Genomic DNA, 70544 nt, shown 5'->3' on the forward strand with positions numbered 1-70544 from the left:
TTGAATTTAACCCTGGGAAAGATAAACAACTCCGAGTACAAAGCCTTTTCTTCTTTACACTGGCTTTTGAAATCAGACCCTTGAAGTTTAAATCATGAGGTGACACTATTACATACACGAAGAGTGTCAAAAATCAAATAAGACAGCAAAATATGCGGATTTCTATATTTTAGTTCCATACATCACATTCGTGTAACATTTAATATTTTTTACATTCCCAGTGGCGGGTATATCAAACAAAATAGAATTGAAAGAAACTAGAAGAATGATGCCTGCTTTTACTAGAGTTGAAAGGCTTCCAGCGGCAAAATTTGGCAATACTCACGTGGACACTTCGGACGTACTTCTCAAGTATGAAGTAAGATAGCTGTTTACAATGATTTCATAAGCTAAGCGATGCGAAACGCAAACGACCTTATTCAAGCCAGCTAGACAGATTTATTGATTTAACATCGTCGCTACTAGTGGATTAACGTAAGAATGGCGATAAAACCCTTTACTATGATAACATGTTAGGTTGAATTCTAAGCATTTTTCCTATTTCCTAATAAAATTAGCGTCTTCGAACGTACAAACACGTATGCATGTTAACGCATAGAGTAAAAAAAAATCGTAATAGACTGCAACACGGTTTAATCTAGCCTTACTAAAATGGCAGTGTTTTATAACGCACTTAAATAGACTTGGCCCTTCTTCCGCTAGCTGAATGTCAGTTTTATACCGAGTGGATATTTTCAACACACTTCATACAGAGGCGATCGACTGATAACTTAACGTTTCACACAAGGAAACTTACTCATTTTGACGGTCCTGGACTGAATTTACGAACTCCGGGTGTTACTGAGGTGTGGAAGCGGGTCCAAGCAAACAATTTAAGTTCATAAGGCTCCTGTTATTGAGCTGAACAACCAGTTTCCTCTAAGCTTTTCGTAGTAGGGTGTTGTGAGACTGAAACATCAAACCTTTAGGGAAATAAGCCAGAAATCCAGCCCAATCGATGCTCGATCAATAGCTACAGCCAAGAAAATCTCTGTAAACGTGATTACTTCATATAGCGAGCATTTCTCAAACCAAAAAGACTCATTCACGAGTTGTAAATGGAGAAGAAACCTCCCCCTCTTTCGACACAAATTTCAATGTATTTGCATTGCAAGTGCATCCTGCTACACTTCGAATGCGCATGATCGATGTGTTGGCGCCTCGTTCCCACGAGGCATCTCGCTCCCCCAGTAGCCCCAGGAGGACAAACACGGGGCTGTCCTCCCCTTTTTGAAACATGTTAACAGCAAGAACAAACAAGTGGACTGCCCCATAACCACCTCAACAAAACGATGTCAACTCAGAGAATCATAAAACGGCAAACAGATATATATTTTTAACAAATTTGCCCTATACAAACCTTCTTCAGCCTCTGAAGAAGGTTGGTTTTCCAATCAAAATATTGGGCAAATTCAAAAAATATATATTCATGACATTTTTTGTTTAGTTCTTTTGTTTACTTTTTCATCGCCCTGCCGTAAGGATCAGTTTGCCGTTTTATGATTTTCTACAAGTCATTATTGTACTGATCCAGGGCCGAGTTGTTCAAAGCTGGATTAAGATAACCCAGGGTAAGTGCGAGATTTGAATTCAGATTTGAAAGCTTAAAAAGCAGTTCAGTTTTAATTCTTTTTGTGTACAAGTTGATGATTGGAAGCTCTAAAAATAACAGAGAAAATTATCCGAGAAAATGCTTTTGAACACAAGAAGGAGAAACCCGGGTTAAATTTAACCCCGGGTTAAGCGGTTATCGGCCTTCGAACAACTGGGCCCAGGTCTACAACTGGTAGATCCGGCACCACTCAACGGTTTGCCGCTGCGGACTTGCTGATAGGCTTTTGTACATTATGCTTTTGCTTCCCCACTAAAATGCTCCACCTTAATGCTCCATTTTTCCCACTAAAATGCTCTCCAAAAAAGTCACTAAAATGCTCGGATATATAATGCTCATAATACAAACGGTTCTTTAAATTAATTTTAAAGTTTACACTTACAAAAACGTGCAAGTGTTGCAAGTAACAACGACAACGTGTAAAAGTTCATAAATACAGCCAAAAGAAACAGCTGTATTAGGTTTTTTTGTGAATTTTGAGTTTTAGTCCTAATTTTCTTTAAAAAAAGCAGGAGCTCATGGGGCATGGGTTCCTGAAAAAAGTTAATTTCTATTTTATTTTCTCGGAAAAAATTAATTTTCCGAGAAAAATGCCACTAAAATGCTCGAATAATGCTCAATGCTTTTGCCTCACTAAAATGCTCGAAAAAATGCTAGCATAATGTACAAAAGCCTACTTGCTGATATTTTCTGGCGGATCACTCTCTTGCGCGCGGAGCGAGCGCAGCGGAGCACTATGGGTAAGAAAATTTGTTTCTCTGTGCATCCAAGAAATTTTGGTTGTGACGTAATCGTCCTCCCGTCCGTCCGTCCGCCCATTCATGTAAGGTGAGGTAAATTTAGCATTTCAAGCACCGCGCTCGTTTCGGCGGTAAATCACATGACCGCCCGGACTTTTGGAGAGAAAACAACAACAACAACAACAACAACAAAGCCAAGTCTTTTTTTCGACTAGATTTTAATGTCTACATTGACGTGGAAAAAAGGAAAGAGCTCAAGCGAGAAACAAAAAACAACGGAGACCAATTTCGTTGGACGAAAAGCATGAAACTTATATAGCGGTGGTGAGAAAATGAGAAATGATAGCGACTACCAAGGTGAAAATGAGCGGCATTGAACAGGAACACAAACGTATAACATTTCCTTCACAAAACGTGTAACTAGGAAGTTAAAAGAAGTTTCACGTTTTAGTAGTAGACGACAACGGAAAGAAAATGTTCAAAAAAGTGTGCTGCACGTGCAAAGTAATTTTTTTGCTAATTAGAAAAAGTGTTCTGCACGTGCAAAGTTGTTTTGTTGCTAGCTAGATCTATTGTTCTTAATTTTACGGTTCTCGTTGTAATCACCGTTTCTTAAGCATTACTCGATTTTATATTCTCTTTGAGCAAACACTAATTTTAAAGAGAGCTTCGCTTTTAGCCCTGTCTATATATAAATATATAATTTCTAACTCAGGCACCCGGTGCCAACTTTTGTGCCCGAACACAAGGTCTCGACCTTGTGTTAGAGGACCGGCACCGGGCCCAAATTTTAGCGTGGGAAAAAAAGGGTGCGTTCACATCAGTCCAGCAAGTAGCATACTTAGACACCGTGCCAGGTCATCAAGTATGAACGCTACCTTATTTGTCTCGACAATTTAATATTCGGCTGGGAAAATGACGTCAGAGATTTGACAACAAATAGACCAATTTCTATATAAATTAGTATTCGTATTTAGCTATGTGGGGGGTGGGGGGGGGGGGGTAAATCAAAAGAAATGCATTATTTATTGCTGAGCTTTTTCATGGTGTATTAATAGGGAATGAGTACATTGTAGCTCATTCTCTCTTGATCTTGGGTGTATATATTGACAGTATCCAAATTCGCAAATAAGACCGTTTTGAAATGAAAGTCCAAGAGCTGAAGAGAGAATAAAATTCAGTGGTAGCTTCTTGGCTGGGAGCCGTACGACAGTTCTCCCACGCCATGCGCGTTCCTGTGTTTGACTCCACTTTGCCAAGCTGCCGCTTCAATTTAGGTCGAAAAAGCTATCCATAGATACCACTGCCCGGTTTATATGGCTGTACCGTTGTGCAATTCAGGTACTTGCCAGGTCCAAATCTCGTTCCTAAAAGCTGTGGGGCCAGCACCAAAGGATGAGGAAAACGTACTGCTCTGGGCACGAGAGGTTGACAAGGCCATGGCGGGCTGGAGCTCCCGACGACAGAGCTCATCGGAAGTGTAAGATCTGAGGTTGCGCTCTTTCAATTGCTCGTGACGATCGGTAATCAGTAATTAATAGTGATCCACCTTCCCCGAATGTCATGTGAGCGCAGTTTCCAGCTAACAGCTCCATGTGTGTTTTGCAGTTTCTTCGGTGGTAAAGGTATATGATATGAACTTTGGTTGTACAGGTGTACCTGTCTCGCGTTCCATGCCCTCCAAGCGCTTGCCTATGTTTTTCTTCGCCTGAAAAACGCCAGAAAATAACGCCTGTTTTGCAGGCTAACCTGAGTTTTAATTCGTGAGCTTTGGTTTATATAGGTGACACCACAATACTGGCCACTGTAAAAAACTTTCTGAACTGTTTATGAGTTTCGAAGCAAGAAGAAGAACATCATGAGCCAAATTCCTCTGATGACCACTCGATGAACAAAGATTCTGATTAAAGTTCGAAGATGACTATAAAAAAATACGAGTACAAACAGTGTAGCTTCGAGTAAATTTATGGTATGCTGAGAGGTTCCGAAAGCATCTTTGTTCGAGCAAGCGCACAAGCAGCAAACCGAAAAATATTGAAAGCACAGAAAGTGACAACTCATTTCAGTTTTAGAAACTTTATTGGGTGGGGTCTCCAACTGAACATATTTGATGTGATCCCAGTATACAGCCCAATGTAACAAACCCATGCAGTGGAATCTAAATCATCACTGGGTTCTCGGAGAAAACGTCACTGAGTTTTTCTGCTTAGTTGTGTACTTCCCATAAAAGCGGGCACTGGAAAGGGGTGTCAGGCTATACATCTTTACCAGAATGAAAACTCTGAACACCTTTTACATATTGCTGCCTAGACTGCTTGCAGTCCGTCTTTTCTCTTAAAATCCGTCTAGTTCTCATCCAGCGCGATTGCAAACCACGACGTTATTATTACAATAAGGGATTCAGACCAGACGCCTCGTTTCTCGTGGCTAGCGGCTTTGTTGCCCCTCGCGTGCTTAGGTTTCGCCTGCAGTAACTTAGCAGTCTAATTGCTGCCGAGCTAGAAGACCTAAATTTAAACCATTTACACCTTGTTATGCGAGATTGATTACCTGTATCCTCCGTATTTTTTATTTATTAATGGTGATAATTTTTTATATTTTGCTTTTTTAAAACAAATATGAAGAACGAAATGCACTGTTCTTGTAAAAGTGATGATAGAAAGTGACCAGGGAAACCAAAACTCAGTCGGGTAGAAACAAACTATTCGCCGGGTATCCGCTGGGGACGCTGAATTATCACTGGGTAGACTGAATTAAACCACTGGATGGATAGGGGTTTCACTGGGTCTGTTACAGTTGGGTGTCAGTATAAACAGAAAGGTCTAAAGTAGCGTGTAATTCATAAGTAGCATAGCAGCGCTCAGAGAGGTGAATGTTTAAGGGTCTCTGAAAAAGAGAAAACAAACATAAAAAATATGCCGTGACCAGGATTCGAACCTGGGTTATTACGGCCACATGGCAGTGTCGTAACCACTAGACGATCACGGCGAGCCACTGAGGAAGTGGTCACCACATCATTATGAACTTCATAGAGTGCCAGACATTATTTTTTTTCACAATTTTCCCTCCATCGACTTTCTCTTTTTCCTCCTTCTTCTCCACAACCATTTCATGGACTTCCCACCTAATTCTCTATTTCTCTCCTCCACAATTCTGTTTTGTGTTTCAGTCTTCGGCGTAATTGTATCAGTTTAATTTTTAATGAGCTCCTCAATTTCCTGCCTAAAGCTGCTCCATGTAGGATATCAGGCAGATATGGAGTAGATGCAACCGATATTAGGACGATGTCGGCTGTGGCGGTGCGGGTGCATGTTCAATCATAAAAAAAATATAAGGATAGAAATGCAGTGTGGTAGGTGGGCCTATCTTTTGTAGAAACTTTTCGTATGACAAATTGTGCCGATTATTGTTACACGATTAACGCTCACTTCCTCAAAGGCTCGCCGTGATCGTCTAGTAGTCTGGACACTGCGTTGTGGCCGCAGTAACCCAGGTTCGAATCCTGGTCTCGGCATTTTAATTTTTATCGCTTTCTGTTTAAACGCAATAATTATAATGAAATAATAATAATCCAAAGAATTCAGGGTTCTCTCTCTTGCTTCGAGAAAGAAGCCTGGTTGCGACTGATCACGTGGCCCTCAAAACCTGGGAGGCAAAAACAAGGGAAGGGAAGAAGAGTAAATAATTGTTACCATGACAAAAGTTACTCTGGTCGGAGCCCGAGAGGAGCTTGCCGCCTCGTACGGCTCGGCTACTTGAAAATGTCAACAACACCCAAAAATAAAAAAATATTATTGCATGATGCAAGAGAGAGAACTCTGCGAACGAGGTTCGTGCACCAGCCGATAAATTAACCAAAGCGGAAAATGACACAACAATCCTTAACTGCCGTCTGGGTGGTACTTCTTTTAAGACCTGACTTTTTCATCATCTTTAATTTTCCTTTTCATGAACTGCACGAGCGGAGTATTCAAATTTACGAAAAGCTGATTTTGCACGTGCAAATCGAGCAAGGTTTCCCGTATCCTGTTGGCAGGACGGCGAGCAAATATTTTTTCAATTTTTTTTGATTTTCAAGTAAGAATTTTCTCCCTACCCCAGATAGTATTTCATCGTCCAGTCTTCAAAATTTAGAGGAGGACCTACCCCTGCTGACAAATGTTTTCCACGTGACCAGTCGCAACCGTGGTTCTTTCTTGAAGCAAGAGAGAGAACCCTGGGAACGAGATTGGGTGACGACTTCTTACCAAGAATACCAAGACCAGTTTTCATGTTGTTCGCGAGGGGTACTGCCATCAGTTTTAAGAGCCATTTTCTGAGAAAATCGAGAATCGCAAGACACTTGTCAAAAAATCGAATTTTTTATTATTTTGCCAAAACATCCCTTTTAGTGACCTAATTTAAGGAAAAATAGTTTTGGGTTCAAACGATTCATTTTAAAGGAGAAATTAAAAAAAGTTTAAAAAATCGATTTTATTCCTGTTTTTCGAACAAAACACGGCAGGATGCAATGGCAACTTCGAGAGAAGGGTGAACGCGTAAGAAACATTCCCTGACACTGAAACTTCACCGAATTATTATTTTGTTCTTACTCTTGAAAACCTTAGAAGAAAATTTGAAAAACAATGTCTTATATTTTTATAATCGACAAGTCTAAAGAGGTCATATTTGTGACGTTAGACATGCTAGAAAACGAAGGCCAACTTTGACTATTAAAAAACGCCTCTGGTATATGCCGCTTGATCATAAAATCAATATAAAATGGAACCTTGGCTTTTGTACTAACTTACTGGAAAGTTTTAGCTCTGGAAATCAAATATCATCCTGACACCAAAGCAAGCGGTGAGAGCAATTGAATTGGGAAATTTATGCAAATTAGACGGCTTGCGGACGGTTGTCAAACTAAAAGAAAGGTTTTACATGAAAGGATTACTCACCATTGCTTGTAACACGTTTTTACGGCAAGGAAAGTTATTTCCAACTTCTGTTGCGTCGGTTTGAGTCACAAAATCCATAATTTTAAGCCAAAAGGTCCAAAAGACAAACGCACGTTTGCTCAGCGACTGCGCCAGAATCCGGCCGTGAATCGAAATGAAGTCACAACACGTCACTGCGGTCCTTTAGAAGCAAGAGTTGCAAGAGTTTTTACTTCAGTCAGGAGGCCAAAAGATTGAAAATTCATCGCAAACTAATGACTTCGATTTTGAAAACCTTTCATCACTTCAATCGTTCGCCGGCTGATAATAAACATCACACAAGATCGTATGACCTTTGGCGTGTGACCGGAAATCGGTCACACCCTCAAGTCACGTTAGCATACTGTCACGAATTTTAATACGATTTTTCACGTTTGCTTTCGACAAAAAATAGACTCATCGAAATAAAATCAGGCCTGCTTTATTTATTTATTTATTTATTTTTTAATTTCTTTTATAGCCTGCAGAACTTGTTCCCCATGCATCGCGCGTGTCTCGCGCCCCCAGTCCGCTTCGCAGTGCTAGCGTGAAAAGCGCAAAAAACTGAAATTGACTCCTGTTCTGCAGTTGATTTCTTTTATAGACACCTTCTAGGCATTGACAGGCTAAAAAAAAAAGTGTATTTTTATTATTATTATTTTTTAAAGTGCTACATCATTTTCCTATAAATTTCAAACGTGACTGCTAAAAGACTGTTTGGAACCCATGGATGGAGAAAAGCTGTGCCGGAGAGAAGGTCAACCTCCCAGCCGAGCCAACTTTTGCGAGCGTTTATATGAGGAAAAAACTGACCACTTTGTCCGAGTCATCAGTGCTTGCGCATGCTGTCTTTGTCTAGCCTTGACCGTGTTGTCCCAACTACAATCGGCGACAAAATTGTTGAGACAAATAGGGTGACTTCGGAGAACAAACGAATCCGCACCCTCCCCTGTCCCCTCCATTCAAAGTTGGGGTGTTTGTTGTTTTCTATAGGTAGCAAGAACAAGGGCACAACATTGTACGGAGGGGATGGGGGAGGAAAGCTATATTTCCTCCTTTTGAAGTTCATAAAACGTAAAAAAGCCTACTTTTGGGCGAAGTGTCTCAACTCATTTTGTCGCCGATTGTAGCTGGGCGAGCCAAAGTGGAGAAATATTAGCCGGGCTGGAAGGGTGAGGCCACCACTACCGGCTCAGTGGAGGGCTGACTTCCGGAAGCCCTCAACTCCGCCCACTACTGGTAGTAAGGCGTCTATCCGAACCAACCTTTTGTTTCTCATGTAAATGGTTTACCAAGTTTTGTAAGGAAATGGAGGAAAAGTTGGCTCGCCCAGGGTAGCTTGGGAGGTGAGTAAACACCAGATAACCCCAATAATAAGCACAAACTTTGATTGTCAGTTAGATGTCTACTATTTTAAGTAAGCGACCTGCATGTGATTGTCGCATCCATGCCCCCTTCCAGATCCCCTTTATTATCGGTAAGCCTCTGATAGGTCAAAGTAATACAGTCGTACCTCCAGTAAGCGACCACCAAAAATGCAAAGACTTAGTGGTCCCTAACGGGAGGTGGTCGTTTAGAAGAATCGGACCACATGGGGTCTATTCCGAGAAGAGGTCCAGGCACATTCTATTAAATGGCGGTGTAACAAATTCCTGGCAAAATATTATCTTTTACCTCTTTTGACAAATACAGCTTTTAAATCATGCTCAATTTAAAGAGGGATTCAGGTGAGTGAGATATAGAATAGTCTAGAATCACAACATAATCTTCACTTTGTTGGCTACATCTACTAAGTTAGGATATGTGTAGTTCCACGATGTCGCTAAAGGTCTTCATATTTTCTAAGGAACATAGTGCACACAGCAAAAATAGAGAGTAGAGAATGCGTCAACTGGTCGCTTATGGAAAACAATTAACCGTGACGCCCAAAAAGTGGTCGCAGTCACTTACAGAAGGTGGTCGTTTACTGGAAGTTCCAACTGTAAGGCTTTGACTGGGAAAATTTGGTCTTTTGGATTGGCAGTCGCACATGGAGGTTGGACTGTGTAAGCCACCATCACCTCACTGTGAGTGACGAGAGCCAGGAAAGTATAGTATACACTCCCTTAGGATACACGGAATCGTTGTTTTGAGGTCCCGTTTAGCGAAATGGATCATTCAAGGGAGGTGTTGAAGTCCCATAGTGAAATTTATAAGGTTTATGGGTTTTTAGTGCAAGACGAAACACAATACTTAGGGCCCTGTTGTTCAAACGTTTAACAACAGGAAATCACTATCAAGCGAATAAGAAGAAGCAGGGTGAAAGCGTTAGTCCCGGGGGGCGTTAGTCAACTTTTCGAACATACAGCCCCTCAGTCACTCTCCTCCGCAGACTTACCCTGGGCGACCAGGATAGGGGAATATAATACTCGACCTTCCTTGCATCATCGCGAGAGCCTATAGCCTTCACTTTCTTTTGGCTCGTCCTACAATCCTACCCAACGTTCGTGGGACAGGAAGGTCTGCTTGCGAGGCTTGGGAATCTAGGGAGACCATGTCATTCGACAGTGTCATGTATTGATTTTTTTTAATCTTAGTCGAGGTCTTTTTAATTATGTACTGTCTATCTGACTGACTGTTTCTTTGTGTTTTTTTTTTCATAATTTGGTCGTGGTTGGGGTTATAGGCTCCTGATCGTGAGCAAATAGCGAAAAAATCAACAAGAAAAACCAAAAGTAAACTGTAGCGTTGAATCCGTTGGCCACGGAGAATTGGTATTATTCTGCAAGTTCTTTACTACAGCAAGAGAGTATACTCCCTTGACTATGGGACATTGGGCCGGGGGAACTTAGTATTTTGACCCGGCATAGGGGAGGAGGGGAGGGGGAGGGGGTACTCTGACCAGATTCCAAGTCACGGGGATGATCGAAGTATGTTTTTTTCTTAGTTTGAAAATATTTTGAACAATATTTTTTTTTTAGCTGTGGCTTTACTTAAGTATTCAAAATATTCGTTCTTTTTTGGTCTTAATTTTCGCTTCCACGGATCACTCACGACACTTGGAATCCGAGGTACCCCTCCTGTTTAGTACTTCGAAGGTAAAAAAGCTGTTTCAAAGCCTAGTAGGTAAATAAAAGAAAAATAAATATGCATGGCTGTTTCTACTGCGATGAGAGGATTTCTTGTCAAAAAATGTGAAAACTGTATTAAAATTGCTGACAACAGCTACGAAAATTTCGTGACAGCATGATGACGTGACTAAAGCGTGTGACCAATTTCCGGTCACACCAAAGGTCATACGATCTTATGCGATGTTTATTATCAGCCGACGAACGATTGAAGTGATGAAAGGTTTTCAAAATCGAAGTCATTAGTTTGCGATGAATTTTTATTCCTTTTGCCTCCTGACTGAAGTAAAAACTCTTGTAACTCTTGCTTCGACGTGTTGTGACTTTATTTCGATTCACGGCCGGATTCGGACGCAGTTGCTGAGCAAACGTACGTTTGTCTTTTGGCTAAAAATTATATATTTTGTGACTCAAAACGACGCAAAAGAAGTTGGAAATAACTTTCCTTGCCGTAAAAACGTGTTACAAGCAATGGTGAGTAATCCTTTCATGTAAAACCTTTCTTTTAGTTTGACAACCGTCCGCAAGCCGTCTAATTTGCATAAATTTCCCAATTCAATTGCTCTCACCGCTTGCTTTGGTGTCAGGATGATATTTGATTTCCAGAGCTAAAACTTTCCAGTAAGTTAGTACAAAAGCCAAGGTTCCATTTTATATTGATTTTATGATCAAGCGGCATATACCAGAGGCCTTTTTTAATAGTCAAAGTTGGCCTTCATTTTCTAGCACGTCTAACGTCACAAATATGACCTCTTTACACTTGTCGATTATAAAAATGTAAAGCATTGTTTATCAAATTTTCTTTTAGGATTTTCAAGAGTAAGAACAAAATAATAATTCGGTGAAGTTTCAATGTCAGGGAATGTTTCTTACGCGTTCACCCTTCTCTCGAAGTTGCCATTGCATCCTGCCGTGTTTTGTGCGAAAAACGAGCATAAAATCGATTTTTCAAACTTTTCCTAATTTCTCCTTTAAAATGAATCGTTTGAACCCAAAACTATTTTTCCTTAAATAAGGTCACTAAAAGGGATGTTTTGGCAAAATAAAAAAAAAATCGATTTTTTGACGAGTGTCGTGCGATTCTCGATTTTCTCAGATAATGGCTCTTAAACAATGAAGGCAGTCGGGGGCAAATTTAGGGATTGCGGTGCTCTCTGAGTCCGCCCTCAAAAAGTTGAAGTTTGTGTTTGGTTATTAGAAATCAAAACTAATCCTATCCATCAGAGATTCTGTGCTCTTTCATGCTTTCTCTTATTCTTGGATCATTTTACGGTTCTGAAAAAACTAACAACCGTTTTTATACCAATCAGCGGAAAGATGCAATTCTGTCCAGTCTTAATTAAAGTCGGTAGAAAATACTACAGGAAATATTATTTGCTACATTACTCAACGAAGACCTCAACATACGATAGCTGCAATTAGCAAGAAACCTCTGCATAAAGGGTTACCTCTAGATCTTTTTCAGTTGTACATCTATTCAGTACTCAGTTCTCCGTTGCAAATGAAATCGAATTTTGTCTCTTGAATGCATGAGGGTGTGTAATAGACAGTCAGTCTTCTTAATAGAACCACGATTTATGGGTGTATCACAAAAATTAATCAAATTTTATCAGTTGATAATAGTCTTCTTTGGTGATTTGGTGAGCATGGTTCGTTTTGCTGTCAGCGATCGATATCTGACAACGATGCTTGGGAGAACATGTGAGAGAGGTCTACTACTAAGGAGACAATTTCAGAATATTCTTCTTAATTATTGTTCTTCAATCCTGATCGATGAATTTCTTAAAAGGTGCTAGTGAAACCTGTGTTAAATTAAACGGCCCATTTGTATCAAGCCGACAGCCAGTCTGTAACACTCAATGGTTGTACTGCATACACATTAAACGCCTTCGCTGAGTTAATTAAAAGGTATTTAATACAATCAATTAACGAAGGCGTTTCAGCAACACAGAGTTTATACTATGGATCATCAATTACAAATGAACGTTTCTAAAAGCATTGTTCGAAAATAACGCGAGTTGCATAGTAGCCAAGCTAGCAGCTGTACTTTCAGCTTATTTATGCAACGGTGGGGTCTTTCCTTTGCTGTACGTGCACGTAGAGCAGAATTGATAAGAAAATCGTATCAGAAATAAGTTCAAATGACACTGAAATAACCGTTTTGCTTGACAAGTATTTCCTTAATATCCCTCCTTACTGATCGACAAAGTAAATATCGGTTTTTATTTGGCGCTTATCTGATTTCCCGGTGATAAAATTACTTATTACATCTTCAGAGGAACAAGAAAGATAAGTGAGAGCTCGTCTATGATAGGTTACTAGATTGTTAAGGCTGTGACGTCGAGACTTATTTCTAGTTATTTCATGCTTTGTTCAGAATAATTATACGAGAATTATGTCTTGCAAGAGAAAAATCATTAGTCCATGAAACTGCGAACAGTGAAAATTTACGGCTCTTTTATAAGGGAGCCCTGTGGTTTGATTATTTAATTATTACAAGCTTATTGCTTCACCTATCACACAAAAATCGCGTCATTTTTAATCAAACAAGAAGATCTTAACTTATGAAACAACGCCGAGTTTAAGTAATAACAAATCGTGAATAGAAACTGTTTGTCATTTAAGTTAAAGTTATGGAAATGAAAAAATCCGTTGCCTTTTTGGGTTAAAAAAAAATCATAAAGGCAAATTTCCTCCCTCTCCACAGAGGACTTCTTTTTTCAAAGAGAGATGAATAGAATTGGACTCACTCCCTAATGTTTTATTTTCATAAACGTCTTAATTACATTTCTTGTTTTACATTACGAGTATATTACATCTTGATTATTTGTTTTAACCTTTCGCATGCTTGAATGATAGCACCAGTTAAACATTTTAGAGTCCTGTTACTTGCACATAATGTCTAGAAAGCTATAATGGGTTTCCAAATGGTGCATCTGGAAGATTACCTAAACGAGCGTTTTCAAACATATGAACATGCAAACTGAGCTACATACTTTTTTTGATCGAGAAGAAATATTTGTCCATGCGATTTCCTTTTTCAAGTTGAGCTTGGCGAGTTTAATTTGCAGCACGATGTTTAAGTCGTAAGGTTCCGGTAAATTCGGAAATCGCATGCTGCGTTTTAAACTAAATGTTAGCCACAGGCCGGTTCCTCTCAATAAGTTGTTTACTTTTCGGTGTTTTCAAAAAGCCTTTTTACGAAATAGAGGTTTTTGCTGGTCTAGAAAAGCAGAACTGTTTAAAATGGAAAAAGGAGAGGGCGATTCTAGTATTTTTCTACTATATGCACGCGTATTAACTCAGTGCTCTTTTTCAATCTAGCTACAATCAAAATTTGTAGAAAGAGAAGCTACTGACCTACTCCAGGCTCTGATTTCTGTAACGATATAAAAACATTAATGGAAAACGCTCGGCACAACATTGAAGTCTGAATGACCTCTACATAGTTTAATCCTCCTCGCCACCTTAATTTTTATTTGCCAGAAATCAAACTTGATTTTTGAGCAAAAAAGACGTTTGCTTCATCTAGGACTCTTTACTGAGTTGTGGTTCCTTTTACCAACTCTTATTCACTGATACGTTTAGCGTAGATAATTTAATCGTCAAAACTAAGCTTCATTTATCTTCAAATGGACGGTGCAAATAAATTGATAAAAAAGCATGCCAGAGAATCGCTTTTGGGTCAACAGTAACCCGACACTTCGATGAATCAAATAATTTGGAAATCCTGAATTTTTAAAAACAAAATTGCTTTCAGGGTGTAAGACGGATCGAGTTTCCCATGCATAAAATTACAACTTTTTTTCTGACCCCGATGAACAATACCCTTTTTAAAATATAAGAAATTCTGTTTTTTTGCTAGCTTGCTTATTTTAAAGCGTACCCAAATCAAAAGGGATCCAGCTCAATTCGACTAATGGTCTGAACCATTTTCTTTTCATGGATGTATATAAAGGATTGGAATAAACATTTGCTGTTTAGGTCCATTACTTCACACTTCCTCTGCTGACTCACAATCAAAAGCAAAATGCCTGCATGATATTGTTTAATATGACATTTAATGTTAATAATAAAAGCCAAAGGAAATCTTCAGTTCTTTGATTATGTTTGTTTAGTGTCGTGAACTCTCTCAAACCATTAAAACAATTGACATTTTCTCCTCGCATTTGGTTGAAGAGCCTTCAAAAATCAATAACTTTAAATCAATTTTCCACCGTTCAAATATTTCGGTTAAAAGGCTGAATACTATTTTAGAGGAATTAAAATTAATTTACCTCACATTTTGCAGTTGTAAGTGCCAAATAATGAATTTAATGGTGTCGGATATTTATTCGACATGACAAAATTAAAACCTTTCTTTCAGCTATTCACTTCCCGTAAACTGCGTATTTAATTAAACACATAAAGAAAGCCAGTTTTTATTGACTGCAGTGTTATATTCTGTTTTCATTGTGAGCAGTTGAACCCTCTCTTGGAATTATAAACACAATTGTTTTTAACTGTCGCCAATAAAGTTTTGATATCGCTAATTGGCAGAAAATTCTCTCGAAGGATCTCTAAGGAGAATTATTTCCTAGTTGAGGATGTGTTGAAGTGTTGTTAGACACGTAAATATATTATACATGTTTTTAGGTTTTTTTCAAAGCTCGATTACGCTATTGCACTCAATAAATATCAGGCTGATTCCAACATTTTCAATCTTCAATGGTGATTAAATAGAAATTTAAATTTGAACATAATTTGTGTTTAACTGTCAATCACATTAAATGAACCTGTCTTTAAATGAAAACAAAAAAGCGTGATGTACACAGACCTGACACTCCCCTGAACTGTCAAAGTCTTTAAAGCTTTTGCAACTCCTAGAGAACTCATTCAGCGCAAAGTACTGAAGCTGACAGAAATCACGGAACTTAACATTTATTCTACTGAAAATGTTTTTCCCGCAAGATCCAATGCTTTTGTACCAGCAATCTCCATATATGACTCCACCAGCAATTCCTCGAAGTCCCCCAGTTCGATCTTCGTTTTTAATCGACGATCTTTTGGTAAGAAGACAGTCTCCCTATATAGTTCCAAAACAGCCCCAAGATAATCATTTACACGAGCCTCAAGTTTCTTCAGGCAATGGAAACTCGTTCAAGTTTGGCATGCCCAGCATATTTTCACGGACCCGCGAAGAGCATTCAACAGTTTACCAAGGTAAGTTTCTTATCAATTTTAACCTATTTAGGAAAGGCTTGTTTAAGGGAGTGTCTCTGTTTTAAATCAGATTGCCCTTTTTGCGTCGGGCTTATAAATCCTTTGTCCGCAAGCTGTTTCTGTGCTTTGCGTTGAAAAATGAAAGCGCTTATCGTAATGGTACCATTTTTAAGTCATCTATTAACAACTTTGAAGCTGCGAAAAGATTCTAAAGAGGGGAAATAAAAGAAATTTGAGCCGATAATGGCTTAAAACTCACGAATTCCCTAAACTGAAAGCAAATACTTAAAAGTAATTTAATCTTTCTTTTCCTTTCCGTAAAAAGGGCCTTTTTTATCAGGAATCCCTCATTTTGTAATTACATTTTCACACTTTCAACGCCTCCTTTTATTATGAACTCTTTCAAAACCCAAGATAAAGAGTTGCGATTATCTTCTCGGGGGTTTGTGCGAGTCGAACTATCGTGATATGAACACAAGTCACAGAAATCTCATTTCACTTGGATATATTAGAACTTGCTAGTATAATACCAGTTCACAGACTATACGCCTCTATTTAATTATATTTACGCAAACTGGGAATTCAGCAGGTTCTTGTTAAAAAAAGGAACAAATCTCCATTCTAGTTTTATCTATAGATGAAAATACTTGTCGCATTAAGCGAAGAAGACACATCTGGCTGACTAAAAGCTCACTGATGAGGCTGCCCATCACTGAACTCAGTACCCAATTCATTTCCAAGAAAATATCACAATAAATGAGAACATTTTACCCTAGACAAAAATCTTCTCCGATGTAAACAGAAGTGGGGTTTACTTTACGTGGTTAAGTTTTGAAAACTAAAAATTCCGACCGAGAGCAATGTTATTGTCCTGTAGTACTAGTATACGAGATAAAATAGATTTTGCATAGCTGAGTGGGTCTTTTTTCGGTCCAATATTGCCTTCTCCCCTTCTATTAAGCGTGAAAGCGTTCGATTTTTTTCTTGCTATTTTTAAAGTTTTCTTTTTCTTTTCAGATCCCAGCCCTGAAGTTCTGAACTCTCTCCCAGTATACTTTCGCCTTAAGCCAACCATAAGGACACCGAGCGGTCGCAGATGCCGCAAATCTCGCACTGTCTTCACTGATCTCCAGTTGCGCATTCTCGAGAAAACCTTTTCCGAACAGAAGTACTTGGACACGTCCAGCCGAGCGAAACTTGCTCAGACTTTGGGCTTGAACGAGACACAAGTGAAAACGTGGTTCCAGAACAGGAGAATGAAATGGAAGAAAGACGCAAAACAGACCAAGCAAGCAGAAAGCAGCGATGGGCAGACACGAAATGACGCGGAAACCAACAATGAAGACAAAAAAAGAAACGGAGAGGCAAGCTGCGTAATGGAAAGCGAGGAAGTGGAGATAAAGAGAGAAAGCGAACAGTCATTAGTTTAGGTTTTAGTCCACTAAAGAGAATGTTTAATGAGATAAAACCGCAAAATTTTTACATAGTATTACGTATCGTTCTTGAGAACCAACTCTTGGGGAGTTACTCTAATTTGAGATCTAAATTTTTTTGGTAGTTCTTCAAGATCATAGCAAGTATCAGCAACACCCTGTATAATATAGTATTTGGTGTGTGAAAGTGATCTCGATTAATTAGCTTGAAACAGATAAAGCGAAAACAAAAGTCAAGAATTAGATACGATGCAGTCTTGTCATAATATACCTGAATTTATCGTAGTTTTTGATCATGAGTTTCTGGATTTCAGGAGACCGACTTGAAAATTAATTATAACAATTAAAAGGGAAGTGGATAGGAAATTGATTAGCTAATCCATGATTAGTGCGCATCAACGCATAAAGAGCACTGACTTTGTAATGTACATGATAACTGATGTGTATGTTTAATGAATATGTATATATGAAGATTGCATTAGAAACTGTTTGTAAGGCCCTGTTTTAAAGCTTGATACCAACTGATATTAGTTCCTGTTTTTGTCATGTGATCACTTAAGTCATTATACGGACCGTGCATAAATTGAAAAGGTTATTATCCAAATCTTGTCAAAATATAAGACCATTTTTATGAGCTGAATTACAAGAAATGAGAAATCTCCTTAGCATGGCAATTACTAATAGGCTAATAAAGTTCATGATTGACCAGTTAAGCAGGCAAGTGTCAAGTCTGCTTTCGAGTCAAGTGACCACTCAGGAGAGGACTGAGTTCTAGGAAAGGGGGGTTGGGGGCGCGAGGGAAACGCGAGGGGCGCGCAAGGAGGAAGGGGGCGAGTGAAACCTCTAGCATGAAGCGAACAGGAATATCTAAGCCCCAGATGACCGGAATGACAGTCCGTCGAGGTTTAGCCTGTTCACAGACCCTCCACTTTCTCTTTAGAGATCGTCGCGCGCGCGTATGGAAATCAAAACCGCGGAGGATTTATTGACCGCAAGTGCAAGGTGTCGAAATAAAAAAAGAAAAACGTCTGTGGATAGGCTACGCGAGGGTTTCTCCCTGCATTTTCATCGGTACACATTTATACAGATGGGTTGGACCTCCTTTCTTCCTATTAATCCCCCCTCCGCCACGCCCAAACTTCATTTCCAGTTGCCAGCACCTTTGTAGCTAATGATATTTTCTTCTATTTTTAAAATACAAGACACGGCAAACAAGAATGTCTTTTGCATATGTTGTATTTTACGTGAGACCTCTCCTGGACACACTCACAAATCTCCTCACCTCCACAGCGAGGAATTGAATTATTCTACGATTATTATTAAAATAGACATTTGGACCAGATATGAAGTAAAATAAGAATGCGATTGAGGCGAGTTAAGGCACTTCAATGGAAAATAACTTCACATTAGCAGTGTCTCTAACACGGTACAAGATAAAAATTCATCTTTCCATCGATCAGCTTAAAATAGACAAGCAGCAAAAAACGCATAGTAAATGTGTTGTTTCGAAACTGCAATCATTCCGCATCAGTTCGCCACAGTTTGATTTTTCTAAGCCAGCCAACATATTATCAGTTGGCGGAATACCCAAATTCTTTGGCATCATCACCGGTAAAGTCACCATAACGCCACAAGTTTAGCTAGAAAGAAAAAGAAATGAAAAGAACCAATTTCAGCCCTAAGAATGGGCGCAAAAAGCAAAGAAAAGAACACTTCCTCGTCTTTTTGTTTATCATCATCACCATCAGTTTTACTCCATAAAAAAGGCACTTACGAAACTGATGAGGACATCAGGTATTACAGAGATAGGAATATTCCTCTCTCTGATAGACCTCATTCACGATACCCGCCGCCTTTGCACGTGCTCAAGGACTGATGTTATAAAAGCAATGCCACGTGGCTTCTCAGGGAGCAACAACAAAAAATTTTCAACACAAGAAATCGCGGTCAAGTTTGTTATTCTAGACAACAGACAATGAAGAACATTTTATTGTAAAGACGAAAATGGGGAATTATGAATGGACGTGATCAGTGTGCAGTGGACGTGGTGTCAGTAGATGTCCTCATAGCCAGCAAAAATAACGTAAAACTTGTCGAATCGCGAACTGTACATTTTGCAAGTCTAAAATAGTCGTCTCGATTTGAGAGAATAAACAAACTCGACCGCGATTACTCGTATTGCCAATTTTTTTTCACTTGTTTGCCCCCTACAATACCACGTGACATCGCGGTTTTATCCCCTCACTCCTAATGCGCGTCCAAAGATGGTGGGTGTCGTGAATAAAGTCTATTCACCACTTTCACATAGACCATAAAGCACTTTGTTCGCCCCCCCTCCAAAAAAAAAATTGCATAACCATTGTTTCCAATTTCTCCTGGGTATTACATTCGCCCCAAGAGAAATCGAAGAAAATGGTTATGCAAAATGTTGGGGGGTAAACAAGGTTCATTATGGTCTATGTGAAAATGGTGAATACCGTAAAATTCCGAAAATAAGCCCCGGGGCATATATTTTTCAAAGGCCCTTTTTGAGGGGCTTATTTTTGGAGGGGCTTATCTACGGAGGGAAATTTGCGTTTCAAAATCGATTGGGCTAGCCTTATAGTTGGAAGTAAATTTACCGTTTTTGCTTTGTTTTACTTTGTATTTGAGAGCAATTTTCCAAGTACAAGACCCCGGGGGGGCTTATATTTGGAGGGGCGATTTAACGGAGGGTTTTTTGCGTTACCGGTTTAGGAGGCTTATATTTGGAGGGGCTTATACATGGAGGGGCTAATTTTCGGAATTTTACGACGGTACCTTACTCGTCTGAGATCTGCCACTTAAGAAGCTTAAGTAGAAAAAAATGGGGCCGAGTTAACGTTCGCAAAGACTTCTGGGACTATTACTGGGGACAAGGAAAAAACTAGCCAATAGCTGACCGGCGCGTCACCAGTCACGATCCCAGAAACAATTGCGGGACGCATTTCTCGTCTCCAGTCCTCTTCTCGTTCCTAAAGAGACGAATTGTCTCCTCTCAAGTTGCTTCGTGGTCATACGTACCCTTGCTTTCCTCGCCGTATCCTGAGCCCGGGTGTATTCTTCCAAAACTTTCTGTAATCGCTTCTCCTTTCTCTTCTCAACTGTCACCAAGCCATCTGTAACGAGACTCTTGCCAATATCTTCTCCGTTCTCCTGCACCAGTGTAACATAATCCTAACAAGACAAAAGGAGCTACAACGTTCACACCAGGAACCTCGAAAATGGACTACACTCAACTCTCTCAAAGACGGACAGCTTTGGGACCGGTAACGTCCGGCTAAGAGTGATACCCGTCAAGACGACAAACTTTGTGTGACAAGCGTGACAATAATTTCGTTTGAAATAAATTTACGCTTAACTTTACTTTCCTTTAAACAGATATTTTTGCAAAGACCAGAAAACATTAATGTTAAGTGAGGATTACGACGTAAAATGCAAGTAATAGCCCTGTCACGTTTGTCACACACAGGCGTTTTGCCGTCCTCTTATTTCTGCCGTCCTGTTGAGTAAACCCACTATTGATGAAAAAAGAGAACGGGAAGTGCAGTCATGATTGTCACAGTCGGAGGATTTTGAAAGTCTCTGACTTTTCCCTGACAAATGTAAAATTTCCCTAACGCACTCAACACTTCCCTCAAAACCATCCTCTCCACTCATTTATTTACGCAAAGTCACGTGCAGGGTGCATGAATTGATAGTTCCTTAACAAAACTTGTCGTTCAATTTAATGAACAGCAATCTACCAACACAACATGATTCATGTCCGTAAAATGTACAAAAGAATTAAAAATGTTAGAGAACAACAAAAGTAGAGGGAAAAAATAAATAATTTATATACTCTTAAAACTTCCCTTTTCCCTGACCTCTTTCAAAGATTCAAATTTTCCCTGACTCAAGTGAAATTCTCTGACTTTTCCCTGACCATGAAGAATTTTTTCCCCCTTACCATTTTTCGACCTGTAGCAACCTTAGTCTCCAGGCCCCTCCTCCTTTCCTTCATCCCTGGGGCCTCCGTAATAAATAATAATATTTACCTGACCCATGGTTTTGTACTCCACATTCAGCATAAATTGTCTGTTCTGGAAAGGAAAGAGATCAGTCCTTCGTTTATTAAGTGATCTTAACAAGACAAGTACAAGATTTTCCAAGAAATGAACGTAAACTCAGTTGGAGGAAACACGAAGGAAGAACACTTACAATAACAAGATTTTTAAAGGCATCCAACGCATCAGCAACAGCTTCTACCTATAAAAATTACATGGAAAAAATACACTGGTAAAAAAGGCCACTATACTAGCCTGAATTTCATCCGATTACTTCGAGTCGTTATTACTCCCTCAGTAACTGTTTACTGTTACTGAGGGAGTAATAACGACTCGAAGTAATCGGATAAAATTCCGGCTACCACTATACACCCTCGGTTTAGAATTGTGATATTCGAAATTCCCCAATGATAGGTAGAAAACTAAACCCAATCAAGCGGGACTAGCTTGCGCATGTTTTTCCAGACCGAGTAGCCACTGTATACTGGTTCACTGGATTGATTGTGACTGGTCAGATTACTTAACTTGGCGGTACGAACCACATAATCACGTGACCTTGAAGCCTTAGAGCGGCAGTTGGCCATTTCCGAGTTCCAAAAACCCTCACTTTCAAAACGAGGCTAAGTGCAAAACCTTTGCTGTGAAAATGAATTAATTTGCATGAGAATGAAAAATCATTTCATATCAATGGCTTTGCACTTAGCCTCGCTTTGAAACCGAGGCTTAAGGCAACTCAAAAATGACCTATTGCTTTGGTTCTACGCAACAACGCTTTGTCATTGGCTGAGCAACTTCACGCTGACTTTGTCGACCAATCAGAAGTACAGCGACGCAAGGGTGAATGTATCTATCATCCGACCCAGCAATAACAACTTACATCAGTTGGAAGCTCAATAAATGCCATATTGTATTCATGTGCTTGAGGTGGAAAACTAAAAGAAAATAAAGAAAACTTAGCAATCACACAAACGTTTACCCACATGAATTAGTATTTGGTCAAATAATTAACATAGCTTCGTATTTTAAAAAGGTTGATGTTTCTTTATCGGAGTGTACGTGGAGTTTCTGTTTAGGGATGGATCTTTAAGACACATTTGTGTACCATTCAGATGAACGCCACAGAGCTGTGCGGTTCGGAGGTGTACTCTAACATGATGCAGATGTTTAGAGGAATGTACTATAGAACAAGAGTGGGTTACCTGTGGAAGGCTGCAGGAAGTGGACATAGCTTGGATAATGGCAATACCTCTTTCTGCAATGTAGTAAAATTAACGCACGTGACCTCCTTCAGAACTTTTATTTTCTATGTTTTGGGTCACTCAGTTACTGTGTTTACTTATATGGTATCCAGGGCTCGAAAATAAAAATAAAACCCCAGCAGGTTCTTTGGGCAGGCGGATCCTCACTTTACTTGCTTGGCCTTAACCCTTTAAGCCTTAAGAGTGATCAGCATGAAATTTCCCCTTATAATATCAATGCTTTAGAAAACATATTGGTCAAGAGAATTGAGTACACGATCAGGGAAGATGAGTCTAATTGATATTCCAAGAAATTCTCCCTACTACTTCTATTGAAAAAGTATAAGGACAGTAAATGAGAATCTCAAGTTTGATATTAAGGTTTAAGGGGTAAATTTTTTTGGTTGGGCGCTGACTTGCCTGGGTCCTTGCTCATCGGGCGAAGCCGTGGACTAAACTACAAAACAATTTCCCTGCAGTACTTACATTTCCATAATCGATGTAAAACACATGGATTTGCTTAGGAGATGCAATATTTTCTACTCGAGCACGGTACCTGAATTGGAGAAAACGACGAAGTGTTCTTTAGACGGAAACGTGCTTGTACTGATTTAATATGATGAGCCCAGAATGAAGGGAAAGAAGCGGTGGTTCAATAAAGGCTATAATACATTGCATAGTAAATTAGCTGACGTGTCGACAGCATAGTATCGGCTGTAATCACCGTTATACGCGCCATTAATACAACAAAGAAAGGCAAAACAAGACAAAAGAACAGATATAGAAGTTTAAGGCGTGGCATGACCGGCCATTGTCACGTGGTCGATTTTAACATGTTAAAAACGATGGAAACTGAAACAAAAAAGTGGTCGCGGTCGCCTACAAGAGTTGCTAACTATAGGGCTTTGACTGGGAAAATTTTGGTACTTTTAAACAGGTGGTCGCATAAACAGGTTCGACTGTATAAACTATATATTTACTGCTCTGATGAAGTGGGACGTGACAACGAGATGACGGCGAATCAAGCGTGCTCTGCTCACGAAGCTTAACAACATACTGACCAACACCAAAAGAATCGAGGGGGATTAAGGGGGGGGGTGGGGGGGGGGGGGTTTGGAAACATACCAGTTATTATCGACGAACAAAGCAGCACAAAGATCTCCTTTTCTTGCCGTGTATGAACCTGGTAGTGGCGGATTAGTGCTTAATTCAGCATGAAGATCATCCATAAGTTTCTCTAACTGGCCACCTGGTAAGGAAAAAAAATGTACTGTGAGTTGATTAAAGAAGGGAAGTTGTCAACAATTTTGATGTCTACAATCTTTTAAGTTCAAGATTTTGCGAAATCGTGAGCTCCAAATTAAACCCTTTAGACCCTAACGTCAAAACTGAAATCATCAATGGTCGCTCCTATAAAAGTAGTGGGGACTAGGTTGACAAAACATCGACTTCATCCTCTGTGATCATAACCTTAATTCTCATGACCGTTCTGTTTTACATTACGAGGAAAACTTTAAATTGATGCTGCTCACTCTTAGGGCTTTAAGAGTTATTTTTCGTATTATTAGAGTCTTATTTTGAGAGACAGCCTGGCATACACACTGACCTGGTAATCATCCCTGAATCATATTACCTGCGCTGAATATGATTTTATCATCCTTATGTATAAATTATTTTTCATGTACTATTGCCTAAAAGAAGCCAAAATACAAACGCACTGCGGGAGGTGATCATGAAGAATTAAAAAAAAGGGATTTCTGATGAATTAAGATGTTCTCAATTCTTCTTCAAGAGTGAGAGGGCTGAAACCGTTTCTGTAAAAGGTATTCTAGAAATCACGGCACGGGAGCCCTTACCTGACTCAACATGCTGCGCCCAAAAGGAAAGACTCTGCATTGTTTCTGTGACAATGACCTATGACAAACGGGGAAAAAATCAGTATGGAACACAAACAGTACAGCAGGGGCCGTGCTAGTCTGTTACGCAGCAGTTCTTTTGGGTCGTCACGCAACACTACTTGTGGGGAGAAAGAGTTGCGTGACGGAACAAACAACGGTAGCGTTAGAGACTAGGTTGGTAGTGGAATGTCTAAGAAAGTATATCGCCGAGGGTGACTTCATGGCTCAGTTGGCAACGCGAAGGTCTTGGTTTCGATTCTCGTGGAAGCCCTTAATTTCTTTGAAGCTTTCTTCATTCACAACCGCATCGCAAAATGGAGGTTGGGTGCCTGGAGTATCCCGGGACTTCCACAACAGCGCAACCCGGCCACGAGCCCCCACACAGAAGGAAAGGAACGGGAACCCGCCGCACTGAAAAATATCAGTGGCAAAAGAACCATAGTAGGGGGGGGGGGGGGGGGACGAAAGTGGCTGAAAGAAACCTCGTGGCATGGACAACGCAGCAGGAGGGAAAATCTCCACGCCACTGAATTACACGAGGACGTAGCGAACTACTGGGCATGCGCATGCCGAAGGACCGCGGACCTCTGGCACTGAAGACGCTCTTAGTTGTTAACTCCTTCAAATTGCATTTAAATGCATAAAACACGTACATAATTCTGATGATCATTTCTTTCTTAAATTAACGCTTATTGTTCAAATAACGAACCTTCTTATAATTGCACTTCCTTTCTGTTTCCTCCACAACAACAACATTTTTCGGTTCTTCATAATTGGCCCATAACTAAAAAGCAATGAACCTCAGTTAATCACTCGATTAAATGTATTGACTTGGCGCACGCGAAAGAATTGGGCTTTTTGATAGCATTACCCGAGTTAATCTGATGCTTGTACTATTTTGAAGTAACTACGACAGTCTAACTTGTTTCACATTTAATCTTCAGATTGCAATTTTCTCTGTTTCTTGCCAAAAGTTATTTCTTTCAGAGAATGTAGCAAGAAAGAAAACAAATTTGTCCGCCATGCTGCCGAGCCAAATGACTTGTAGCTACTCTTGTTTTTGTAGAGACTGCAACAAAATACCTTAAGCTTCTTTGATTTGGCCTGTTCCTCAGCTTGTGTTAGCTGTTGGTAGAAACTTGAACGTTCGGCTGTGAAGTGAACTTGTGAAAGACCAGCCTGCGGAAGAATTAGAGACCAGAGCCAATCAGGCAATCACAGGCGCACATACTTTACGACAAAGGGTTGGAAGGATTTCAAATAAACAAATTATTATTTTTTTGTTCTCTAGTCGTCAAAAACCAAAATAACACGAAGAAAAAAACTGGCATGAGGAAAACAGAGTACTGTACCTACAATTTAATTTTGCGGAGGCAGCGTGGCCTAGTGGTTAGAGCGCCGGACTTGATTTTCAGAGGCCCCGAGTTCAAGTCCTTCTCTGACCGCTAACTGAATTTCTTCTCGGTAGTACCGAGTTCATATCCTTGATCAAATGGCTTACCTCCGGCCAGTTGGGTTTGTTAACCTTATTATGTTTGGTTTAAATTATCTGTTTGAGGTATTTGCTCGGCCCCACTAGCATTAGTGCTATGAATACTGCCGAGGGTAATGAACGGGATTTAATCTTAAGTTTTCACAGGGTGAATGGGAGACTTGTGAGAAACAAATCGAGCCAACGAACGGTATTGGCGGTGAGAAGGGGTAAGGGGAGGAGAAGTGGTGACTTGAATCAACAACTGTGGAATACAAGGCCAATACCCTAACCATTTGACAATGTTACCTCCCCTCTTTTCACCTTACGATGCGGCGACGCCGGTTTCCCTTTCATAAACGGTCGTTGCCATTTTTAACGGTCGATGCCACCATTGGTAACCAAGGCTTTAGTCATGATGGATGTAATATATTCCCTGGATTAAGTTACAACAAGGCAAATAATACGTTTTTGAATAGTTTTAGAAAGAAAGAAGTTGAAGCCCAAGTTGAATTTACGTTAAAAATTATGGTAGGGCTAGGGTCACCTGTTATCGATGTAACAGTTAAGAAATACAGTTTGCTAGTTTATGTACTTAAGTTTTTCGGAATTTTGGCGGGTTGGTGTGGTAGTGTAGTGATAGGGGAGGGAAATTAGGATACGAAAGGTCCGGGTCCGAGGTCCACGTAGGTTCGACCCTGGGTTGCGATTTTCTTTCTTTTTAATAGAAACGCTTTCAATAACAGGTCAAAAATTTTGTAAGTGTCTTAAAAATGGCAGCAACCGTTTACGAAAGGGAGACAACTGCTGCGGCGACGTCAAAGGCTTGAGGCGATTCGGGCAGAGGCTCCATTTCTCTTCCTCTTTCAAGAAGGCAAAAGTAGGTTATGTTCACAGGGTTGCTAAGGGACTAAGAAAAACAAGTGTCATTACGTTTGCAACTTTACCTCAACCAGTGAAATAGAAAGGTTCGTGTTATCAACAAAGAGCCATCCAATGAAGTTTCCGGCCTTGTCCATTGCTTCCACATCGACTTCAACCTTATCAAGTGAACGCACAGAGAACGACATCTCATATATTAAGATTATAGTGAAACATTAAATTTTCCTAATCCCAATAGTCAACCACGGTGATAGCATATGTTTATGTGGACCAAATCCTGTGATTTGACCATTCAAATTAAACCTCTTTAGTAGTCCTTTCACAAAGCGCATCTATTTCTTCAGTTTTGTTAGTTTTTATTGCAGTAGTTTTAGAGGTTTATAGCACAAATAACGAAGTTTTCATTTAATTATTGTCAACTGATATAACAAGAAACGGCAAAGAAATGTACAAAAAAGCGTGGTGCACTTGCAGAGTTGTTGTTTTGCCAATCTTAGGGCCTGTATACATGGAGGTGGGAGACCCCAGCTGCGTGAGGTAACATGCGGCGGGTCACCCCACCTATCATGTAAACGTGATCAAATTAAAATGAGAGATTATATGGACAGGCGAGTTACGCCACGTAAGCGAATCCCCCACCTCCATGCAAACAGGCCCTTAACCTTTTGCTCTTTTTCCGCTCTCGTTGAGGTCGCCGTCGTCTTTATACTTAAGCTCACCAACAACTCGCTCAGTCTGTAGAGTGCTTGATTGCAGAGAGAGAGAGAGAGAGAGAGGTCGGGTTCAATGAGAGATGAACGTACTACCTTTGCCTTGCATAGGACCAGACGACCTTCTCGTGGCACGGATGACCGCGTAAAATGGCAGTCCCATATCCAGTAGGCGACGTAAAAATAGTGTTGTCAATTGGTACTTTCGTGCTAAATGTATATTAATTCTACACTCCAATAAAATAATTTTTTATCTGATCTACTAAGGCCCCGTCCATCACGTATGCGGATAGTTTTGAATCCGCAACTTATTCTTACCGGATACGGCTTCCGTCCACAGGTACCTGGTGAATCCTGCATACGAATCCGTAACTTTTTGAATCCGCTCTCCAGAGTGGAATTTTTTGAATACGCTATGAATCCGGAATCATGTGGACGCTATATCCGGACATTTTTTTTATCCAGTGACGTAACAAGATGGAGCCCAGTTCTTTACCGTGAACACTGTATTCAAGAAGGCAACCTCGACCCATGCTCTGTTGCCAATATTCCTGGAGGAGTCCTGAGAACTCGAGTGAATCCAGATACCTGTCGGATACGTGTGGACGGGCAAATTCGATTTGAATACGGATAAGTGAATATCCGGATAAGTGTGGACGGACGGGGCCTAAGAATAGTTTTTTTTGCTCTTCAAATGAATGATGCCCGTAGTACAAACATTGATGCCCCAAACTGAAATTGACTCCTAGTCGTACCTCTCTTTGCATACAAAGGTCCTTGGTGAAAGCCAGAGCTTCATCACCGTAAGGTTCCCCTCCAGTGGCAATGACACCTTGAGAAGTAACTATTCTGCTAGCACGAGGACATGTGATACCTTAAGCCAAAAAAATAGAAAATAAATAATAAAATAAATAAATAAATAAATAAAAAAAGGACTATGTCCTCCGGTAGAGGCGGTTAAAAGAATACAGGATGGACGTTTTTCTACTTAAGAACAAAAGATGAGAGAGACATAACTTTGTGACTATCTTAAACTTCATTAAATTCCAAACATGGAAAAATTTTCCCCATAAAGAAAGATATATAGGTTGTCAAAACATGGACTAATAGACGTGTTCGTGAATTCAATAGGCGTCGAGAAATTGGCATCTTTAAAAGAAGTGCTTCTTTCAGAGAGATCTTGAAATTCGTGATGGTTATTTTGGCTAAAATTGTTACTATTCGCTTTTAATTTGTACTGCATTTTTAGAAAATAGTATTGAATGATCTTTACACGCATGTGGAATGATTGGACAAAACCAATGCCACGTCCCTGTCAATGGTTTGGGACGTTTAAGTACGCAAAGAAGTTAGCAAATTGAAACAGTGGTTGACTTTGTAAACTCATCACTTTATGGCGCGAATTATTCACTTGCAAAACCCGGCGCTCTATATCCCATTAGCCACGCAGGCTGATTGACTCTAGAGCTTACCTGCAACAAGGAAAGTTATAAGACATGTCTCCTTTGGTAGATACAATCTTAATCTTGAGCCACTTGCGACAAACTGTACAAAAGAGAAAAGAAACAATTTAATAAATCTGGTCACGGCGTTGTACTCGATAAGCATACAAATAACTAACAATCTCATAGCAAAAATTAATATCTCCTTTCATTCTAACATAGCGAGTTAGGCTCCCACTCACTTCAACTATTCCCGAAGATCTTCCTGCTCGTTGTAAGAAAGGTAAGAACTGCTTCGCCTTGGCTGGTTCCTAAGTGAAAAAAAAAAAATTATTGATACCTCCATTAACTCTTTTCCCCACCCACCCACCAACGGAAGGTGGACCAGGGCGTTCTGATACTTTCTAACAGACTTTTGGGTTCTCTAACGTCCCTTCCGTATATATTTACAACTGAGGAAAGATAAAGGATAACAAAAGTCATTTTTAACGTCACTGCTCAATGACGATTTACATGCAACGTTAATTAAAGCCAGCACGACCACACCGGTTTCTGTGGTCCAGCCCTTTGAGTAAGGATTCAAATTGGCGACTTTATGCTTCCCAGAGAAGCACAGGTTTCTTTGAAATCCTTCAACAAAAGAACTTGTCTCTGACGGCAAAAAAAATTAATTACGTATTTGGGGACATTTCGCAATGCAGGCGGCGATGTTCATGTTATGGCCTTAACTTATTTTACGACTGGCCTGTAGACAATAATAATAATTATTTTGACTGAAAACAATTCTTGTAAAGCTTCCTCACCCCTGAGATATCGGCCACTCTGTGTATTGGCACTTCCTTCTTGCTGTGTAGTCCTTTGCCATTCTTCATCGCACGTGTCTCGGCAGCGAGCAAGTCATCGTAGCATGAAGAGCGCATGTCATCATCCTGTCTGTGCCGTAGCGCAGTCGCAAATCCTTTGCTGATAAGAGCCTCTGCTATATTAATACCGCTGAAAGTTACTGTGGCACATGTTCGCTCTGGGAATCCATCACTAGGAGGCTTGATGTAATCAACTTTTACGTTAACCTACAAATAGTTCGTTGAAGACCAATGAGTGAGAAGAGAAGATTTCCTAGCGATCTTGCTGTAATCTTTCTATTTGTCCCCTATAGTCTAGTGGTTCATTTTAAAAAGAGCATTAGTCTAACGGTTGGCTGCAACGCCTCCCCCTGCTGCGGCAAGCTGTTCTGGGTGTAATGTTACTTCAAATAAAAATACAGATTTCGAATCTTTTAGTTACTAAGCGTAAAACGTCTAAAAAAAGGCCTTGGTAACCTGCCCTATGCCCTAAAGTACCCACACTCCTTTGCTCCATATTTTCACAAGAGTCGATTATCCATATTTGACATAATGACAAAAACGTACAGCCCTACCCAATGTACGACCAACTCTAGTAAGGAAACACCTATCCAACACATCAAAATTGTCGAAAGTCAAGGCAATACGGTTGTGAACTTCTTCTTTCAAGCAACCGCGACCACACTCTTGACTAATGACTTATTTTTTTCCCATTGTTTTTAGCCCCCCTTCCGGCCGCCTTAAGCGACCACTTGCCACGTGACGCACAACCGATGATAAAAAGACGTTAACTTCGTCTTTTTGGTACGACGTTTTAGTTGCGATATCTTGGTCGCTACAGATAACATGCGACTCGGAGAATACGGGGCGCTATAAGTGGCAACAAGGCACTGCTCGTATTGCAAACTGTGCGAATCAGAACCGTTCCCAAGAGAGACCCAGCACGGTACAACTGTTGTAAGCAACACCTCTCATGAGCGACCACCAAATCCTGATTTGCGGCGGATTCGGTGGAATTTTAAGATTACTTTCACTGGTGTGTTGATGTTACGTCGCAAGGTATACCAAAAAAACAAAATATACAGCGTATTTAATTACTGTTTTAAGAACGCCTTTACCTTTTTGCCAATTAATTTTTTTCTAAGGAATTCTCTAGCTTCAAACATGTAAGGAACATCATACAATGGTCTGCTCTTTTTGTTATCTTTAACGTTCGTTATAGTGTCCTGTGGAGCAAAAACATAAGGATGGTAAGGCGTTAGTGTGCTGGCAGTGCTTAAAGGCCTTCCCCTGATAATGAAAAAAAAATGCTGCCATGTTACCTCTGTTACAAAATTTCTGGATCACAACGATAGAGAGCTTAAGCAACGACGACAGCGACGGCAACGAGAACGGCAAAAAAAGTAATAGGTTTAGGTTAGAAAAGCAACAAATACGCACGTGCATCACGTTTTTGTACATTCTTAGACGTCCGTGCACGACCGGGACATGAAACTTCCTAATTTCACGCGCCCATTCTATGGAGTAGGTGAACACAACAGAAACAAATTTCTTTTCCTTTTTCTAAACTTAGATACGGTTCTTTCGGATTCAACCAGAGAAAATTTCGCCAACATTTGACAAATTAAATGGAATTGAATAAGATCGCGAATTCACTTTTTAAGTGACGTTTTCTCTTTGTTATCATCCAGAAATTTTGCTACCATGGCAACGTGACGTATCGACCTCTCCTCTCTGTTGAATCTGTGCATGGCAACGAATAAGTGACATTTCAAATAAAATGACACAACTTTCAAGTTTTAAGTGTTTCGACAGAAACAAACCAATCCTAGCCACACGTTTGCATGTTTCTTCTTATCCTTTCTGGTTGCAACAAAAGTAATCGAATTAACAAACCTGCGAACCATCTTCTTTTGGAATTAACCTGCAGGAATGAAAAACCATTCTCAGCAAATGGACATACTACAAAATAAAACGCCTACGTTAAACTCAAAAGCCTTTCGACGACTAGCCTGAATTTCAGACGATTACTTCGAGTCGTTTGAGTAAAAAACGACTCGTAGTATTCGTCTAAAATTCAGGCTAGTCGTCGAAAGGCTTTTGAGTTTAACGTAGGCGTTTTATTAGGGGCCAATTTGAGACCATTGTGAGAATGGGTGGATAACTACTGCACATGATTTGATAGCCTTTTCCTCTGCTAGCAGGGAAGGAGGAGAAAAGGACACTTTGCATGAATCGCGTCAAGCATTCGCCGAATCTTTTTCTCTGTCGTCCAACTAGTTTTTCCCAGTGCCGGAAACTGTTTGTTGATAAACCGATCAGACTGCGTGCAGTCTCTCTTTTTGCAAGGGGAGTCCGAGTGCACGCTTGCGCGAGCATCGAGCAGCGAAGCCGCGAGACGCGAGACGCGAGAAACTCTCCCGTCACGCACCTTCAGTCACATGCGTGTCTCAGGCGTTTTGCTCCACGGACCAAGAAAAAAGAGACTGCTCGTAGTCTATAGACCAATGGGCATAAGCGAGCCCTGTGTAACAAGAACACGGCTATTATGCCTCGGTACGAAACTGTACCCCAGCAAGGAGCACATGCTCAACAAAGATCTCGTGCAGAGTGCGCCAAAATCAAGCAAATGAAAGAAACTAAGACTCTGCTAGCAGGGTGGGGTGATACGTTTAAAGTATCGTTATTGGTTCATACCTTGGAGGTCTTAAACTCGAGAGATGAATCTTCTTCTGTGCTCCATCAGCGGTTCTGACAACCAACGCATCAGCATTGACAACTTCTACCACCTATCACGTTAAAGAAAGGAGCAAAAACAGTCGATCACTTATAACGTCGTGGCGAGTTGGTCGACTTTCCAGTCTGTTGTGGTTTAATTGTATCCTTAGTCCAATTTTTGTACTTTCGTTGTTTGCGCGTACTATAACAGATGATAGTGAATAAAAAACAGAGAAAAATGAAAATTGAACCTTAAAGTAGCCATACTAACCTTGCCAGAAAATTCTTTGTTCTGAATTGGCACTACAGGAGTATTCGGTACATAGTCTTTCCACAACCTAAACCTTTTTTCCCTCGCGAATCTATGACATCAAAATAACTGTAATCATCAATTTCCTCTTGATACTTAAAATGAAAACCTCCTAAATTCCGCCACTGTTGGGCCATGAAATAATGAGGTTTCAAGAGAAGAGCATAACCGACTGTTTTTGAGTTTGGCAGATCAAAACAAAAGTCGTCTTAATTGCCCGATAATCTTAGGGCGTGTGCATAGTATTTTTCTGGGAAATTTGTGTCATTTAAAACAAAATAAATAAAATAAATAAATAAATAAGTTGGAAGTATTTTTTTTTCCCTTGAAAGGAAGCATGTTCTGCTAAGTCACTATCTGGTCGGACAAAACAAAATGTGGTCGGCTCAATCAAGGACGCATCATGCCTCTTTAACGAAAATTGTGCAGGGTGGATTTGCAGGTAGATTGCATTCTGCCATGTATTTACTGCAATAATGTTAATTTGCTGGCACACTGAAAAATCCACACGTTCATCTACAAAGTGATAAATTTTGGTAACTTATTTTGTCCAGACAACATGTCCGACCACAGTTGAGACATGAGCCAATTTTAGTCGGCCAGAGTCCGATGACCAACTGTTAATTGGTACATTGCTCTATATTACTGATGACCGTAACTGTCTCAAAAAAACAAAAAATAAGTGTGACAGGTTAACTTACTTTTCCGCTGCACGCAATTTGTCATGTCCTTTAGAAAGTACAGCCATGCTCCAATCAACACAACGCGCAAAACCTTCACGGAGCAGAAGTTCGGCGATATTTCCTGCCTATTGGATAAATGTACCGTGTAAATAATCATAATAATAATCATAATCATAAAGGGTGAGTTTATTACAAATTGCATTGCAATTACATTGTGTTTACAAAATAAGGTAAAAGGTTTACAATTTCGTATTTTGGGACTGGGTTACAATATTGCAAAAAATACAAATGCACGTAAAAAAGACAACATTCTCTGATATTCTATCAGTTACTAAACTTTAGTAAAAAGACCCCCCCCCCCCCACCCCTCCGCTGCAAAAAAAATTATCCCAGTCAAATTACTACCGTTGGAATCTCTCATAAGCGACCGCAACCACGACCTCTTTAGGGGGGTGCCGACTTGGTCATTTTGCGTTGTTTTTAACCTCTCTTAAGCGACCGCTTGACGCATGGTCTGATCTCTTTGCTCGCTATAAGTGCTGTGCTTCTCAGAGTATATAGAGAATTACTACTGACACCATGAAGTATACATGTCGTAACTTAGAAAATGTACGTTCTGAATTCCTTTCCAAAAAGCAGATCAGATGTGTCGAGACGTCTACTCAAAAAAGACACCCAAAGGCTGAGTTCTCGTGAAAGACCACCTCCCATAAGCGACCACGGTTTACGGTCAAGTCGCCTGAAACCAGAGTTATGTCGCCCGAAATTCATCCCGCTTGTTTCGTCTCACCATAGCATCATTGCTTAAGGAACGAGTCTTATTTACAGAATTATCCCGCTTGTTTTGTCTCATTATCGCTTAAAGAACGAGATATATTACATACACTCTTTATTAAAATTTCGGGCGACTTGTCTAAAAATTTCGGGCGCCATGACTCTGGTTTTGAGCGATATAACTTCGGGCGAGATGACTTTCGGGCGACTTGACTGGTTACCGCGACCACTACGTGGTCACATTTTAGGTGGTCGATTAAGGAGGTTTGTCAGTATTGCTTTACAGTTCAATGAAGCACCGTTCACATTAGACTGAGAGTAGTCTCAACTTTGCATGACACTAATCTGCCTAATACGCAAGCAAAAAGCGCGAGCGCGATATACGAACGGGCAGCGCACTTTTTGCTTCGTTCTGACACATCATCAGAAAAGAGACTTCTCGCATTCTGTGGTTTCAAGTGTACGTTTTCGAGACGAGAAATTTCTTGTCAAGGAAAACTTGCTCAAGTAAATGGGGCTTAACCCATGAGAGTGAGATCAGCATAAAATTTCTTTTTGTTAAGGGGCGGGGGCTGGGGCTTTCCCGGCTGCTTTCTAAGGAAAATAGAAGTAAAATAAAACCAAAAGAAACCCTTAGCTGTTTGATTCCCCGCCTACTTTTTGTATTTACCCGGCATCTTGAAATCTTAGTGACAACCCTGCCTCTCATGCTTTATAAAACAGAGTGGTCATGAGAATTTTAACTGACAGATACTTAATCATTATTTCTCCACACTAGTTTTACAGGTAATGTAAAATAACAACAAATTTGAATTTAACTTTGATATTAGGGTTTCAAGCGGATTTACACAAGGTATACTTGTAGAAGCGACGATAAATGAAAAAATAAAAATACAATGACTTACTGGATGAATGATTGAGCCAAGGAAATTCTGATTAGATACACCTAAAAGAAGAACTTTATCATCAGCTGTGGTATGTATTGCAAATAATTTGTATCAAAATATGACAAGCATCTTTCAGTATGTTAAATGGCTCATACGACCCTGGTCAGGTTTTAAGTCCATTCGCGGCAAAGCATTTTTCGTTTCACTGCATCAACGGCTGTAATAAGACTTGCTCAAGACGTTTTAAGGATATTTTCATTGAGTTGATTCTTCGTTCTACCTACTAGTGAAGCTTCTCTGTGAGAAGCTGAGTTGACGCCCCTTTACAGCTGGTTTGACTAGTCCGTTTGTTAAAAAAAAAACTTAACATGTACATGGTCAGTTAGCCTGAACTTGCAGTAATTTCAAATATGTGATACCTTCTAAAATTATCTTGACTTCTCTTTGTAATAGACGACTTTCTGTGAAAAATTTGGCCTGGAGAAGATAAGAATTTAACTAGTTATCAGATACATTTAAGCAACAATGATTAAGAAGTAATTGTTTACAAAGAATAATGGACTCATTAGCTTAATAAATAATAATGTTTTACTTGCTCCCTTTTAAGTCAGGGCCTCAAATAGCAAAATAATTTGTTCAACAATAAACAAGGTACCAGTAGAGTAACTCTTTAAGCCCTAAGAGTGATCAGCATCAAATTTCTCCGTGTAATATCAATGCTTCGTAAAACAGAGTGGTCATGAGAATTAAGGACATGATCACACAAGATTTGCTTGATATTTTATCGACTTCTCCCCACTACTTCTGTAGGAAATGAATAGGGGCAAAAAATGAGAATTTCAATTTGGATCTGAGGGTTTAAAGGGTTAAACAATAAACTTACAAAGCAAATATCATTGCATGTGACATACCTCATCAGCAAATGGTTCTGGGATTTCTTTGTCTCCTTCCCTTCTAAACATTGGACTCTAAAAAGTCAGACAAAAGCGATGAATAGATTGATAGAGACAAGTTATTGGATCTAAAGGAGAGCATAAAGATACCGAGGTTTCAATAAGCACCAATGACGGACGGAACGCATCAGTCCTTTTGCTCAGAGAAGTTGGCTACTTTTCTGTGGGAAAGAAGCAACTAGTACAATGTCGCATGCAAAGGATGGTCAGGCAGGCCTTCACTGGCTGCAAATAACAGTTGGTCATACCTGTGTTTGGAGATTATGTCTGGAGAGTTTCTTTTAACATAAATCATTTTATGGTTAAGGAAGAATACGAAATCTACCTCAATATAAAGTATATAAAGTTTAACATTTCTTTTGGTGATGTCCGACCAAAACTTCAATTTGTCCAACCAAGATGGTGTCTCTGTAGGACATATTTTTATGTCCTTTCAAGAGAAAAAAAATATTTGCAACCCTGCCTTCACATTGCAAACTGTGAACGTTAATGGTAACCAGAAGAATAGCATGCTAGAGTACAAAACTTATATACAATTATTACAATAGAATGTTGTAGTTAAAATCATTCTTTTCTTAAGTTAACCCAGTTAAGTAAAGCAACATGTAGTTTGAATCAGAAGGAATTTCTGGCTCAAAAAAACCTGAGAACAGATTTTACGTCCTACAAAAATACAGTACCAGAAGGTAATGAAAGCACTATACCTTGATTCCAGTGAACATAACTGTCACATGGTGGAATTCAGGTAATAAAAACGCTCTTACTGTACAGCCATCACGGACATGCTCAATAACAGCTGAAAAATAATGCAGGCCATGATTTTCTACAAGTTTTCTACCAGAGCAGAGAGCAATAACTTAAGTCTGCTTATATATTAATGAGCTGGTGTCTTGAATTAACTCAGAGAGCTACAGTACTAGTCAGCCACATTTATTTTACAAAGGGAACTTACATGTAATTGATTAATTTGAGTAAAAATAAACACATTTGAGTTCTATACCATTAAATTCCTTCCCATGATTAGCATCCAGAAAATGTCTTGGATTCTCCAAATTCCAGATGATTTCTCTGATATGCTGCAAAAAAACCAAACAAAACAAAACAATCAAAAACAAAAAGAAAAATGTTTTCTTGTTCAGACACAATACATGCAGTGAAGATTCTGTTTTTAACTATCATAGCAATTGGAATGTCAGACTGTTCAGAGTTATTTATTTTTCTGTAAGATCCCTGAGTTTAAGTACTTTGCATTACTATTACTACTACTTTGCTATATCTTAAATTCAAATGACTTGCACCGCAGTGTCTGGCCTGGGGATGAGTATCAAATCTACTTTCCGTAGGGGGCAGGGTACAAAATCCAAGGCCCTGCCCCCTCGGTACACTTGAAACCAAGATGGTCACCTATAATGGAAAGCACTCGATCTTGACAATCTTACAGAAATATTTGGAAGTACGTATACAATTATTGTAGCATACAGTGTATGTTTATTGTATTGGTTACAAGACCCAGAGGCACAAGAAGTTTCCAAAGCTTGGACATTATATTATAACCTGTGGATATAAATGTTTTCAAAAAACTGAGTATCTAGTATTAGCCTTTCCATTCCCAAAAGAACTGTTATCGATCATCATGAGGTTTCGTTTGAATCAAGATAGAATGTCTATGGACTTAATGACAAAATACTTCTGTGTATGACTTATTTGATCACTAGCATGACGCTTTGGAATGCTGATTCCTCAAGTAAACTGAATACTTAAGGAACGCTGAGTTGTCATGTATAGTATATATTGTATGAATAAACCTTTCAGAGTGAAAAGGACATGAAAACTTATCAAACTGAGTTTCTAAGGTCGAGGTAAAACATGAGTTAAAATGATGCACCTGAAGAACAATGTATTATAGTCTCAGGTACTGCACTTGACGTTACCAGCACAATGTATGTAGTATTAATAAAAAGAACTCACATTTGAAGCGTCAGCAGCCCACTTTCCTTTTGCCATTGTTTTTGCCATTTCCTCAAGGTCAATTAACTTTGTTTGGTCACTGAAAAAAGAAGGCAAAACATTAGTTCATAAACTGTAGGGACAATCAACTTTGGTGATTATGGGACCACTAACATGAGAGGGGGAAAATGTATGGCTACCTGTATTAAAAAAACTACACCTACAAAAGGATATACATGTACGTGAAAAACTTATTCACTACTTACTCTGAGGGTTTGATGCCTCCACGTCTAACTTCGACAAGTCCTTCAGAAACTATGGATTCTGTTACATTCTCAAGTTCTTCACCTACAAAACAAACCCCTTCATTACATTGAGCATACTTGTAGTATTGGTGTCTGAGCAAAAATAAAAGGGGAGGCTGAAATACAGTGTGTATATTCATCTCCAAGTTTTCACCTCATGTCCATCGTTTCAGGCACGTAATCTTGGCAATATCATTGGATCAGTTTGGTTAGTCAAATAGAGCTAACATGATGGCAACTGCAGCAGCTATCTTTAAATTTCACTAAAAAAAGTGAACTGCACCATTTCAAACTTCATCTCAATTATTCCAGTAGTTGAATTTGTCAATGCAGGCAAATTTTCCTGGAGAACAATTCTTAAGAACCATACACAGGTTCATCCTGATTTTGCCCAATGCAGACAGCAATTAAATGTGATACCAAACAGTGTGTCAATGCATGGACACCATCGTTGTTTTGGGCATCAAAAAGTTGCTTCATGTTTTATTTCTTGCTACTATGTTGTTATAAGTTATTTAAAGTTGCTTATGCTCCCTATAGCTAGCAGGAACTAATTCACCCCACCATAAAGTGCACCCCTAGAAAATCAACACAACAGAATAGCAAAGACCAGGTATGTCATACCATCAATGGCCAGACAAAACAGATGGCAGAAATAAAGCCTGTCTGGAATAAAGCCCTAAGTGGATCTTCATGCAAAGTTTGATTTTCCTTTGTTTCACCAGAAAAAGAGGAAATTTAAAAGGGGAAAAGGGAATCAAGTACTTAATCAAAATTAAGTCACTTAAAATTATTTCTTAAGGGCTATTATATCCCCATTGTACTCTTTAATTTAATTATTGTAGATGTATTACTTTAAAAATGTAATTACAAATTATGGCAGTCCCAGTAGTAGTCCCTGTGGAAAACTATACGTCTACCTTTTTGTAAATAGATGCAACCATATTCTCGTCCAGTTCCAGGAACTTTGTACTCTACTGAGAATAGAACCTCCTTTCCAATAAGTTTCTTTCTTAGAAACTCCCTGGCCTCCCATGCAAAAGGCTGTAAAGTAAATCAAAGTGATTTATTTTATTATTAGTCTCACTTGCTTTAGCTGCAAGACTCTAAAAATGCAAGCTTTTCTTTTTCTTTTTTTCATGTGTATGTGCCAAAAGGGGGCCTGAACAAAAAAACACAAGCCAACAAACAAACCAAAAAAATTGTATATAGTAACTGTAGGATCTGTCCCTCTGGTTTAGATATCCATATACAGTGTATATAATTTTGTTGAATAAATAACACAAAATATTATTTCCCCTTCCCATTCACTATATTTATATTCTACTTCATAGTCATCACCATTATCATCATCATTGATTTACTCAGACATGAAACGCTATAATAGCGTTTTTGCACTTCAGACTTACAGAAAATGGACCATTACAGGAATTTTCGAAAAAGTCAGTCTGACAGTATTTAATCTACATGTAGTCTCTAAAATAAAAATCGATGTGCAATTGCCCAACGAAAGGTGCATGTCGCTAAAAGACTGAGCCTTTACAAGTACATCCGCATGGTATTCATAGATCATGTACACCAGCATTAACATATGCTGTTCCTAGAGAAATACAACATCAAAACACTCCCTTCGTAACAGTCAGCCTGTAAAATTCTTGTTGAAACATTGTGTTTAAAAAGAAAAAAGTAATAAGAGCCTGGGGAGTACTTTAATATTAGACTAACTTTTTATTTTGAAGTTCAAGGTAGTTTTGCTGCTATAGCATACATTAGGGCAGCATGAGGATTTTGCTACATTGCATTCAGTGGTTCCACCACACCAAGAAAAAGCCATGCATCGGCAATTCCCCTGGACACCACAGTCACTAGACAGTCATCTGTTTGACCGATAGCCATTTTGGTTAAATGCAGTAATTTTTTTTACGATTTTTTTTTTTAAATGATAATGTGACGTATTAACTTAAGTACACTTTTTTCAGCATGATACAGTATAACAAGCCATATTACAGAAAATTAATAAAGGATTCACCAGTGACTTAGAGGCCACTTATTCTGTCCTACATGTATACATATTACATAAATCTGAAACTCTGGTACATGATACATGATACATGGGGCATTTTAATGGCTCAAAAATCAGTTGTCTTCCTGTTATCGTGCAATATGTAATAACTTTTTTTTCTCTAAGGAAGCTAATAAAACGAAAGTTAATTTGCAAAACTTCCTCCAGTCTGTGGTCACAGTAATCAATCAAATTAAATTATAAATTTCCTATTACACTTAAACTATAAGTTCTTATTAAACCCTGTAACAACGCAAAACAGCAAGTTGTACAGGCGAAAAAACTAAAAAATTTTTCTTCAAGAGCGTTTTCACTAGCACCCCGCACGTGTAAATGCTGATGACCTTCAAAACAATAATAGCGATAGTTCCTCGTTCTTGCTTTTTCTTCCGAAAAACATTAAAGAGTATTTTACATTTACATATATTGGTAATACTTCCACAAGTATTGCCTTATATTTTAGTTGAGAAATGAGAAATAGATTTGATGTTTTTCCTGGTAGCAGTAAAAGACTGAGGCACGTAACCGAATGCTATTGGTCAAAATGGAGTGACTGAAGTCATTGCTAAGAAATGAACAAAACACGAATTTCGAAACCATCAAGAAATCACCAAATTATTCAATTCTCTGTACGTTATCGTGATCTAAAAGTTAAAGATTTTAGATTGTAAGAAGCCATTAAAAAGGACAGAAGCAAACCCAAGGCAAAAAAATTTCAAACAATGTAGTATATGTACACTGTAATATGTAACCATACAAAACCTCGTCACGCGTCTCCACGCTGCCCTCTACGTTAGGATTTGATCTTCGGGCGAGTTTTGGTGCGTTCACGTTGGACAAACAAAGTTGTCTCTCTGGTGGCGGGCCACCTCGGGGTTGGCCACGTATTATTACGCTGTCTCCTGAAAGAACCTGTGTGAAAACAGAAACAGGATAGGTTTATACTCTTTATTCTATAAAGTTGACTTTGAATGCCGTGACCCGAGATTTTCCGATGTAAAACGTGGCATTCCAAAGCGAATACACAACATCAAAAAGGTTTTACGAGACGAATTATAACGCATACGATTAGTATTACCTGTTTGACGATTCCGCGATTCATCTGTGGTGACTGAGCCATTATTTTCCTAGTAAAGAACCTAAACTCGCCACAATTCAAAAGTAAAAGGAAAGAACCTTTTTACGAGGGACTACTATATTTGGAGTTCACGTGACGTCAGAACATTCCCGGAAGTAGAACTTCCTCCGAAGATCTAGCGGAACTCTCCGATGACTAGCTTCATGCTGTTAATTAAAAAAACTCATGCAATAAACTGGAGAAGAAAAATATAATATATCTCTAAAGTATATAAATAAAAAAGGGAAGTATAAAATATTGCTTACGTACAACGTCTTAACAACATTTTGACAAAACGAAGAAAGGCCGGAATCCACCGGAAATATTGCTTTCCTTCTCTCTTGGGTAAGACAACTGACCAAACTATGAGAGCCGATCATCGCCGGCAACGGAAGTGAGATGGAGATGGCAATGTCGTTTGTAAGGTTCTTCGTGTCTTTGATAATTATTTCAAATGCAGGAAAAGAACATATTGTTTCTTGTAATGGAGGCGATTTAGTATTATCAGACTTCTACAATGAAACGGCCATTAGTCGCATAGCATTTGGAAGTTGCAGGTAATTTTTGTTACATTATGGCGTCACCAGCCAAAATGATCCCTGATGTGCTTTTTGCATACCGTGAGTAAACTTTGTTTCCCGCTGTTATGGACGATAATTTATAAGATGCGTATCCTAAACAAAGATATTTAGGCTGAACATATACTTCGAAAGCGACGATATTGATTTTGCTTGAACCTTTCCAGCACGAACAGAAGTGTGTATGAGATGTCAAATTTAATATTTGCGACTGTAATAAATGAATTTTTTCAACATTAGCTTGAAATAAATAAAAAGAAACTTTATTAGCTTCTAACATATGGTCTACTTTTCCTTTGTAGTTTTCCTAAGAAACCCCAGCCACTGTGGGAACATATCTCTTTCCAACAACCTGATTTATGGGTTTGGCTAGGCGATGGTATGTCTTGAAATTTACTGTGTCCAATTTTATGACAACAGGCTGGGTTGTTGATGTGAAAATATGCACGTGACAGGAAGCCCGTGGGGGGTGAGGGAGGTATTCCTGGGGCTAAGATGATGGGAAAGTACAAGTGGGGTCAAAAATTGTCACCCTAAAGATCCCTTGAGTTTAATTTCTCTTGAGTGTGAAGTAAAGCTTTCTCACCCCATCCCCCACCCCCTCAACATCCCCAAAAATGTCATGCTGAATTTTTAAACTTTTTTTGAAGAAAATAATCTGCCCAGCAGGGTACTGATGTCATAGCTAGAAACGTTTTATTAACCGTTTATACATTTCTTAAAGATGTTACTTGAGAACATACGTACATACTTTAATTGAAAGGTCAATAGTAGGCAATATTATTGCTGCTTTAAGTTGAGGTAGAATGCATGATTGACGTGTAGTTTATTTTATGGCTTGCCATTCTATGTATGTATTTAGGTTTTTGCTTTATTCCATTTATAGCCTTACCTTTCTCTTGTGTTCACAAATTCAGTGACTCGTCAAGCTCCTTGACTGTAGTATCCTGACATTAATAACACATCTGATACATGTATAACTTGAGCAATTCATTATTTTTGTCTAATCTGAAAATCCTTCCAGTGAGAATATTCATAATGGTTTTGTTAACTTGTCAAAGCTTTGATCGATCTTAGCCCAAGAAATATGCTTTGCTAACCAGGGGTGAGAGAGCTTCCAGTTTCTTGCTTACAATACATTGTGCTTCTAAGAAAGATTGTAACACAAGGCATAACACAGTATAATATATGCAATATAATTTCACGTGGATTGACTTTTCCTTGTGATAAATGGATGCTTAAATAATGATTATTTAAGTGCTTTGTCATTAATGCGTAAAGAGCATTATCTCTGACTAATGTTCTCATGACTTCATTTTAAATGTATAACATTGATGTACAATATGTATACTTATATCTAATTTCTCTTTGTAGCTGTTTATGCTGACACCAAAATATTGCCCCTTGTGTGGACTCCATCACCTCTCGGTGAAATGGTAGACAAGTTTAATGCCTTAAAGTATTCTTTGGCATATCAGGTTTGATTTTTTGTCAGATCTTTTTCCAGTAAAAGTAAACTATATGTGAACACGTTAAATTCATGTCATGAGTGGAAAAAAAAAGTAAAAAAAAAAATTTCCTTTCCTTTCACTTCTTCATGTTGTTTACCAATAGTCTAGTAATAACCATTTTTTTGCCAATTTTGATTTTACTGTATCTTGGTTGTAACTCTTTCTTCATTTGTCTAATGTGATATCTAGCATTAATTAAGGATCCGAAGCCTCATGACTTCTTTAGGCTTTGATTCCTTGCTCAGTAATTTTTGCATTTTTTACTTCTGTATACAATTCGGCATATTTCATGGCAAATAAAGAAAAAAATTGCTATACATTTTAAGCTTCCAAGTGGCTGCTCTGCTTCAGTCAAACGATTGGCCACTCCACATCATTAGAAAAATTATGTTTAGCAGAACTCTGATTTTTCCTGTCTACAGTACAGTAACTATTAAGAGAGACAAGGATTTCTTTAAGTCCTTGATCTTCATGGACAAGTCTAATTTCTTACAAATTTCTCTAACCAAAAATAAAATTAATATGGATCTTTGATGTATAACAGACATAATCAACCCAGTGCACAACCTCGCTATTAACTGGCTGATAAAGATAGGAGATATGTCCAGGATCGATCTTGTTAGCAAAAATTTGCTAGCAAATGTTTTTCGCAATTCTCGCAAAAGAAATAATTGAGAAAAAATTATGTCAGAAAATCGCTAACAAATATCGCAAAAATCGCAAGAATAACAAATCTAACAAGAATCAAGACTTAGAAAAAAAAGAAGCCAAGAAGGACCCCGAAATGTCCGCAAATATCGCAAAAATCGCAAATATAACAAGGATTTTTTTTTTGCTAGCTAAAAACACCTATGACAAATATCGCAAAAATCGCAAAAATAACAAATTTAACAAAATTCTAGACTTAGAAAAAGAAGAAGCCAAGAAGGACCCCGAAATGTCCGCAAATATCGCAAAAATCGCAAATATAACAAGGATTTTTCTTGCTAGCTAAAATCACCTATGACAAATATTGAAAAAATCGCAAAAATAACAAATGTAACAAAATTCTAGACTTAGAAAAAGAAGAATTCAAGAAGGGCCCCGAAATGTCCGCAAATATCGCAAAAATCGCAAATATAACAAGGATTTTTCTTGCTAGCTAAAAACACCTATGACAAATATCGAAAAAATCGCAAAAATAACAAATGTAACAAAATTCTAGACTTAGAAAAAGAAGAATTCAAGAAGGGCCCCGAAATGTCCGCAAATATCGCAAAAATCGCAAATATAACAAGGATTTTTCTTGCTAGCTAAAAACACCTATGACAAATATCGAAAAAATCGCAAAAATAACAAATGTAACAAAATTCTAGACTTAGAAAAAGAAGAATTCAAGAAGGGCCCCGAAATGTCCGCAAATATCGCAAAAATCGCAAATATAACAAGGATTTTTCTTGCTAGCTAAAAACGCCTATGACAAATATCGAAAAAATCGCAAAAATAACAAATGTAACAAAATTCTAGACTTAGAAAAAGAAGAATTCAAGAAGGGCCCCGAAATGTCCGCAAATATCGCAAAAGTCGCAAAAGTAACAAGGATTTTTCTAGCTAGCTTAAAATACCGGTGACAAATATCGCAAAAATCGCAAAAATAACAAATGTAACAAAATTCTAGACTTAGCAAAGGAAGAAATCAAGAAGGGCCCCAAAATGTCCGAAAATATCGCAAAAGTCGCAAAAGTAACAAGGACTTTTCTTGCTAGCTTGGGACACCCATGACAAATATCGCAAAAATCGCAAAAATAACAAATATAACAAAATTCCAGACTTAGAAAGCAAAGAAACCAAGAAGGGCCCCAAAATGTCGGCAAATATCGCAAAAAATCGCAAAAATAACAAATTTAACAAAATTCTAGACTTAGAAAGAAAAGAAGGCAAGAAGAACCCCGAAATGTCCGCAAATATCGCAAAAATCGCAAAAGTAACAAGGTTTTTCCTTGCGAGCTGAAAACACTCGTGACATATATCGCAAAAATCGCAAAAATAACAAATTTAACAAAATTCTAGACTTAGAAAGAAAAGAGGCCAAGAAGGGCTCAAACATGTCTGCAATTATCGAAAAAATCGCAAAAGTAACAAGATTTTTTCTTGCGTGCTGAAAAAAACCCGTGACAAATATCGCAAAAATCGCAAAAATAACAAATTTAACAAAATTTCTGACTTAGAAAGAAAAGAAGCCAAGAAGGGCCCCGAAATGTCCGCAATTATCGCAGAAATCGCAAAAGTAACAAGGTTTTTTCTTGCGAGCTGAAAACACTCGTGACATGTAAAGCAAAAATAACAAATTTAACAAAATTCCTGACTTAGAAAGAAAAGAAGCCAAGAAGGGCCCCAAAATATTCGCAATTATCGCAAAAATCGCAAAAGTAACAAGGTTTTTTCTAGCTAGCTTAAAACGCCCGTAACAAATATCGCAAAAATCGCAAAAATAACAAATGTAACAAAATTGCTGACTTGGAAAGAAAAGAAACCAAGAAGGGCCCCAAAATGTCCGCAATTATCGCAAAAATCGCAAAAGTAACAAGGTTTTTTTCTAGCTAGCTTAAAACGCCCGTGACAAATATCGCAAAAATCGCAAAAATAACAAATGTTACAAAATTCCTGACTTAGAAAGCAAAAAAGCCAAGAAGGGCCCCGAAATGTCCGCAAATATCGCAAAAATCGCAAAAGTAACGAGGATTTTTCTAGCAAGCTTTAAACACCCGTGATAAATATCGCAGAAATCGCAAAAATAACAAATGTAACAAAATTCTAGACTTAGAAAGCAAAGAAGCCAAGAAGGGCCCCGAAATGTCCGCAATTATCGCAAAAATCGCAAAAGTAACAACGTTTTTTCTTGCGTGCTGAAAACACCCGTGACAAATATCGCAAAAATCGCAAGAATAACAAATGTAACAAAATTCTAGACTTAGAAAGCAAAGAGCCAAGAAGGGGTCCAAAATGTTCGCAAAAATCGCAAAAGTAACAAGGATTTTTCTAGCTAGCTTAAAACACCCATGACAAATATCGCAAAAATCGCAAAAATAACAAATTTAACAAAATTTTTGACTTAGAAAGAAAAGAAGCCAAGAAGGGCCACGAAATGTCCGCAAATATGGCAAAAATCGCAAAAGTAACAAGAATTTTTCTTGCGAGCTTAAAACACCCAAGACAAATATCGCAATTCTCGAAATACATCTGTCATGGGCATTTAGTGTTATGATCCTTTTCGATTGTTGGTCAAGTAGTATGAATCTTCTTTGTTTTCCTAAAACGAGCTTACTGTTAGTCAAAATAAGTAACTGTTGAAATTAGGTGATCTGGTCTCAGAAGGTCTGACCATGCGGTCGTCTATTGGAAAGTCACTTTCAATTATTTGTCGTGGCAAGGCAAATTTCTAGAAATTTATGTCACTGCATGTGTTGTTGCATTCCTTACCTTTCCTACGTTTTCGGGTAAGAGACTCCAATCCAAATCTGCCACCCAGCATTTTTGAAGTTGTTCTCTAACATTCAAAATTCCGTTGACATATGCATTGCTGGTCGCCATCGTCAGAGCCAATTCCTTCCACCACGGTACGCAGCCAAAAGGTAAAATGCGCTGTCCCAATATGGTTGTATGCTTATATGCTTGTTTATATGCAGGTATTGTTTGAAATGAAATAGAGCGAGTTACCGCTAAGGTGTGATTTAAATGATTTTTTCTTTGTTTTATGTAAGCTACTGATTTATTAATAGGGCTGGCAGGCGTGGAGGAGAAGGGTTTATTGTCTCGGTCCCAAGGGTGTGTTTCGTGAATAGAGGAGGTTCTATTGTTATACAGATAATAAACTGAGTACTGAGAAAATGATCGTAAAAAAGAGTCATACAATATAATTAACCACCCCCTTTTTATTGCTTTTATTGCCCTTCTGTGAGCGACACTCCTTTCTATGCATTGCAGCTGTATGTTGATGGAAGAAAGAAGCATACACAGATTGATATTATAGTATTTTGCTACTGTCAGTAATTATAAATAGTGTCACGTTTGTAACTGATGCTTTCATTTTCGCGAAAATAGAAAGCATTACAAAATTACTGGACAAGAACGTTGCGAAATTTGCGGACATCTCGAGGCCCTTCTTGACCTTTCCTCTTTCCAAGTGTAGAATTTTGTGAAATTTGTTATTCTTGCAATTTTTGCCATATTTGTTGCTCAGTCTTTTCACATAGTAAGAAAAATTCCTCTTACTTTTGCGAGTTTCGCGAAATTTGCGGACATCTCGAAACCCTTCTTGACCTTTTCTCTTTCTAAGTGAAGTATTTCGTTAAATTTGTTATTCTTGCTATTTTTGCCATATTTCTTGCTCAATCTTTTCACATAGCAAGAAAAATCCTTGTTACTTTTGCAATTTCTGCGATATTTGGGGACATTTCGGGGCCCTTCTTAGCTTCCTTTTTCTAAGTCTGGAATTTTGTTACATTTGTTATTTTTGCGATATTTGCGATATTTGTCATGGGTGTTTTCAGCTAGCATGAAAAATCCTTGTTACTTTTGCGATTTTTGCGGACATTTCGGGGCCCTTCTTGGCTTCTTTTCTTTGTAAGTCTCGAATTTTGTTACATTTGGTATTTTTGCGATATTTGCAATATTTGTCATGGGTGTTTTTAGCTAACACGAAAAATCCTTGTTACTTTTGCGATTTTCGCGATATTTGCGGACATTTCGGGGCCCTTCTTGGCTTCTTTTCTTTGTAAGTCTGGAATTTTGTTACATTTGGTATTTTTGCGATATTTGCAATATTTGTCATGGGTGTTTTAAGCTAACATGAAAAATCCTTGTTACTTTTGCGATTTTTGCGATATTTGCGGACATTTCGGGGCCCTTCTTGGCTTCTTTTCTTTGTAAGCCTGGAATTTTTTTACTTTTGGTTTTTGCGATTTTTGCGATATTTGTCATGGGTGTTTTCAGCTACAGGCTTACAAAGAAAAGAAGTCAAGAAGGGCCCCGAAATGTCCGCAAAAAATCGCAAAAGTAACAAGGATTTTTCATGCTAGGAATTTTTTTACTTTTGGTTTTTGCGATTTTTGCGATATTTGTCATGGGCGTTTTTCGCTAACATGAAAAATCCTTGTTACTTTTGCGATTTTTGCGATATTTGCGGACATTTCGGGGCCCTTCTTGGCTTCTTTTCTTTGTAAGCCTGGAATTTTTTTACTTTTGGTTTTTGCGATTTTTGCGATATTTGTCATGGGTGTTTTTCGCTAACATGAAAAATCCTTGTTACTTTTGCGATTTTTGCGATATTTGCGGACATTTCGGGGCCCTTCTTGTCTTCTTCTGTTTCCAAGTCTTGATTCTTTTTAGATTTGTTATTTGTGCGATTTTTGCGATGTTTGTCACCGGTGTTTTCAGCTAGCAAGAAAAATCCTTGTTACTTTTGCGATATTTGCGGACATTTCGGGGTCCTTCTTGGTTTCTTTTTTTTCTAAGCCTTGATTCTTGTTAGATTTGTTATTTTTGCGATTTTTGCGATATTTGTAAGTGATTTTCTTACATAATTTTTTCTTAATTATTTCTTTTACGACAATTGCGAAAGCAATTTGCTAGCAAATTTTTGCTAACAAGATCGATCCTGGACATAAGTGAAAGATAGACAGGAGTGGAGTCAAAGGTCTTATTTTTTATTTTAGTGGGCTTTAATTTAAGGATTGCATTTAGTTTCTTACTTTTGTTTTGTTTTTTTTTTACATTTAGAAATTCCTCAGAAGTGGAGTTCAGGTCTTAGGTGTATGGGATGACCACGATTATGGAAGTAATGATGGGGGGAAGGTATAATTGTTTTTCCATTTAAAGAGAAAATAACTTCAGATTATGGGACCAGACTTTGTTTTCCAAGTCAATAAAACATGATAAAAAAGAGAGAGAAGACTGAGGAAAGACATTTTTTGAAAACTTATAAAAGAGAGATGGTAAAATGGTCAAAATGTTTAAGAAGGACTCCAGAGGCCATTATAAACCTTTAATATCTTTTCTATCTAGCAGACTAACTGATCACTTATTTTCAGTAGCTTATGTCTGAGGTATATTTAACTCATATGTAGTGTCAATATGCCAATTTATTATTATTAGCAGCAAAGATAAGGAAAATCTTGATTGGAGTAAATAAACTGATGACAAAATAGCAAAAGTGCAAGAACATTTTATGATCTTGAAGTTTACTGTATAATTAATAAGATTTTAGGAAATTTGCAAGATTTTGCCTCATCCACCCCTACCCCCCTTCCTTCAAGAAAAAGAAAAGTTCGTGCTTTGTTTAAGTGTGCATGGCCACTGAAGGGTTAAGCAATTGGTTTGATATGTTTTCTTTACAATTGCAGCATTACAAAGATCGTCTCCAGGCTCAAGGAATTTACTTAGATTTCTTAGATGAACCAATAGAAAGCTTGCGTAGGAAACGCGAAGGTGCTTATGCCTCCTACATCTATGGTCATGGCAATAAGAAAGTCAAGGTAATTCTTGCGTTCTACAGTATTGTTTGCTAGTGAAGGTGTTCCAGACAATGATTATACATAAGGACAGTTCAAGGCTGGAATTGTGGCAAAAGACAGAACTTTCCTAAATTATTGTTTCAATACAGATGTGATCTAAACTGGAGGGTTGTCTTTGCGTCGTGAATTATGGCCCAGGAATCACTTTTTCTATTGTCTGTTTGTTTGTTTATTTTTTCTTTTAACTATCCAATTTTCCAGATGTTGCAGAATTAAAATTTCTACACGATCAAATACCCACGGAATGCTTTTTAGGTTTTCAGAGGGCCCGCGGCTGTTACCACTCTCTAAAGGCTTCTTAAGCGGCCCCAAGAGGGTCTGGAAGGAAGACTACCCCCATTGAAAAATATTGCTTTAAAGTTTCCATTAAACTGACTATAACTAGATTTATCGTACTAGCGGAAAAATGTGTAAATTCAAATCAGCTGGTTAACAGAATGAGTTATCTTGTCACATTACCGCTAGCATTTCCCTTTTAAAAATCCCCAAGTTTGTAAGCGTTTTCCTATAGGAATGAGGCCTATTAATAGGGAAACTAAGAAAATAAAAACAAGCAGAAAAGTAATAGCATACCAAGACTAGAAAAGCTGTATTTTCACACCAGGAACGAAAGCAAACTTGCGTAGTTTCGGTCGAGGCGGAGTTAAGATTCGGATAGTTATTATTGTTTTTTTTTGTGTGAGTGTTTATGTTAAATGACGACTCGTGACTGATACGAAAACCACTCAAGTACATGTAGCTTCAAAGAGCGCTTTTCGGCGACAAGTCCAGAGGCGAAAGCGTTACTAAATACATTTCTACAGTGCCAGTGGAACGTTGATATATTAAAACGAAGGACCATGGGACTAGCGAAATATGTTCGCTATAACGAGGTTTCGTCATGGCGGAGCTCTCAGCGCGCAGGGGAGAAACATGGGTAAAAAAAATTGGACAAAATCGTCCTAAACTGCTTGCAATACGCCTTTTCTCTTAAAATCTGTCTAGTTCTTGATCTCAGCCAGCGCGATTGCAAACTCTCGCGGCAAGTGGCTTCGCCGCTCGCGTGCTTAGGTTTTGCGTGTAGCAACTTTGCAAAGAAAAATAAGAGACTGCTCGCAGTCTAAAATCGTCTATACGTACGTACTTACGTCCACCCCTGCATGTAAGCCGGGGTAAAATTTCGCATTTCAAGCACCCGCGCGTTTCGGCGGTAAATCGCATGGCCACGCGGAGATTGTGAGAAACAACAGCAAACCCGAGTCTTTCTTTCGACTTAAAATTTTAAAGTCTACATTTACGTGGATAACAGAGAAAGAGCTAGAGCTAGAGCCAGAGATAAAAACAAAGGGCTCCAATTTCGTTCGAAGAGAAACATGAAAATTTTATAGCGGCGGTGAGAAAATAAGAAATGCTGGCGGCCACTGACCAAGGTGAAAATGAGCGGCAGTGAAATAAATGGGAACAGGAACATTTCTTCCATAAAACGTCCAACTAGGAAGTTCCTGCAAGTTTCACGCTCTAGTCAAGCAAAACAACGCCAAAGAAATGTACAAAAATATTTTGCTGTACGTGCAAAGTTGTGTTTTTACTAATTATGCCTGCGGATATTTTTGCTGTTCTTTTTGCCTTCGCCGTTTGGCATTACCTGATTTTATATTTTGTTTGAAAAACAATAAATATTAACGAGTGCTTCCTTTTTAGCCCTGGCTAAATGTATTTAGTAAAATCCAACTAGTGGTCTATTATCAATGCTGCGTTCTGATTGGTTGACCTACTACCAGGCTATATGTTATAGCCCCCTAGAAGAGAAAAGCGCACGTTTTTTGGCGGCAAAAAAGGATTAAAGTCTAGTTTTAACTAGCTAATTTTTTTTATTCTTGATATTTTTGACAACTAGTTGGATTTTACTAAAACAATTATTCCTCTCGCCCTCATGGGCTCTGAGTCAACAGCCCATTCGGCCTTCGGCCTCATGGGCTATTGACTCAGAGCCCATTCGGGCTCAAGGAATATTTGTTAAATATTATCAGTTATTCCAGGTTCTTTTCCATACATTTTACCATTACTGGGGGAAAAAAATTGTTCGTTATTCTGAGTACATAGAGGCTCTGTCCCTTGGAATTTCCATTAGTCTAATCTACCGCCGAAGACTGTAAGATAATTCACCACAACTAACATAAACCCACCATAGTGATTGTTGCATTATTTTTCCTTTAGATAATCCTACTGGACACCCGATCACATCTCAGGTGGGGATCAGATTGTGACATCCTTGGAAGAGACCAGTGGGAGTGGCTTGAAAAACAACTAAGTGAATCCAACACAGCTCAATTGACAATTATTGGGAGTGGAATACAGGTGTGAAATCTTCCTTGTAAGTGGGCTCCACTACTCCCTAGAAAACTACCAGACCCTTGCTGGTTGTTTTGGGCCCAAGATTTATTGTCAGAGCTAGGACAGAAGATGAGTAGAGTAGCCTGTAGAGTAGCCTGTCGGCAAGCTCTCTATTTATGGCGAAATGGTGCTAAGAAAGTCAGTTTTAGAGCTTGCCATTCGGACAAGCTGTAGCTAGCATGTACTACCCCCCAAAGTAATTTGAACTAGCGCGAAGAGAGCCGCAAGAGAACGCGCCCTCGCACTCGCTCCTCCTTTCGCGTGCTCTTCACGCGTGACTGCCCAAATGGAGAAATCTCGTTCTCTTTTTTGACGCCAATTTTTTCCCCAGGGGCTTTCTCTCGGTCAAGCCGAACTGGTATCAAATTGAAACTCAGCCAGGAGCCCATCATTATATCACATTCATGAATGACCAAGCAGTAAAATCACTTACCCATTCCCTTTTCTGTCGGGCGCACTTCTAATCTGTTGCGGGCGATCAGAGGATCTCGCAATCCTAATCTCCAGGTTGCTATAACGCATGCGCGGGACGTTTGTAAATTCGCCCTTATAAAAACGAGAAGGAAACTGGGCCGAGTTAGGTTTTGCAAAGACTTCTGGGATCTTTTCTGGGACGCGCCGGTCAGCTATTGGCCAATTTTTTTGCCCTGTCCCCAGTAATATCCCAGAAGTCCTTGCACAAGATAACTCGGGACAGTTTCTGTTTCGTTTCTAAAAATCCAGGCCCGGGTTGTTCAAACGTTGGATAGCGCTAAATAACCTTCCAGCGGATAAGTATTAGGGAAACCAATTGCGCTATCCACTGGATAGAGATTTATCCAGAGGATAGCGCTATTTATCTTTCGAGCAACTGGGCCCAGTAGTATACGTTTGCACTTCCACCAAAATGAATCGAATACACAGAACGCAATCTGATCTTGTGTGTTTGGACCTTCCGTCACTAGTAATCTGATCACAAGTGTTTTGACCTTCTATTAAGTGAAACCTACGCAAAGCACAGCGTTAAAGCAAGAGCGTTTGACCTTCAATTAACATTACCGGTCCTCCCTAACCTTTCCTAACCTTGGTTATTACTAGTAATTCCATCTACAAAATAATTCTACCGATTATGGACACATGTAAGTGTTTTATCCTAGGTGTTGTCAGACATGCCCTTCACTGACAAGTGGACCAGTTGTCCGTCAAGCTACGACCGTTTGATGTGGCTCGTACAAAAAAATTCCAGAGTGAGTAAAATTTGAATCTTTAGCTCGAAAACAGGATGGCATTGACAGAGATGTCCTTCAAGCGTTTAATTCTGTGATAACAAAGCTACCTCTTTCTTGTAGGTTATTTTCATAAGTGGTGATGTTCACTTTGGAGAATTCGCTTGCTTAAATAACACCAGTACAGGTTGGTCAGGCATTTGTAAGTAAAGTAAGTAAAACAGCAAAACGTGCGTGATGAAGGGTCTGGAAGGGTATTGCCGGGATTCGGGAAAAGTTACTGGGATACAGGATTTGATAGCCTGCGAGCAAGCTCTCCAGTCGGGAGAGCTCTTGCGGCACGTCTCTGGAATTTGAATATCTGCATCAAAAAAGTCGATGCGAAATGCTGATTGGCGGAGATGACATTAGCAATGACGTCATTACCCTTGGCACGGGTTTTCAATGTTTGTTTACATTCGCGCTTGTCTCCGCTTCGCGTTGATTGGCGGAAATAAGACGGCTAAGTCGACGGGGAGCCACAGGGGAATTGGAGGTGGAATTCAAATTCCAGAGACGTACTTGCAAGCTCTCCTTTCTTTTCCCGCCTCGCCGTCCGAGCGCTCCAGAGAACTTGCTCGCAGGCTAAGGATTTGACTGCTACCCGAGAAGCGGGATTCGCCAAAATCGGGGAAGGATACGGTATTTGGAGGATAGCGATGACAGAAGTTTGTTGTGAAAAACAGAGGAAATGCTGAATCAGCCCCCTCTCCCCCCCCCCCCCCCACTAATAATAAGGTTCGTCTAACGACAGCCACTTTGATATTTAGCCTCAATACGAGCAGTCTTTTCCTTCCCTTATATTCTCTAAAAGACAGAAAGAGCCGAACCAAGTGAGCTACGAGCCGCGAAGCCGCGAGACGCCAAAATCATTCTCGGCCTGTCACTCATGCCATTCAGCAGGCTACGAATATCGCAGCAGCGGTGGGGGGCGGGGGGGGGGGGGGGGTGGAGACGGTTATTGGTACTAGCGATCAAGTTTTGGTTTGGTGAAAAGGTAAACATCAGGGAAACTGGAAAAAAAAAGAAGGAAAAACTGAAATAGAAAAAAGGCCCATCCACACAAGACAATTAACACCAGTTAATCTTGGTATTGATGATCTGTGGTTTTCTACATCACGGTGATGTACCAATGTCACTTCCTACACCATCAAAATCTCTTTGAAGAACTTTCTTTTTCTCAACCGTTTTGACTCTTAACAGGATATCCTGTATATGAAATAACCTCTAGTGGCTTAACAGGCACTTGTGTAACATGGATTACAACCGATATGTGTCGCTGGCTTCTAACGTAAGTACATAAAGTCGGTATACGCAATCGTAAGACTTGAACAGTATTTAACGCACGATAGCTTATAGTCAATAATATAATTATTCCCAACGGCTTAAAAAAGAAAAAGGAAAAAAAACTGATCCTCAAGTAAAACTTGAAATCTGTTTTGTTCACCGATTTTGAGTCCGTTTTGATAGTGTGTAACGAATTTTTGTTGATTTTAGCAACCTTGAAGGTTATTTCCTACACATACACAGGGCCTTTGTATTACTAGACAAGACTATTACAATGAGGTCCTGTTGTCGACTGAGATTTTCACCAAACCTGTGAGTCACGCGATAAGGAATTAACGAAACATTTAGAATTTCATTCACTTTGTGAGTGAAAAAGGTGTGTTTTCAACAGCTTTGGCAAGTATTTTTTGAACCAACAGACAGCTGAATAGATATAAAATATTTGTGTGACTAACAAAATTCATGACCTGTGCGGAACCTGCACGGGAATTGTCTTTCTTACTTTAATAATTTCTAATATCTCTGTGTAAGCGTTGGTGGAATAGTGGTGAGCATAGCTGCCTTCCAAGCAGTTGACCCGGGTTCGATTCCCGGCCAACGCACACTTCTTTTCCATTCTGTAATTTTTTTTTTCCTTTATGTTTCTTTAAAAGGAAAAAGATTCACTCAACGATATTCTCTATGCGTACAGTTAATTTTTATTTTCTTTTAGGCTAAAAAACGTACGAAGCAGACCAAGTTCTGTTCAGTTGTAAATGACTTTCAGAATCAAATTTTTTCGTACATTATAATTAATACTTTTGCGGAGAAACAATTTTATGGTCGATAGATGAAGATATTACAATGTGTTGCTTACCCACTGGCAACTGCGGAAGGTTTGAAATCGAAACAATTATTCCACCGTAACTAGTAGGTCAATTGAAATATTTTTGCTCGTTTGATATCAAAGATAGCCTGTTCACAGACCCTCTATTTTCTCTTCAAAGTCCGTTGAGCTCGCGTGATAAAAAATAAACCGCGGTTTTCTAAAAGAATGAAAAGAAAAATAAAACAACGTCTGTGTACAGGCTATATCAAAGATTGCTGAAATTGCTTACAAAACATTTGTTTCTAATCATTTAACTGAACCGTTTCATAAGCTACCATATCGCAACAGCCAGGGTTTTTCGATTTTGTAAGGTCAATTTTTTGCGACCACTTGCAAGTGTGGAGCGCTTCTGTAGTTTAGAGCGGTTTATTGCCTTTAAAGATGAAGCACTAGAGTTGGGGCTGAGATCAGACCAACAAGATTTTAAAACATCGTTAAGGTTATATGAAATCAATGAATAGCCTGAATTTCATCCGATAACTTCTAGTCGTTAGTACTCCCTCAGTAACTGCTGAGAGGAGAAAACGGCTCGAAGCAATCGGATGAAATTCAGGCTAATAGCTGCTAATCAGTGATCGTCTCGAACTTAATCGGGATCTGATTTCCTAAAAGAAAATTTTAGAGCAAGTTTTCATAAGTTGCCAATCGGGAAAACGCTTTAAGTCAATAGCTAAGCTCTCGAAGCAAAAGGGAGGGGATGAGGGAGAGAGAGAGAATTCTTCAGCCATCGAGCGAGTTGAGAGCTTTCTGCGGCACTCGTCACTCTTCTAACCTTTCTTTTTATCATTATTTTGACGATAGGAATATCGGTCATTCGTCGAAACGTCTTCAACCATTCATCACAGAAATGAACTATGGGTTGATAACAATTCACTGGGACACACAACCGGTATGTAATGACTCTGGGTAGTTTTTAGTGTGGCTTCGAAAGTAATCGCCACGCTTAGTATCTGATTTGTTAAACTTCTCGCGCCACTTCATCGGACAATCGAGGCTAAACCAAAAGTAACTTCCCTCTCTACGCGGTGTTTTCCCGCCTAAAGTGCTTACTACATGCACTTGCTTCCAGTTTTGATCGCATGGTTCATTTGCTCGCTGTCATTGTTAGTCAACAAACAGATGACAATTTTCCACGGTCGACACTCCTGGGAATTTTCTTAGAAAATCGAAAAAACAAAACAAAAACTATTGCGCCATGCATCTCTGGGCGCCAGTATTTCCGTAGGTACAACTTCCATCTTTGAATCTCTTAGTCTTAAACTAGTTTATCTTTTTAGGTAAAACCATTATAACAGCTGAATGAATTACACATAGACTAAACTTTATTATGCTATTGACTATTTTTGAATTCCCCATAATACACTCTGTTTGCCCCCCAAATTTTGCATAAACCATTGTTTTTAAATGCTCCTGGGAATATTGCATTTTCCCAAGAGCATTTTAAGACAATAAATTATGCAAAATTTGGGGGGCAGACATTATGGACACATTATGGGGAATTCGAAAATAGTCAATTAGTTTTTGGGCGATCGGAATAAATATCACGTGACAATGACGACACAATAGTTTTAGCTCTAAATCGAATTACAGACCTTATCGGCATTTTCTTTCGAAATGCTTGACGCTACCTGTAGTGCGAAGTTTCACAAAAATATAAAAATCTATAAGAGAAATTTCCAGCTATCATGGAATTTCTACAAAAAGGGATAAATTGTGCATGAACTGAAGGCTGGACTTAAGGCAGACAAATTTGCTACTTTTTGGTTGTTTCCGAAAAGTTTTTATCACTCATTCGTTTTGTTAATGACCCTTATACACTCTACAACGGGCTAAACGCAAGTAGACTTGCGCGATTTAGAAAAACACGAAAACATGTGAATCAGGGTAAAACGCAATGCTGAGTCTTTTTGTAATTTCAAAGGCTACTTTCACGAAAACAGCGATTAAAACAAAATTCGTCGATAGATTTCGTTATAAAACCTCAGTGCTGCAGTTGATCAATGTACTGTAAAATCCCCGAATTTCGTATCCACCACCATACAAACGTCTGTATTGTACAGCAATATCTCCGCACACTATGGAAGTATCACCTTTAAACTTGGTAAGTTAACTAATCTCAAGGCCGGGGCTCTCTTCCCAGCACTGCCGATGGGTATTCGTTTACTTGTCTTTATAAAAACTTTTAAAAAAAAGAAAGAAAAAACCATGGACGAGGCTACTCTGATCCGCTAGAGGATCGCTAGCCTGAGATATTTTTACCTACCACAAGCTTGTCAAAACAATACAAAAAACGCCTTCGTTGATCTCTTTGGGTTCAATGTTTTCTCACGTAGGTTAGCGTTACGGTGGAGGTACGCGGTGAGGCCGGAAGTTATCTCAAGCAAACTATATCATTAGATCAGTTAGAAAAAGTAAGTATGCCCCAGATTTCTTTTTCTTTGCGCTTAGTGTGACAACAGGCCATTTTCAAGAAAGTTCAAGAACTCTCACTTAAAAAGTGGCACTAAGCGCAAAACCTTTCTTATGAAAATGAGCTTCATTTTCTTACCAATGGCACTTAGCCTCGTTTTGAGACAGAGGCTTGCACCAGTTGGAAATGGCCAATTGGCGTTTTATATTTTGAAATATTGAAGCGGCAGAAGAAGCTTCAAACTAAGCTTAACGTTTACATAGGCAACTGTACCCATTACCTATTTACTGTCAAGATGTGATTAGTATTTTATGAACCTTTGTTATTTTTTAAGACCAGGAATCTTAACAGATGTCCACAAAAAATAGAAGAGCCCCCAGTGGTCAAGAAAGTAACTTTCTACACTGGAGTGTTTCTACTTTTGTCGATTGTATTTATAGCACTTTTGAGGTAAGCATTTTTTTTTAATTTATGGCGTTATTTTTTAAAACACTGGGCAAGCTCAGAACAAAAGAAGGCATGCAAATGTTGCAAGAGCCTGTTGAAATAATGTTGTTATAGTTTGTCTGGTGGTAATGTTTATCAAAAACGTGTTACCTTTTTTCCTGCACACAAAAGCCTATAGTGTGTTTCTACCCTCCAATCAATGATTGTTGAGTCGTTTATAACAAATGCAATCCACCCGTACGATTTTGTATCGGCTTTTTCCAACTCACTTTGTTCTTTGCTCTCTTTATAGGTTATTGGCCTTCATCGCCAAAAGAGTCTTTAAAATTGTGCTGTGTTTGCTGGGAATAACTGTTAAAAACGCTGCAAGTGGCTCGGAGTACGTTAATTACAAGAACAAGATTATCAAAAGAGACTAACTTAAAACAGTTTAAGCCCTATTATACGAAGATAATTTGCAATTATTGGAAGACGTTTTTAGTAGTAAGAATTATAAAGGTGTTGGGAAAAATTAATTTTGGATAAAATATCATCACTGGCGTTTCATAATAAACAATGCGCAGAGCATGACGGGAAGTGACAAAGGATCTTTTAGATAGACCGCTTTATATAAACGGCAATGAAATACCAGTTGAGCTTTTGCGCGAAAACTTGATATCTTCACATGTGAAAATATCACCGTTGCTATGGCTACATAATAGATCGCGCCTTTCACACCAAAAAATTATTAAAGCGAAATGGTTTGGTATTTCGCTGCGCTCACTCGTGAAATATTTTTCAACACTCCAAGAGAAATTTCGTACCTCCGCCCGGCCATGTAATATCCTCTATTTATTAAAGGCCTGATGCAAACGCAAGCATGGCCCTTTCATTTACCGTAAAAACCACCTAGATGCAAGTTTAGTTTCTAAAAGGAAGCATAAGGATTAAGAATCTGATGTTTCCTTTCCTTTCGATGGTGCTGATGTTTGTATCCTACTTGACGCGTGACCCTCACCCCTGCCTGCCCCTGCATGCGCTTACCTAACCGTTGCCTGCGTGCAGACGTGCACAAAGGAAATAGGGGACGTCTGCACGCAGGCAAACCTAACCGTGCGTCTAAATGGCTCGTTCAAAGCAAGGCTTGTATTCGAAGAAGCAGGTTTCTGTCATCTCGTCGTATAAGCTGCAAAATCGACTCAGTTACATTTGCGGCTACATAACGTAAGTTTTGCGCGTTACAGATTGAAGCAGCTGGCTACAATCGGCCCTTGTTCGTCAAACAGCTAAGAGAATGAACTGTCTTTAACATATTTATTAACGATCCGCTTGAAGAATATTCAATTGTTGTATAGAATTCTTTTTGTAATGGCTAATAAAACTTTTGCTTAAAGTTAAATTTCAATACAGCGAGTTATTTAATGCATTGGGAGTGATGTCTTTAGGGTAACTCTACGGTACGCCAGGTGGGTATTTAGAGACTGAAGAAATTCCTTCAACGACCAACGGAAGAAATTACTTACGGACCATTAATAAATTTCTATGGACTTCTATGAAAAAAAAAATAGCAAGGTTTTGTGATATTAGTATCAGCCTTTCTATCTATAATTTTTAACTTATCCTCTTGCTTGGACAACGATAACTGGAGGACCAAGCTGACGACCGCCACGAGAATGCTAGGCTGAGCTAGCTTCCTGGTCGACGAGAACAACTGATAACTCGTTATCAGAAGTACGGAGCTTACGATACTACAAGGAAAGCAGCCACGACGGCGAAGGAAAAATAGTCTTATAGATCTGGTAAAGTCATTGAAAATTAAACATAATTTTCAACAAAGATAAGAAGACCGGAAATTTTTCTATAGTCAAGTGCTCGCTACCTGATCCCGGTGGAAGATAAGGGCGCTTGACAAAATCCTGTATTGTTCATTTTTTAGTTCAACTTTGCATCTTTGCCTTTCGAATGATCCCAAATATGATGAATTCATGATCATTAATTGCCGGCACCACATTTTCTTATCTCGCAGTTTCCTCCTATCTGTGGTATTTGCCGAGTCCCTCTACGGCGTTTTCGCAGTCCCTCGGTGAATCCTAGGACCAGGCAAGTATTTGAGAGAGTTGCCGTGGACTTATGACTTATTCGGCTCTGGTAACTCTTTTTTTTTTTCGATTCCATATTTCAGATATTTCAACATTTAAACAACGAAATTAACGAATACCAATCTTTTCCCCTATTCAATGGACTGGCACTAAAACTGTGTCTGCCATAGACATATGCGCTCTTAATGAGAAATGAAAGGATTCGACTGAAGAAAAGAACTGAACCAACTAGTGTTATAAAGTATCCGTTTTATTATGCAAGTGTCTGTTAAGAGCAGTGATTTTAAAAAATCAAAACTGTTTATAATCACTTGCTATTTACAATTGGCATGAGGCGGTCCTGGCAATTTCGCTTGGCTTTGAAAGGAACTGTATATTTTACTTGTCGGGGTTAAAATTAAACTCAGATTCCATTTTATTAAAAACAAACAATTAATATTCCAAGGTAAAGACAGATGGGTTTGATTTACTTATAACAACCGATAATGACAACACACTCATATTTTATTTTGTTAATTTTTCACCTGTCTTATCGACGTCTAATTTCGTATCAGGTATTTAGATGAGGGTGGTAAAAAAGTCTTGTAGGTGGTCAAACGTTTAAATGGAAGGATGATTCAGAAACTGACGACACGTATCTTTAAAACAAGTGCGACCTACCAGTATTGCTTTGGCACAAATGTGAATACGAATAACAACTTATTAAATCAATATTCAGCTGTATAAATTCGATGAATTAACGGACCGATCAATAAATAAACAGAATATCTTGGCTAAATCTAATATGTCAGAAATGCTGAACCGTGTAAAGAGCAACTCAAACAGCAATTATGCTGGTATTGATATTTCTTTTTAATAAAAGAAAAATAGTTAAATTGGAGATGTTATAAGGTATAAAAACAGAAAAAAGAGAGCTTAATTCATTACAAACCGACACAGAAAGAAGCTTGGACTTAGTACCGAAGAACGACCGGGCGAAGCAAGAATGAAAACCTTTGTTGTGTTCTGCCTCTTGATGACCTTCGTTATGGTTTCTCAGGGCCAACCAGAAGCAACTGAGATGGATGAAGCTGAACTGGCCAACATGCCTGAACTCATGAGCGCCCCCGAAGCTGCAGACGAGGCAGTAGAGGATAGTCTCTTCGGGAAACTATCTTCAGGTTAGTCGAAGTCGCGCTGAGTTAACTTCCACACTTCCTACCTCGAATACTAAAGTTCCATTAAAAGCTAGAAATCCATGTTCGTTTTTTTTTGGTCAGTATTACCAACAAAACTCAATCTTACAAAGTACGCAGCGCTTGCGATTTAATTCAATTTCAGTGACTCGACAGGTATCATGTATTCTGGAAGATGTTAGGGATGAAAAGAAGTTTAAAACAACCACTTTGAACGTTTATTTAAAAAAGAAAAAGAAAAAGTTGCCTTGTAAGCCAATAGGTCATTACAACTGGTTGAAATAAAAACTCCAAAGAAGAAGAAGAAGAAGAAGAAGAAAAAGAATAAAAAAGGCACGGTTAAATAGGTGTGCGTGATATTTACTTGCTCAAATTTAAAATTTATTAATGAGGACAACAAAACCATGTAGGAAAGACATTTTCGGGTTCCTTCTCCCTGATTATATACTGATTTGGTCTTTTTCTCTATGTATTTTGCATCGATTGCAGATCCAAGAAGGAAGTAAATTCAACTGACCGCAGTAGCAGTAGATTTAAATACCTTACCTTGTTTGCGCGAGTGATTGGAACTGAGAGCGATGATCATGAGAGGTTTTGATTCAAAATACTATCTCGAATGAAATGACATATTTTTAGTGCTAAAATAAGCACTGTTTTAAGAAAAATGTTGTAATAAACAGGAAAGATATTTAACATGGAAGTCTGAAAGTTTCATTTCACCTCACTATCTTTTACTGTATAGACGACGCTCTTTCTTTTGGGCTTGTAGCAGATGGTAGACTTTCTCAAAGTCCTTCGCTTCTCATTTCCGGTTCCGGTAGTAGGCCCAGAGCTCCCGCTTTACAATGGTTTTTCCAACCAAGAACAACAACGTCTGCACAGTAGCTGAACATGCCCAGATCAAGACCAATAGTAGCAGATAGTCAAACCAGATAATAGAAACCACGGTTTTAGAAAAAAACATGAAATGGGAAGAACCCCAAGGAATTTCACCTTGCTTGTTTACGCTTTGCCTTGGTTCCCAGTAAGCGTCTGAGTACGTAATAGTCTCAGGGGCACCCAACGGCAATTTTCGGAAAATACCTGTTCGGAAGACGATTTGAGATCTAGAATTTTCGGAACATTTGTTGTAAAATATCTTGCATGCCTGTCTCTCCTAGGATTTTCGAACATCTACAAAATGGTATAATTACCCATTTTTAACGGATTTTTACACTAAAAAAGGCCACCTAGGATTTTCGGGAGCCTTTTTCCTGGCTGAAATTTTCGAAAAGGTAAGTTTTGATCCCTATAATTTTCGGATCACTAGACTTTCAGCTAGGAAATTCGAACAGATGAAAAATTTTTAGGGGATAAAAATATGCCTATATCTACCGTTTAAATACTAAAATACATTCAACAATGCTATGTTAAGTGGTTTTGAACTATATCCTCGATGGGTGCCCCTGTACATGTAGTCTACCATCATATTTCAATTTACTTTCTCTCCCAGTTTTTAGCTATTTTCATTGCGACTTTGAGGCCTATGAATGAAAATAAAGCCCTGGATTCTGTAGCCACTCAAGACTTTTTTTAACCCAACATACATATAGAAATACATACATCCATAATCTTTATTAGGCTGCCTTAGCATTCTAGCGCCTCTTGGATTGACTAACTTTGAGGATACCTCAAAGCTAAAAACTACACGTCTAATAATGATAAACAAAATCAGCATTTTCTAATATGATATTCTCTAGTACTAGTGCCTCACTTGACTTTTTAATATATAAAAAAGATCTGCTATCTACTTCAAAAAGATTTTAAGTGAAAGCATCAAACTTTTTCTTGTGATTTCAGTTTGTTTAAACTCAGGACCACAAATCTATAAATATGTCCCCTCAGCTCTTGAATATTTTAAAAAAGGACATTCAGCATTTGCTGCTATATATTTTTTATTTTGCTAAGTATTTTTTAACGCAATAATAACTGATAACCACCATCACGACTCATTATCTTTAAAACAAATTTACAGTTTTTATACATTGTTTCAATGTGGTATTTTAATTTCACTGATTAAACGAGCTTGTTTCGAAAGCCGCCATAGTTTGTTTAATAAATTATTTGCTGACAGGCTGCGTCACTGTCATTTGTCAATTTTTCTTCTAAATTTAATGAATAGCAGCCATATTAATTTGTGTAAGTGTCAGTCGGCAAGCACCTATAAATTAAGCCCTGTCCATGACTACAGAAAATTTATTTTAAACATTATTTTTCTTCTTGAATATACTCTTGTCAATGTATTTTTTACAGGTCAAATTTTAATTCAGGTTAAAATTTTTCCAACCTAGGTTGATTCTCCATTTCTTATGTTTCCTAAACCTAATCATTCATGAATTACGGTCAAGAGAGGTGAAAATTGAAAATCAACCTATGGTACAAATTTTAACCCGAATTTAATTTTGACCTGTAATATATTCATGAAACTGTAATCGTGTTAGTAGCTCAGCTTAGGCCCCTTCTGCACATATCCGCTTTTATTGGATAATTTTCAAAGGTTAACTTCCAGTGGAATGGAGCGATTAATCAGTTTATTTTGTACACATGTCGATTTTCCTTTAGATTCTAAAATTCGGTTTAACTGTTGTACCATGTAGTCCTGTTCCAGAAATATTCAAATACTCCTACGAAATAAATCAATTAGAAAATGGGATTCAAGTCTATGAATCCTCACACCCCTATATTTCCACTCCAGTGATCGTTTTTGAAAAGTTGCTTTTCAGCGACTATTTTCATTGAAATAGCTACTGTATGTGTAGATGGGACCTTTACAATCTATAAAAAAATATATAAATAATCCTCTTTAATCTGTTTCACTTATTTGACACGTTAAGATGAAGTCAACAAATTGGCTGGCTCCAAATGTACGGATTTCCATGGCTCAATTGGTAAAGCACTGCAGCGCTAAGGCAGAAGGCATGGGTCCAAATCCCATTGAAACCCTCTAACTTGTCAGGTTTAATTGGCAATGATTAAATTATAAATGCAATTACCACTACGATGGTCATATCTTCATTTAGATCAGTACTGTGGTTACATGTGGCCATGAAGAAGATTGTGGGTACATGTATTGCAATGCAGTTTTGGAGACTCAGCCCAAGAATTCAAAAAAGTACCACATCCTGGCTTTGAGAATAACACAATTCAAGATTTGAAAAAACCATCCATATACCACATGAAATAGTGGAAGTATTGAAAACCCCAAAAAATTACACATTGAAATCAGTGCCCTTTTCAACTCACACAAAGTGAGAGAACAGTGCATACTCAAAGCTACTACTGAGTTACAGGAATTTACAGGGATCCATCAATACCCTGCAGCAGTCGACTTTTAAGCCTCCAAATATCCTGAAAGAAAAATAATAATAATAATAAACAAGTAATCAAATGAAAAGCTAACTGTTTATTAAAATAATTAATAAATTTGGCTCAGGCTCTCTGCAAAATGAAGCAAATCCTGTGTTTTAATTAACTAGCCTGCGAATACAGATGTCTCTACTCACTCCTAACCATTAGGATCGTTTCACAGGAGAAACATCCCTACCAATTTGCCCTCCTAAGTTCTTTGCATTGCACACAGAGCTTGAACAACTGGCCAGGAGAGATTTGAAACAATGGTTTAGTGAAGATTAGAGATTTGAATCGCTGGCTGAACTAGGTCACAAAACATAAATAATGTTCAAAATCCAGCAATTATGTTGTACAAGTCCAGTCGCAAATGTATAATTTATGACCAGAAAAAAATGTGATGGTGATTCTCCTCTATGGAACAGAACGATGCTACAGTATTTCGAACAGGAAAACCACAAACTAAAAAGTGGTTATCTGTTTTGTCAGTTGCCCTACACAGAAAGGTATCATCTTACAATGTACAGTGATCAATAACATTCATTTACTAATGCACATGGTGTTAAGAGTTGTATGAAAGCTCAATAACATAGACTTCTTTTATAATGACAGCCTATCAATATTTTCTTTTATATGTATGATAATAAGTCTTCCTGACCTTGTTTGAAAGTAAGAGTTCTTTTGTATTTTGCACATGCTAACGTCTCATCAGAAAGGCTAATTATCACACATGTATATTTAACAATTATTCCTCGAGCCCAAATGGGCTCTGAGTCAATAGCCCATGAGGCAGAAGGCCGAATGGGCTATTGACTCAGAGGCCATGAGGGCGAGAGGAATAATTGTTTTAGTAAAATCCAACTAGTTGGTCAAAGATATCGAGACAAAACGACTTTTAAGCTAGCAAAACGTGATTCAGCCACCATTGTTTTGGTTTTCAAAGCCGGCGCTTTTCGCTACTAGTGGGCTATAACATATAGCCTAGTAGTAGCTTAACCAATCAGAACATAGCATTGATAATAGACCACTAGCTGGATTTTACTAAAAAAGAATATATTAATAGGCTGCCATTACAAAAGAGGTCTATGTAGTACATTATCACGCAATGGCATTTTATCTTGCATACCTGGAAAGTAAATTGCACATCCTTCCCCAATTTCTTTTCTGCCATCTCTACAATTTCATTTTCAAGGCTCTCCTGTGATGTTCCCTTGACATCAATATAGTAGCAGTGGGAACTGGCATAGTGACCTGAGATAGCCTAAAACAGTAACCAATACTTATCTTGTAAAATTCATCAATTATTTATCAATGTGACCAATCAGTAGGTGGTATATTTGAGTCCCATGTACTCCTTTGTAAACTCTAAGACAAAACAAATTTAAACTGGGTTTAAAAAGTCATTTCACCTAGCCCCCACCCCCGCACCCCCCCCCCCCCCCCCCCAAAAAAAAAAATCCGCAAGCAGGATTGATTACAGGGCCCAGTCGTTCGAAGGCCGATTAGCTTTAACCAGGGGTTAAATTTTAATCCAGGTTTCTTTTTCTTTTATTTAAAAGCATTTTCTTGGGAAATTTTCTCCATACTTTTTAGATCATCCAATCATCATATTGTACACAAAAAGACTTAAACTCAATTCGCTTTTTTACCTTTCAAACCTGAATTCAAATTTTGCACTAACCCTGGATTATCCTAAACCAGCTTTGAACAACTCGGCCCAGAAGACTTATTACTCTTCTGTATTAAGAATTCACTAGCCCTGGACTATTGGACAGTGCTTTCTTTGCATGCTGGGTTTACCATAGAATTAACTTTTGATACAAACCCCTGCTCAGCTAATAAGTCACACAAATAAATAGGAGTTTATCCAGTGATTGAAAAGTTACTCTGATTTTATCTCTTTTTTTAATATTATTAAAATACTAATCAAAGGGTGAAAGGGTTATGGCCTGAAGTTGCAGGTATGATATATGCATGTACCTTACCTTTCTAAATCCTTTTGTTTGGTTACTCCCTGATCCATGAATAAGCAGGGGATGGAAAAACACTGTATCTCCTGCATTCATCTCCAAGTGCAACAATGGTTGGGTAGGGTTATAATCCTTAATGCCATGGTATCCTCTATTTACTCCACCCTGACAAAGGATTTTTTTACATTTCATAAATGTGCTCTATATCAGACTGATCAATTTCTGGCTTCTAACTACATGTAAACTGGTATAATATAGAAAATCATTAATTTGAGACATGGAACAACATTCTAGCACCTATTTAGACTGTTCTTGAAATAGTTTGGCAAATGGCCATATTAATGGTATTGGAAAGTACTGTAAAATTCCGAAAATAAGCCCCGGGGCTCATATTTTTCAAAGGCCCTTTTTGAGGGGCTTATTTTTGGAGGGGCTTATATTCGGAGGGGCTTATCCACAGAGGCAAATTTGCGTTTCAAAATCGATTGGGCTGACCATATAGTTGGAAGTAAATTTACCATTTTTGCTTTGTTTTACTTGTATTTGAGGGCAGTTTTCCAAGTGCAAGCTCCCGGGGGGCTTATATTTGGAGGGGCAATTTAACTGAGGGTTTCTTGTGTTACGGGTGTGGGGGGCTTATATTTGGAGGGGCTTGTAGATGGGGGGGCTTATTTTCGGAATTTTATGGTATAAAGTCATCCAGACCCTGAGATAAAGGTGGGGGGAGGGGGGCGGGGGAAGGTATCCCCAAAAAAATTTTGTGCTGCTTGACTTACCTCCCATTTTGGATACTGGTGTGGCAGGAGTGGAGTGTAGTGGGTGCCTGGAATGACTACCAAGCAACCATTTTTCTTGTCCACTTTCTCCATTGCTGTCCAAGAACACACCATCCGATTGGCTGGACGGAAAGGAAAATAATGCAAATCCTGATGCAAAGGATGACGAGATGTCAGAGTACCAGGATCAGGCGGTTTGTTTATTAGCATGCTGTGCACCGATTTGATGTCTGGACCAGTAAAACACGCCACGTACTTTAAAATCTGAGGCAGCTCACAGTAGCTGAAAAGGACCTCATCCTGTTCGAAATTTTGAAGTTTATTTACGGTTCTCTCGCCACGTGAACGGTTAGCTTTCGCGTAGGTGACATCCCTCATCACTGTTATACCGGGTACTTTGACAACACCATTACATATTTGCCTAAAACGATCGTAATACTTGTTTAACAGCTCTTGAGGTACAAGATTCCGCACGACAAGGTAGCCATTTGTGTTATAGAAATCGACTTGTTCCTCGGTCAGAAGATCATTTTGTAGAACTAAACGTTCGGTATCGAGCTCTTTTGCATCTGTAAATGATATTTCTGGAAGTACAGAATGTAATCTAGAAGAGCTAAGGTGGTCAGAAATCACTGTCAACCTCTTCTTCGCACGGGCGGCCATTTTGTTGTTTGTCGAATGACCGATGTGCATCATGGGAAAACAGGGGCACCTCCCCCAAACCCTCCCATTCCCTCAGTCCCAGTCTGTGCGCGACCGGCTCATCGGCGGGTGAAGAACATTTTCCATTGATCCTTTCGTAAAAGAGAGAATATTTGCAGTCTACTCTCTCGGCAAAATTCAAGATGGCAGCAGGGGTATAAATGAAAATCGGTTTCGCGTTTATATCTTGCAAAGTTTATTTTTACGTAGTAAAATCGGCCAGCACGGATATATCCTGGAATTGGTGAATTTTGTGAAAACTCGTATGGTATACATGTTTCCCCCAGAAAAGTTTCCAACAGAAAAACAGGACTATCTTTTCAAAGTTTCACTTTTTGCTCGAATAGACCCTTCTACAGGAGCCCATTTGATGGGCTCCTGCCCTTCCACGGTTTTTTTCAGCTTGTGACATGGACCAGTCAGCAGGTCAGGGAAAATCCGTCGACACCATTGGTACTAGACAGGCTAGAGCGCCTAAAAATCAGTATAATTGCTAAATTTGAAAGTGATACGTCTTAAGGAGGTGAAGATAAAGTTCCGCAAAGTTGCCAAAATTTACAGATGTTTGTATGGTGGGGGGCAAGTTTGTGCCCCCGCCCCACCCCTGTAAAATTTCGCGCTTTTGAGGTGAGCTATATATCTTCGTTAGTTTTCGACAAATTGTTCTTTCAAACTTAGCAGCTTTACTAATTTTAAGGCACTCTTTCCAGTGGTGTCGACGGATTCATGTCAAAAGTTAAATAAAGAGGGAAGGGTGTATTTCCAAAGGAGCGCCCGAATTAGATCCTAACCGCAGTCTCAACTCATTTATTAAAGCAGTAATCCTTGTGTCATAGTGTTTATAGTTACACAGAAACAGACCAAGAACTCACTAGAGGTCTTTTGAAGACTTGAAGTTATTTTAATAATAGTATTCAAGCTCATTTAAAAATGTGCTTAAACACTACATTTTCACGTAAGTAGGAAAAGGAAAATGACCCTAACTCGTGTATTGTGAGCTCAGTCCACTCTTGAACCGTCCTTTCGCATTACTCTTCATTCTTGGCCAAAAGACACCCAGGCCAGATTTCTTCTCAGTTTTCGGGTTTACTGCTGTCTAGGTTTAGCTTCTCCGTCATAGTCAATGTCTCACTGACGTCTCTATAAAAAGACTGATTTGACGATGTTGCTGTTAAAACTCCTCTCAGTTCGGTTCTCACAGATAAAAAGCAGTGTTGCTAAGATCAGGTTCGTTGGCCGCGTGGAATTCCTTCATTACGGTTCTCGAAATCATTCTTTAAAAGAGAAGCTGCGATGGCCGAGTGGTTAAGGCGTTGGACTTGAAATCCAATGGGGTCTCCCCGCGCAGGTTCGAATCCTGCTCGCAGCGGCCATATTTTTTTTTTTTGACCTTTTTGCGTAACAAGAAACATTGCACTAGACTTTGCTGGCAATATCCTTTCCAGTTTCAAAGTCCCACTGCGCTTTATTCCAGCAAAGTGATTCTGTATCATGTGACCGTTTCTGTAAACGACGTCCATTGTTCTTTCCCCCTCATATACGACACAGTTACCTGGGTGAAACCATTACACGCGCATTTCCCTGCCACCTTAACTTGGCCTGCACCTTATTATTAGCTTATTATGAATCAGGATTTTCAACCATCAGTTGCCTATTTTGATTTTGTTTTTGGCTGTTCTCATGATAAAAGAGAACGTGCTTGTGGACCGATAATACATCAAGTTCAATTCTAGTCTGGTTTCACTTGAGTGAAACATCGGTTAAGATTAGAGTCAGAAAAAGCTTCACCCGACGCT

The 70544-nt window shown here is 38.8% G+C and overlaps 5 protein-coding genes, 1 long non-coding RNA gene and 3 other non-coding genes across 9 annotated transcripts in view; 6 read left to right on the forward strand and 3 right to left on the reverse strand.

Annotated features, from left to right (window-relative positions):
- LOC140933613 (USP6 N-terminal-like protein) overlaps positions 1 to 1158 on the reverse strand; it is an 18396-nt gene extending 17238 nt beyond the window's left edge. The window contains exon 1 of the mRNA XM_073383218.1: positions 797 to 1158. Coding sequence (XP_073239319.1) covers positions 797 to 800 — 4 coding nt within the window. The 5' untranslated portion in view covers positions 801 to 1158. The remainder of the gene's footprint in view (positions 1 to 796) is intronic.
- Positions 1159 to 15274: 14116 nt separating this feature from the next.
- On the forward strand, positions 15275 to 17495 carry LOC140933617 (brain-specific homeobox protein homolog). Its single transcript, XM_073383221.1, has 2 exons — positions 15275 to 15655; positions 16673 to 17495. Exons 1-2 carry the CDS (start codon positions 15388 to 15390, stop codon positions 17083 to 17085), a joined length of 681 nt encoding a protein of 226 aa, XP_073239322.1. The 5' UTR covers positions 15275 to 15387; the 3' UTR covers positions 17086 to 17495.
- Positions 17496 to 18306: 811 nt separating this feature from the next.
- Positions 18307 to 41511, reverse strand: LOC140933614 (staphylococcal nuclease domain-containing protein 1-like). The gene is made up of 31 exons (XM_073383219.1): positions 41353 to 41511; positions 41037 to 41186; positions 39133 to 39256; positions 38174 to 38255; positions 37929 to 38007; positions 36961 to 37036; positions 36665 to 36756; positions 35919 to 35975; positions 35427 to 35484; positions 35026 to 35066; positions 33365 to 33471; positions 32625 to 32715; positions 32333 to 32424; positions 31532 to 31559; positions 30754 to 30861; positions 29597 to 29863; positions 29036 to 29104; positions 28824 to 28896; positions 28107 to 28225; positions 26707 to 26799; positions 25372 to 25467; positions 24998 to 25072; positions 24247 to 24304; positions 23516 to 23639; positions 22877 to 22946; positions 22352 to 22404; positions 22030 to 22084; positions 21307 to 21354; positions 21144 to 21188; positions 20131 to 20283; positions 18307 to 18728 (listed from the first exon to the last, which is right to left on the reverse strand). The coding sequence occupies exons 1-31, from the start codon at positions 41392 to 41394 to the stop codon at positions 18660 to 18662; spliced, it is 2694 nt and encodes an 897-aa protein (XP_073239320.1). The 5' UTR covers positions 41395 to 41511; the 3' UTR covers positions 18307 to 18659.
- A 232-nt stretch (positions 41512 to 41743) lies between these two features.
- LOC140933616 (uncharacterized) lies at positions 41744 to 60044 on the forward strand. The gene is made up of 13 exons (XM_073383220.1): positions 41744 to 41948; positions 42272 to 42348; positions 43344 to 43447; positions 49238 to 49312; positions 49861 to 49992; positions 52228 to 52368; positions 53541 to 53630; positions 53733 to 53796; positions 54852 to 54939; positions 56605 to 56692; positions 58137 to 58214; positions 58548 to 58663; positions 58953 to 60044. The coding sequence occupies exons 1-13, from the start codon at positions 41791 to 41793 to the stop codon at positions 59077 to 59079; spliced, it is 1338 nt and encodes a 445-aa protein (XP_073239321.1). The 5' UTR covers positions 41744 to 41790; the 3' UTR covers positions 59080 to 60044.
- Trnag-ucc (transfer RNA glycine (anticodon UCC)) lies at positions 55466 to 55537 on the forward strand. The gene has a single exon. It is a non-coding gene; the product is annotated as a tRNA-Gly (tRNA).
- Positions 60045 to 61437: 1393 nt separating the features above from the next.
- LOC140935737 (uncharacterized) lies at positions 61438 to 62613 on the forward strand. Its single transcript, XR_012165246.1, has 2 exons — positions 61438 to 61898; positions 62403 to 62613. It is a non-coding gene; the product is annotated as an uncharacterized lncRNA (long non-coding RNA).
- An 896-nt stretch (positions 62614 to 63509) lies between these two features.
- Positions 63510 to 68717, reverse strand: LOC140933618 (phytanoyl-CoA dioxygenase, peroxisomal-like). The gene is made up of 4 exons (XM_073383222.1): positions 68047 to 68717; positions 67286 to 67435; positions 66427 to 66561; positions 63510 to 65300 (listed from the first exon to the last, which is right to left on the reverse strand). The coding sequence occupies exons 1-4, from the start codon at positions 68707 to 68709 to the stop codon at positions 65247 to 65249; spliced, it is 1002 nt and encodes a 333-aa protein (XP_073239323.1). The 5' UTR covers positions 68710 to 68717; the 3' UTR covers positions 63510 to 65246.
- Positions 68718 to 70035: 1318 nt separating this feature from the next.
- Trnas-uga (transfer RNA serine (anticodon UGA)) lies at positions 70036 to 70117 on the forward strand. The gene has a single exon. It is a non-coding gene; the product is annotated as a tRNA-Ser (tRNA).
- A 424-nt stretch (positions 70118 to 70541) lies between these two features.
- Trnas-cga (transfer RNA serine (anticodon CGA)) overlaps positions 70542 to 70544 on the forward strand; it is an 81-nt gene continuing 78 nt past the window's right edge. The window contains exon 1 of the tRNA in view: positions 70542 to 70544. This exon is cut by the window's right edge and continues 78 nt beyond it. This is a non-coding gene — a tRNA (tRNA-Ser).

This window comes from Porites lutea, chromosome 4 (genome assembly GCF_958299795.1).
Source record: "Porites lutea chromosome 4, jaPorLute2.1, whole genome shotgun sequence".
Taxonomy (NCBI): domain Eukaryota; kingdom Metazoa; phylum Cnidaria; class Anthozoa; order Scleractinia; family Poritidae; genus Porites; species Porites lutea.

What these genes read in the sequence shown, in the direction of transcription:
- LOC140933618 (XM_073383222.1), bottom strand. Translation starts at nt 68,709, where the DNA reads ATGGCCGCCCGTGCGAAGAAGAGGTTGACAGTGATTTCTGACCACCTT. An exon ending in ACCAGTATCCAAAATGGGAG is followed by an intron (nt 67,436 to 68,046) that starts GTAAGTCAAGCA and finishes ATCCTTTGTCAG; the next exon opens with GGTGGAGTAAATAGAGGATA. An exon ending in ATGTGCAATTTACTTTCCAG is followed by an intron (nt 65,301 to 66,426) that starts GTATGCAAGATA and finishes TTTTTCTTTCAG; the next exon opens with GATATTTGGAGGCTTAAAAG.
- LOC140933617 (XM_073383221.1), top strand. Translation starts at nt 15,388, where the DNA reads ATGTTTTTCCCGCAAGATCCAATGCTTTTGTACCAGCAATCTCCATAT. An exon ending in GCATTCAACAGTTTACCAAG is followed by an intron (nt 15,656 to 16,672) that starts GTAAGTTTCTTA and finishes TTTTCTTTTCAG; the next exon opens with ATCCCAGCCCTGAAGTTCTG.
- LOC140933614 (XM_073383219.1), bottom strand. Translation starts at nt 41,394, where the DNA reads ATGGCTCAGTCACCACAGATGAATCGCGGAATCGTCAAACAG. An exon ending in TCATGGGAAGGAATTTAATG is followed by an intron (nt 36,757 to 36,960) that starts GTATAGAACTCA and finishes ATTATTTTTCAG; the next exon opens with CTGTTATTGAGCATGTCCGT. An exon ending in TTTACATCGATTATGGAAAT is followed by an intron (nt 22,405 to 22,876) that starts GTAAGTACTGCA and finishes ACTACATTGCAG; the next exon opens with AAAGAGGTATTGCCATTATC.
- LOC140933616 (XM_073383220.1), top strand. Translation starts at nt 41,791, where the DNA reads ATGGAGATGGCAATGTCGTTTGTAAGGTTCTTCGTGTCTTTGATAATT. An exon ending in AGTATTCTTTGGCATATCAG is followed by an intron (nt 43,448 to 49,237) that starts GTTTGATTTTTT and finishes TTTTACATTTAG; the next exon opens with AAATTCCTCAGAAGTGGAGT. An exon ending in TCGTACAAAAAAATTCCAGA is followed by an intron (nt 53,631 to 53,732) that starts GTGAGTAAAATT and finishes TCTTTCTTGTAG; the next exon opens with GTTATTTTCATAAGTGGTGA.